We start from the raw sequence: 72,089 nt of genomic DNA on the forward strand, positions 1-72,089 counted from the left end.
GGGCATGGCGGATGTGTATAGATTTCAAAGATCTGAACAAGGCATGCCCCAAGGACTGTTATCCGTTACTTGAAATAGATCTTAAGGTTGATGCTGTGGCACCATTCAAGTTTAAATACTTTCTGGACGCCTACAAAGGCTATCATCAGATTCGCATGGATGCGGATGACGAGGATAAAAAAAAAATTTCGTACCGATCAGGGCACCTTTTGTTACAAAATGATGCCTTTCGGACTAAAGAACGCGGGAGCCACATATCAAATGTTGATGGACATAGCGTTTAAAAATCAAATTGGTCGAAATTTGGAGGTCTATATGGATGACCTTGTAATTAAAAGTGTTGAAGAAGACCAAATGTTGAGGGATATCGAAGAAACATTCGAAACTTTGAAGAGCATCAACATGAAGTTAAATCCAGCCAAATGTTCGTTCGGAATGGAGGAAGGAAAATTCCTCGGAGTAATTGTCACAGATGAGGTCTTCAAAGTTAATTTGGATAAAGTTCAAGCTGTTTCTCGCATGCCCTCTCATTCTTCCCTCAAAGAAGTCCAGACGCTTAATGGCCTATTGGTTGCCCTGAATCGTTTTCTGGCGAATCATGCAGCCAAATCTTATCCTTTTGTCTCAACACTAAGAAATTGCCTCAAGAAAGCACAATTCAAATGGACCGCGAAAGCGGAACAAGTTTTCTTGGAAGTTAAAAAAATCTTTGATGGATGCCAACGTTAACAGCATCTCATGCGGGGGAACCTTTAACAATGTACTTATCAGCATCAGACATTGCCGTTGGGGCTGTCCTCCTTACGGATAGAAAGAACGTCCAAACACCAATTTATTACGTCAGTAGAACACTTTCAGACCCGGAGACAAGATATTCCATGCTGGAAAAACTTGTCTTAGCACTGGTCTATGCTGCTAGACGCCTCCGCATGTACTTTCAGGGGCATCCCATCAATGTCTTGACTGGATACAATCTCAAGAACATTCTTAGTAAACCGGAATTGTCTGGGCAATTGGCATAGTGGGCCATCGAACTAGGAGAACACGCGATAGAGTACAAACCTAGGCCAGCAATTAAGGGACAAGTATTGGCGGACTTCGTTACTGAAGTCCCGCAACACAAAGAGAAAGAATGCTTAATTGAGCAACAACCCCAAGCACCTCCTGAACAGGGGCAAATTTGGTCGTTGTTCACGGACGAGGCTTCAAGCAGTGAGGGGTCTGGCGCAGGCCTTAGGCTAGTCAACCCCGAAAGCCATGAATTTGCGTACGCCATAAAATTGGACTTCAAAAGTACTAACAACGAGGCAGAATATGAGGCTTTTCTGGCTGGCTTGCGGATAGCCAAAAAACTGGGGGTGAAACACTTGGAAGCTCGCGTAGATTCCATGTTAATTGCGGGGCAGATCAATGGCACATATGAAGCAAAGAATGACATAATGGCTTCTTATGTATCACAGGCAAAGGACCTAATGCTTCAGTTCTCCTCATTCAAAGTGATCCATATAAAAAGAAGCGAGAACAAATCGGCGGATGCTCTTTGCAAACTGGCTTCAACAAACTTCGAACACTTTGCCAAAGACATCCGCATTGAAATACTGGACCGCCCATCTCTTCCGCAACATCAAGTTTTGGTAATCCAAACTGGAGTGGATTCATGGATGACACCCATCGCAGCATATTTGTCATCAGGAGCCCTCCCAGAAGAAAAAGCTGCGGCCTGGAAGATAAAACACAAAGCCTTGAACTATCAGATTCATGACGGTGTGTTATACCGACGTTCCTTCCTCGGACCACTACTCAGATGTGTGGATGCCGAGGACGCGAACTATTTAATCAGAGAAGTTCATGAAGGCATCTGTGGTCTTCACGCTGGCCCGCGCATGGTTGTAGCAAAATTGATGAATGCCGGATATTATTGGCCAGCAATGCATCTGGACGCTATGCACGAAATCAGGAAGTGTGATTCATGCCAACGACATGCTCCTAACACGATGCGTCCAAAGAACGAGCTCGTTCCAGTCACTTCAGCTTGGCCGTTCCAGAAATAGGCTATCGATATAGTGGGACCTTTCCCTGAAGCCCCGGGACGCGTCAAATTCTTAATAGTAGCCATTGACTACTTCACGAAGTGGGTGGAAGCCAAACCAGTTCCCTCCATTACAGCAGCAAGTATCAAGAAATTCCTGTGGAAATTCATCATATGCCGGTTTGGCCTTCCGCTGGAACTCGTTAGCGATAACGGAACTCAATTCGTGGACAATGGGCTACAAGAGTGGCTAAAGGAGTTACAAATTTCTCAAATTTTTACATCTGTAGCCCATCCGCAAGCGAATGGTCAGGTTGAGAGAACCAACCGAATGATCAAGGAAGGAATCAAAGCAAGGTTGGGTTGATGAAATGCCCCATGTGTTATGGGCCTTCCGCACCCAAAAGAATTCCAGTAATCCTGAGACCCCCTTTAGTCTAACCTATGGCACAGAGGCCATGATCCCGGCCGAGATAGGGTGTCCGTCCGCCAGAGTTCTTTGATCAATGATAATGAACTTCGGATGAACCTTGACCTCCTCAAGGAAAGGAGAGAACTAGCATCGATCCGCGAGCACAATTACAAACGCCAGTTACAAAAGTATTATAACTCGCGGGTTCAGATATGTGAGTTCAATGCGGGAGATTTCGTTTTCCGCAACAATGAAGCCTCCGGGCAAGTTTTCCCCAACTTGGGAAGGACCTTACAGAATTCAGAAAGTTTTGTCTAAAGGCGCTTACAAGTTAGAAAAGTTGGATGAGACTGAGGTCCCTAGAACTTGGAACGGGGCCCAACTAAAGAAGTGTTATATGTAGTATGTTTTCCTTTTTGGCCTGCGTGGCTAATCAGAAGCTATATGATTTCACTTTTTGTAATTCGGCTTATGCCTCATCTATGGAAATTTTACTTCAGTCAGTTATGATATGTATTTTTATGTAATCTTTTATTGGCATACAAAGAAGATTCTACAAACACTTATATTATGAAAAATAAAACAAAGTGTATCGGATGCATCAAAAAGCTTCTTTATTCATGCAAAAGAGATTACAACAGAGGGAGTTTAGTTATAGGAAAAAGGAAAATCTATCTATGACGCGACATCATTATGTCCCGCGTCCTTGTCTCCCTTATCATCAGCATCCTCTTCATCTTCTTCACCAAGGTCAAGAAGGTCTTTAAGTCGTTCAATACTGTCCTCCCTATCTGCAAGCTCAGATATCTGCTCCGCCAAAGGAAAATTCAAAGAATCAAAATTCTTTGTTTTCTGGATGAGGATGGCAGCAGTATCTTGGCCGGTCAAAATATATTCCTCAGGAAGCCTGAAAGTTGAACCAAACTGATACCCTTCCTGGAAACCTACTTGTCGACCAGCTTGCTTAGAAGCTTTCAGGAGGACAACAACACAATTCCCAAGTTCATCACTCGCCCGAACGTCGGAAATGACCTGTGTGAATAATAAAATATAAGCAATTACAATCACTTAAGTTGTTTCCAACAAAAAAAGATGCATACCTTGGGAATTGCTTCTGCCAACAGCCACTTTTTGTCCGCCTTATCCCGGACAAGCTCCATCTTGTGGCTGGCGCACTCCAAAGCCTGATTTCGGTTCTTGGTTCCAAGGTCGGACAAGCGTTTGTCTTTGGCTGCCGACACAGCCTGAAGAGTCTAAATAAATTGGATTGTTCATCCAATTGCTTTTGAAGAACAACTCTGGCTTCCTCGGCAGCAGAACGGGCAGTTTTCTCCACTTCCAGCGCTTATGGCTCTCCTTAGCCTCATTAATAGCTTTAAGCGCTTCCTTCTTCGCATTGGACGCGGAAATCGCCAGTTCGTCCCATTCCTCATTCATCGCCAACCAATCCCGGGTTATCTCCTGGTTTGTAGAAATCGTATTCGCCAAATGATAAGAATTGGAGTTCAACAATTCTTGGCGAATACGAGGGCGATGTCGCTCCTTTTCAGCAGGAGGAAGACTCTCCCGCAGATATTCGGAGCATACATCCACGTCGTGAAATGTTGAGTTTCGGCGAAGGGTCCAATGTGGATTATGCGGAGTAAGTTCTTCCTCATGAGGAGGCGAAGAGGTTTGAGGCCCAGGGCCAAGCATGCTTACCCCTCCTTGATCCCTAAAATGATGAATGTGGTAAGAAGGTGACTTACTAGCATGGTCAGTATGGTCAACCTCCCTTTCCTTCAAAGGAGAATCATCCGCCACAAGGATCGGCTCCTTGGCGGTATTGGGTGGCGAAGAAGCGGTGCAATTGAACTCTTTAGACCTGAAATGTCTTCAGAAAAATCATTCAGGCCCACTGAAAACACGTTACCTAAGGATTAGATATGAAGTGGACCCACAAAAGTTAATAAATATGGAAGCATTGATCTTACCTAAAGAGGCATCTTCTGAATCAAGTTGATTCAAACGTGCTTCTAGAGCTGCAGCAGGTTTTTGCCTTTTTGGCTTCTTCGTCGGTGCAGCCTTGGCGGGATTAACTTTTCGTTTACCAGCTGCCTTGGAAGCACCCGAATCAGCAGTTGGATGCTCACCCTCAGTGGTGACGTCATCAGGCACGGGATGCTTATCCTCCGCAACAATGTTTACATCGTCCTGGTCCGCCACTTGGCTGGACATGGCTCTCTGTCGGGTCAAACCTGCAGTTGAATCCACGACATTAATAGCATCGTCTGGAAAACTTTTTTTACAAAGTGACGACTCTTCGCTGGACGAAAAGAGTACGATCACTCCACTAGAAGTAATAGCAGTCACAGGTCGAGTTTGTAGAATGCCCTCACCTTTATGAATGGATTCTTCAACATACTCCTCACCTTGAGCGTACATTGCCTCAGACACTACGGGTTCCGGGCGGAGTGCAGTGGAAAATAGAAAGTTGGCGCTAGTGTGTTCCAAAAAAGGCCCATCCCTTGGATCAATCGGACGACGCACCATTATCCCCCCTTCACGGTCCAACAGAGTATCAAAGGCAGAACCTTCACCTATACAAACAAATAATACAAGTTAGAAGTTAGATATCCATTAAGGAACGGACAAAAGTAACACAAAACTTACTCTTTTCGGTCCTCTCGTAATATGGTTCCAGGCCAGGAAACGGCCACAAGCGGCTCATCTTCGCACTCACCATCGCCCCCTCATGAATAGGGTGCATAGGAGTTGGCGTGGCAGTTAGTGTCTTAAACCACGAAAGACCTTCGTGAGCAGCAGCCGGAACCACGGGCGAAGCATCCTCCGCCTTGTGTTTAGTCATCACGAAAGGAATAACATTCTCTCGGATCCAGAAAAACTTTGGCTTCCAACCATGAAGGCTACGGATCCATTCCGTACCTATGACCCTCTTCTCAACAGATGCAAAGCTGGACCAACCATCGGGGAAGGTCATTTTGTAGAAAACGGCAAACATGCCAACGGATGGTTCGAGGTTGCGATCTTGGCAACAGAATTCGAAGTGTCGAATCCTCAACATCCCAAAGGGATGGATTTGTGAGAGATGTATCCCATAAGCCATCAAGATTGACTGGACGAATTTTCTCACGGGAATCCGGAAGTTCCCCGTCGTAAAGTGGTCCACATATACAGCCATCTTCTTCGGAGGTGGGCTGGTGGCAATTGAACCACTTGTCGGACGTTCCGGTTCCCAATCCGTCGCCAGACCATATACGTTAACGACATCTTCGTAATCTTTTTTCTTGAGGTTCACAACGACCTCGTGAATGGCAGGAGTACCCTTTTTATTCCCAGCCATCAAACCAATATGTTTGATCAGAAAGAAAAAAGAAAGAATTCTCAGAAAGTTCAACGCTTGAGTGTTTGAGAGATGAAGATTCGAGAGTGATAAAAGTATAATGGAAATCACAAATGACCTATTTATACTCATCACAATTAATGCGACTGATGGGGTGCCAGAAGAGAGAGAAAAAGCGGACCATAAGCTAACTGACACGTGAGGCGGGAAAATCAAAGCAAGTGCGAACAGACTGACAAGGACGTCATACACGTCCTGCCAGTTGTCCCTTAATGTTCCTCTCTCTGCCACACCTCATGATTATCCAACTTGCAAAAAATTTCAAATTTCAAAAATATCTTTCAAAGATATCTTCCTCAAAACATTTTAATGTTCTCAAAAGAGGAAAACTTCCTTTCCATTAAATAAGCAAAAGATAGTTACAAGCAAAAAATGGAAAAATAATTACAAGGCACTGGACATCTAAACCTAGTCTATGGGTTTGAAGTCGTCGCATCTTCCGGAGCCTTTGGAGTGGTATCTTCGGACGAGTCATCCTCGGATTCTGTGACACTCGTCAATTTCAGGTTAAATCCGTTAACTCAAACTCCGTCAATTCAAACTTAAGATCACTTGATCTAGAACGCACATCTCATTACATTTAAAATAAGGTTTTAAATGACGCTTGACAACTACTACATGTGTAGTCTTTCGGGAATTGCACCGAAACGCAAACGAGTTGACGCAAACCATTGGTGAATAAACGAAAAACATCAAAACAATAATTATGTGATAATTATGTGTTAGACTTATGTGTTATGTGATAACATTGTATAAAACGCTAACTCAAGATGCAAACGAGTTAATTTAAGCTAGAAAAGTAATACTAAAGAGTTGAGGGACCTATGTGTAACATGTTATTATTAATAATAATATTAAACCCTAACTCTCTTCCCTCTCTCTCTCTCTACCCGACGGCAGCCCCCCCTTCTCCCTTGCGATCGGCAGCCCACACACACACACATATCACCTTGTTTTGATCTTGTTCTTCATAATCGGAGCATCCTACACTCGTTTCTAAGCACCTCTCATGTTTCTCTTGGTTGTTTCTGCGTTTTTAAGGTATAAACATGAAACCCTAACTTTGTAAATCATGTATTTAGTGTTTGCATGTGTAATTTTGATTAGATGATAATTGATTATGTGTTAGTTATTGATATTGATGATCATATGTGATTTTAAACGGTGAAAGATTATTGAATCAATGATGGTTTGTAAAACCTAGAGGGTTACTACTGATTTTTGTGATTAATTATGCTCGTTACATGTTTTGAGATATGTCGTATGCTTAGGATGCATGTTAGACGATTGTTTGTGCTTGCTGAGTTTTGACAGCAGTGATTGTTAAACTTGAACGGCATGTAACTTGTTGAATATATAAGCAAACTGAGCTAATTATGAGTCTACAAGGTAGTACTCTGAGTCTAGTTTTCAGAAAGTCCAACCACGCCTAATTTGGAGGTGTTTTGGTTGGTCAAACGATTTAAATGTGATTAAAGGTCAAAACTGGTACTGGACAGATTGTAAGTTATGATTAGACAACTGTAACTAAATGTTAATGTGGAAATTGGTCGAGGTTGTTAACACTACAAGGTGCTATGTTGAGTCTAGTTTCTATAAAGTCCAAGCTTGTAATTTTTGGACAAGTAATGGTTAAGTTTTATTATTTTACAAAACTGAAGTGCAAATCTGAATTGTGAGACCTGCTGTTAGGTTGTTTTGTAAATATCATAACTCATGAACTACAAGACCAAATGGGTTGGTTCCACTTCTGGAAGTTAACTTGTTGAGTTAAGAACCTAACCCAATTGGTCTTGCATTAATTGGATTTTTCATTTAACGGGAATAACAAATAACATTCTGTTGCGCATGATTTTGACTGCTGTGAGTTTGCTGTAATGTTTTGGTCATTGTGAGAAATCTATGTGGAATAAAAATACAATAAAATATGTTCTGGAAACCTCACTCATGTATGTTTTTGTGACGATTTTTGGTGAATTATTTGATATGTTGTGATCTATTGAATATAGTAATCTTTCAAGTAGGATTCTGTATTGATGAAACTAGCTGCTAAACTTTGTGAAAATACATGAAACGTGCTAATTGCTAGATAATTGTTATGTTTTGACCAAATTGCCCTTGCGGGGAATAATTGCTAGTAATGTACACCATTAACACTTGACACGTAAATAGTTGTTCACACACGTAACGTATCACTAATGTGCTTGTTGAGACACACACGATTCACAAACGAAACACGAAACGTATCCTGTGCATAGGTATTATGTGCCGAGTCTAGAGACTCGATAATAGTTCCGACACTTAGAAAATCTCCTTGTTGTTTTAGAACGCTAGCGAGAGTTTTTCTGTGACGCGCATCACTTGGGTGACTTGTTTTTGGAATTCTTCGCAAACAGTGAGTTTCACTTTCCCCTTTAAACTTTTTAAACGCTTTTCACTTGGGGGAGATAACATACTCCGAAACGCTTTTAGATTTTGTTATGAAATTATATATCACTTGTAAAGGCTAAGTGGCAAACGAAATAATTGAAGTCCTTCACACATCGAACCGTTTAGTATTGGAAAATAGCGAGTCATTGTTGAGTAGTACTACTGGGTTTGACAAACCCCACCCAACTCTAAGCTCGACTGGAGGTCGAGTGGGTGTAATATTGGCTAAACACATTACCATGGTCGGGATAGACCTGGTGGCAAGGCACATGATAAACAGTCAGCTTCGGTGTCGAACACTTAGTAATACTTGCTTTATAGGCTAGCTACCTATAGATATATAATTGATTTAACACTATCTGGAAACGCAAAACGCTAAACGCAAAACGTTAAACGCTTTATTTTATATAAACTTGTGAACTCACCAACCTCGTGTTGACACTTTTAGTATGTTATTCTCAGGTAGCCGAGGCGGGCGCGCGATATAGGATCATGCATTAATTTGAACGTTACTGTTTATGCAAACTTGTTTTAAACTATTGTTATTGGGTTTTAAGTCGTCCTGCATGACGCAACGCTTGGCTTATGGTTTTACGCTTCCGCACTTATTTACACTTAAACGTTTTCGTGGTTTGAAAACTTTATTTATGGTTTGATTATAACTAACGATTCCGATCCTGTTAGTTCACACCCTCTGACGGTAAAACTCCGTTAGTGGATTTGAGGGTGTGACAGATTGGTATCAGAGCCATTGGTTATAGCGAACTAGAAAATTGCATGCATACTAGACTATAACCGCAACGACCCATTAGTTATAATTATACGCACTGCATATATATTTTGCTTAATCTCTCGATATCTTATCTCTTTACCTCATTCACTCATAGGCGCGCATACACGACTTACCTGTAGGGATGTCGACGCTACCATCATCATCATCCGATCAGATGACTCATGCTCATGGGAAGGAACTGCTGTTACCTACCTCCTCGCCACCCCGAGTAGTCCCGGAGCTAGAAGCCCCTGCACCGAAGAGGTATCGCTTATCCGGAGGCATGTACGAAGACGAAGTTAGCTGGGATTGGTACCCGAATATGATCAGGCGTGTGGTCTGTCGCGAACAAGTTCCCCCACTACCTCACCCGAGTCGTCCTGCTTACCCCAACACCCTACCACCCATAACCGAACCTGTAGAGCGTGTTCTCGCAGCTGTTGTCTCTTGCTTAGAGCGTGACGTGGGTTTTATGCGCTCGACGAGAGCGAGCGTTTCCGGACTGTTAAGAGATGGAACCGAAACTAAGGAGGAAATTTCCCGCCTGACAGTGGCTATGAAGGAAATGCAAGATGCCAGCGATCAACAGATGAAGATTATGAGAAAAATGCAAGCCGAGATGATAGACTTGCAAGAGCAACTCCAAGTGGCAAGGACCCGAACCGAGATAGCTTTAGAGCGTTGCGATGTCTTACAAATGCAAATTGCTCAGAACGCAGCGGAACCTGAGGCAGAGCCTGAGGAGGAACCCGAGGAAGATCCCGAAGAGGAGCCTGAGGAGGATCCCGAGGAAGATCCCGAGGAGGAACCCGAAGAGGAACCGGAGGAAGAACCGGCTGAGCCGGAGGCACACTCAGAGGTGTCCTCAGACGATGACATCTAAGGATGATAACACCTAGATGGAGGGGTTGTCTTCATCTAAACTATTATTTTCTATGATTTTAAGGATTGGTTTTAAATACTTTGTAGAGAATACAATGGTTTTAATCATGAATTATTATTTGGATTATTAAATGGTTGTGATGTGATGTTTACTTCTTCTATTTTTCTTTCCTACCTATCTTTTTATTACATGTATGGTGTGTTGCATATGAAATCGAGAATTCATGTTTAATATTTTATGCTGTGATTCTAGGAAATGGCAGTGAGAAACGCTGGACACGGTCGCGGTAATATCAACTTGACTGCAGCAGAACTCCAAACTCTGCTGAACGACCACGCGGCGGCCGCTCTAGCCGCGCATGTTCAGAATCAAGCTGGAGGTCCGACTGGAACGTGTACTTTCAAGAACTACCTGGATTGCAAGCCCAATTCGTTTAAGGGCACGGAAGGAGCTATAGGTTTCCTGCGTTGGGCTGAGAAGGCCGAATCAGCGTTTGAGATGTGCAATTGTCCACTTGCCAGTAGGGTCAAATTTGCTGCTGGAACACTGGAAGATTCTGCTCTTACTTGGTGGAACTCAAATGTGCAAATTCTTGGATTAGAATTGGCGAACGCTATGAACTGGGAGGAGTTCAAGAATATGATGCGGGAAGAGTATTGTCCTAGAGAGGAGATTGCAAAGTCGGAATCCGAGTTTTGGTCGTTGAAGATGGTGGGTTCGGAAATTGAAGCCTACACCACCCGTTCTCACGAGTTAGCTGTGATGTGTCCACGGATGATAGACCCGCCGAGTAAGAGGATCGAGATGTATATTGATGGGTTAGCACCACAAATCCAGGGCATGGTGACGTCTTCCAGACCGGCTACAATTCAACAAGCGATCCGGTAGCTCACAAACTGACGGATCAAGCAGTGACCCAAGGTGCGTAACCACCTAGAGGTTCAACCACTAAAGCCCGTGACCACCCGAGCACTGACAACAACATCAAAAACAACCCGAGTAATGGAAAGAGAAAGTTCGACAACGCCAGGTCCTCATCCTCGAACCCCCCATAGCAACAACACTACCGTAAGTCCGAACTCACTCGGAGCTTAAATAATCAGGGTCACAACAATAACAACAACGGTAGCGGGCAGGGTTCGAGCGGCTATGCTGGGAAACACCTGAAATGCAACAGGTGCAACTATCACCATGCTTGCCCGTGTGATCGCGTCAAGTGTCTGAGATGCGAAAAAAATGGGTTATCAGGCCAGGGAATGTAGGGGAGACCTAGCTGCAAAGGGTGCTCCTAAACCACCTATGACGACTAAAGGGTGTTTCGAGTGCGGTCAAGAGGGTCATTTCAGGAAGGATTGCCCCAAACTAAAGCAGAACGAGAATAATGGAGGCATCAGCGGTGGCGGAAGCAGTGGTAAAGGAACAGCTTTCGTCATTGGGTCGGGTCAAGCCCGCAGCGACCCGTATGTGGTGACCGGTAAGTTTCCTGTGAACGACTGTTTTGCTTCTGTTTTGTTTGACACTGGAGCTGATAGGAGTTTTGTGTCGAAAGCCTTTAGTAAACTCTTAGACTTAACACCAACCCCGTTAGATGCTAAGTTTCCTGTTGAATTAGCTGACGGTAAGTCTATAGAAACAACTCATGTACTTGCGGGATGTAAGTTGAAACTGTCGGGTCATACTTTTGTTATCGACCTCATACCTTTTACGCTTGGTAGTTTCGATGTCGTTGTCGGCATGGACTGGTTATCCGAGAACCGAGCGGAGATTATATGTCACGACAAGATAGTCCACATCACTACCCCTTCTGGCGAGATCATTTCGATTCAAGGCGAGAAAAGCGGCATGACCACCAGCGTCATCACCCTCATGAAGGCGCAGAAATACCTACGAAAGGGTCATCCGGCAATTTTAGCTCACATTGTCGAAAAACCCGCGGAGGAGAAGCGAATCGAAGATATAACGATTGTGCGAGATTTTCCGAAAGTCTTCCTGGAGGATTTGCCTGGACTCCCTCCTATTCGACAAGTCGAATTCCAAATCGAATTGACCCCCGGTGCAGCACCCATAGCAAGAGCCCCGTATCGGCTTGCACCGGCGGAGCTTCAGGAGTTGTCCACTCAATTGCAAGATTTGTTGGATAAAGGTTTTATCCGACCTAGCTCATCACCATGGGGAGCCCCTGTCTTATTTGTCCGAAAGAAGGACGGGACTTTCCGCATGTGCATCGACTACAGAGAACTGAACAAGGTGATGATCAAGAACCGTTATCTCTTACCCCGAATTGACGATCTGTTTGACCAACTTCAAGGATCGAGTTACTACTCGAAGATCGATCGGAGATCTGGTTACCATCAATTAAGAGTGCGCGAAGAAGATATTTCAAAGACAGCTTTCAGAACTCGGTATGGTCACTACGAGTTTTCGGTTATGCCTTTCGGCTTAACCAACGCACCAGCCGTATTTATGGATCTCATGAATCGAGTATGCAAGGCGTACCTCGACAAGTTTGTGATTGTTTTTATTGATGATATCCTCATCTACTCCAAGGACAAGACCGACCACGAAGAACACTTGAGGTTAATTCTGGAATTACTAAAGAAGGAACAACTGTACGCTAAACTCTCGAAATGCGAATTTTGGCTTCGCGAGGTTCACTTCTTAGGACATGTGATTAACGAGAATGGTATCCATGTCGATCCCGGTAAGGTAGAGGCCATCAAAAACTGGGAAGCACCTAAGACTCCGACTGAGGTGCGACAATTCCTAGGACTGGCCGGCTACTACCGGCGTTTCATCGAGGGATTTTCAAAGATTGATCAACCCCTCACCGCTTTGACTCACAAGGGTACTAAGTACAATTGGGGAGGCGCACAAGAATCCGCTTTTCAACTGTTAAAAGCCAAACTCTTTAGCGCCCCTATTCTAGCCCTTCCCGAGGGAACAGAAAATTTTGAGGTACATTGTGACGCATCGATACAAGGTTTTGGTTGCGTGCTGATGCAACTCGAGAAGGTTATAGCCTATGCCTCTCGACAACTACGGATTCACGAGAAGAACTACACGACTCATGACTTGGAACTCGGAGCTGTGGTGTTTGCCCTTAAGATATGGAGGCATTACTTGTACGGTACCAAGTTTACCATTTACACCGACCACAAGAGTCTCCAACATATCTACGATCAGAAGGAGCTGAACATGCGACAACGTCGTTGGGTCGAGCTGCTTAAGGATTATGATTGTGCCATAAAGTACCACCCTGGAAAGGCCAATGTAGTGGCCGACGCTCTCAGCAGAAAAGAAACCGATAAACCTAGGCGAGTGCGAGCATTACAACTTACGATTCACGCCAACTTACCCGATCAGATTCGCGATGCGCAACTCGAAGCTTTGAAAGATGATAATCTTCCATCAGAACTCATGCGGGGCATGAACAAGCAACTCGAAACCAAATCGGACGGGGTCCGATATTTTGAGAACCGGATTTGGGTTCCACGATACAGAGAGTTGAGAACTCTAGTGATGGACGAAGCACACAAGTACCGATATTCTATCCACCTTGGCTCAGATAAAATGAACCATGACTTAAAGGCACTTTACTGGTGGCCAAACATGAAAGCCGACATTGCCACCTACGTGAGCAAATGCTTGACTTGTGCAAGAGTCAAAATAGAATATCAGAAACCATCTGGCCTGCTACAGCAACCGGAACTTCCAATGTGAAAATGAGAACACATTTCAATGGATTTCATCACGGGATTACCTAAAACACCGACGGGATGCGATACCATCTGGGTGATCGTTGACCGATTGACTAAGTCTGCACACTTTTAGCGATTAAGGAATCGGACAAAATGGAAAGACTGACTCGCGTCTACATGAAAGAAGTAGTGTCTAGACACGGAGTGCCTGTCTCAATCATTTCTGATCGAGATTCCCGTTTCACTTCGCACTTTTGGAAGTCACTAAAAAGCGCACTAGGTACCCGCCTGGATATGAGCACCGCATACCATCCTCAGACGGATGGGCAAAGTGAGCGCACCATTCAGACCTTGGAGGACATGTTGCGTGCATGCGTGTTGGATTTCGGAAAAAGTTGGGAACCTCACTTACCTTTGGTAGAGTTTTCGTATAATAACAGCTACCACGCAAGTATTAAAGCAGCGCCGTTTGAAGCGTTGTACGGACGGAAGTGTCGATCACCTCTCTGCTGGGCAGAGGTGGGTGACAGCCAAATCACTTGTCCAGAATTAGTACTTGAAACCTCTGAAAAGATTGTTCAAATCCGAAACTGCATGGCAGCAGCACGAGATCGCCAAAAGAGTTACGCTGACAAACGCTGAAAGCTTCTTGAATTTCAAGTGAACGACCAAGTATTACTCAAAGTCTCACCTTGGAAAGGTGTGGTTCGCTTTGGGAAGCGAAACAAACTCAACCCACGATACGTTGGTCCTTACCGGATAACTGAACGCGTTGGTCCGGTGGCGTACCGACTAGACTTACCAACAGAACTCAGTGGCGTACACAATGTATTCCATGTATCCAATTTGAAGAAATGCCTTTCCGATGAAACCCAAGCAGTTCCTTTGGACGAATTGCAAGTTGATGAACAGTTACGCTTCATTGAAGAACCAGTCGAAGTTTTGGATTGGGAAACCAAAACACTCAAGCACAGCAAGATTCCAATCGTTAAGGTTCGTTGGAACTCGAGACGTGGACCGGAGTTCACGTGGGAACGCGAGAATCAAATGATGAAAAAGTACCCTCACCTTTTTGAATGGCTGACCAAACACAGAAAACCACGAAACCCGACAAACCGTCAGAAATCACGGAGGTATGAATTAAATTTCGGGACGAAATTTCTTTCTACTAGGGGATGATATGACAAACTGAAATTTTTCTTACCTTTCAGACACTCATTGCGACTTGACTCAAATTTTCGGGACGAAAATTCTTTAACATGGGAATGATGTGACACTCGTCAATTTCAGGTTAACTCCGTTAACTCAAACTCCGTCAATTCAAACTTAAGATCACTTGATCTAGAACGCACATCTCATTACATTTAAAATAAGGTTTTAAATGACGCTTGACAACTACTACATGTGTAGTCTTTCGGGAATTGCACCGAAACGCAAACGAGTTGACGCAAACCATTGGTGAATAAACGAAAAACATCAAAACAATAATTATGTGATAATTATGTGTTAGACTTATGTGTTATGTGATAACATTGTATAAAACGCTAACTCAAGATGCAAACGAGTTAATTTAAGCTAGAAAAGTAATACTAAAGAGTTGAGGGACCTATGTGTAACATGTTATTATTAATAATAATATTAAACCCTAACTCTCTTCCCTCTCTCTCTCTCTACCCGACGGCAGCCCCCCCTTCTCCCTTGCGATCGGCAGCCCACACACACACACATATCACCTTGTTTTGATCTTGTTCTTCATAATCGGAGCATCCTACACTCGTTTCTAAGCACCTCTCATGTTTCTCTTGGTTGTTTCTGCGTTTTTAAGGTATAAACATGAAACCCTAACTTTGTAAATCATGTATTTAGTGTTTGCATGTGTAATTTTGATTAGATGATAATTGATTATGTGTTAGTTATTGATATTGATGATCATATGTGATTTTAAACGGTGAAAGATTATTGAATCAATGATGGTTTGTAAAACCTAGAGGGTTACTACTGATTTTTGTGATTAATTATGCTCGTTACATGTTTTGAGATATGTCGTATGCTTAGGATGCATGTTAGACGATTGTTTGTGCTTGCTGAGTTTTGACAGCAGTGATTGTTAAACTTGAACGGCATGTAACTTGTTGAATATATAAGCAAACTGAGCTAATTATGAGTCTACAAGGTAGTACTCTGAGTCTAGTTTTCAGAAAGTCCAACCACGCCTAATTTGGAGGTGTTTTGGTTGGTCAAACGATTTAAATGTGATTAAAGGTCAAAACTGGTACTGGACAGATTGTAAGTTATGATTAGACAACTGTAACTAAATGTTAATGTGGAAATTGGTCGAGGTTGTTAACACTACAAGGTGCTATGTTGAGTCTAGTTTCTATAAAGTCCAAGCTTGTAATTTTTGGACAAGTAATGGTTAAGTTTTATTATTTTACAAAACTGAAGTGCAAATCTGAATTGTGAGACCTGCTGTTAGGTTGTTTTGTAAATATCATAACTCATGAACTACAAGACCAAATGGGTTGGTTCCACTTCTGGAAGTTAACTTGTTGAGTTAAGAACCTAACCCAATTGGTCTTGCATTAATTGGATTTTTCATTTAACGGGAATAACAAATAACATTCTGTTGCGCATGATTTTGACTGCTGTGAGTTTGCTGTAATGTTTTGGTCATTGTGAGAAATCTATGTGGAATAAAAATACAATAAAATATGTTCTGGAAACCTAACTCATGTATGTTTTTGTGACGATTTTTGGTGAATTATTTGATATGTTGTGATCTATTGAATATAGTAATCTTTCAAGTAGGATTCTGTATTGATGAAACTAGCTGCTAAACTTTGTGAAAATACATGAAACGTGCTAATTGCTAGATAATTGTTATGTTTTGACCAAATTGCCCTTGCGGGGAATAATTGCTAGTAATGTACACCATTAACACTTGACACGTAAATAGTTGTTCACACACGTAACGTATCACTAATGTGCTTGTTGAGACACACACGATTCACAAACGAAACACGAAACGTATCCTGTGCATAGGTATTATGTGCCGAGTCTAGAGACTCGATAATAGTTCCGACACTTAGAAAATCTCCTTGTTGTTTTAGAACGCTAGCGAGAGTTTTTCTGTGACGCGCATCACTTGGGTGACTTGTTTTTGGAATTCTTCGCAAACAGTGAGTTTCACTTTCCCCTTTAAACTTTTTAAACGCTTTTCACTTGGGGGAGATAACATACTCCGAAACGCTTTTAGATTTTGTTATGAAATTATATATCACTTGTAAAGGCTAAGTGGCAAACGAAATAATTGAAGTCCTTCACACATCGAACCGTTTAGTATTGGAAAATAGCGAGTCATTGTTGAGTAGTACTACTGGGTTTGACAAACCCCACCCAACTCTAAGCTCGACTGGAGGTCGAGTGGGTGTAATATTGGCTAAACACATTACCATGGTCGGGATAGACCTGGTGGCAAGGCACATGATAAACAGTCAGCTTCGGTGTCGAACACTTAGTAATACTTGCTTTATAGGCTAGCTACCTATAGATATATAATTGATTTAACACTATCTGGAAACGCAAAACGCTAAACGCAAAACGTTAAATGCTTTATTTTATATAAACTTGTGAACTCACCAACCTCGTGTTGACACTTTTAGTATGTTATTCTCAGGTAGCCGAGGCGGGCGCGCAGTATAGGATCATGTATTAATTTGAACGTTACTGTTTATGCAAACTTGTTTTAAACTATTGTTATTGGGTTTTAAGTCGTCCTGCGTGACGCAACGCTTGGCTTATGGTTTTACGCTTCCGCACTTATTTACACTTAAACGTTTTCGTGGTTTGAAAACTTTATTTATGGTTTGATTATAACTAATGATTCCGATCCTGTTAGTTCACACCCTCTGACGGTAAAACTCCGTTAGTGGATTTGAGGGTGTGACAGATTCTTCACCCAAGTAATCCTTCAGCTTTTGCACACCATCGCTGGCTGCAGCAAATTCCGGAAGTTTACTCTGCAATATAAACACCAGGCTGTCATGATCTTTAATCCGCGCTTTATACTTCTGCTTGACATCGACACCATGAAGCGGATGACTTTCCCAAGGAACGTTAGTTTGAGCATAGGTCATCCCTTCATTAATGCCTTTCATTTTTCCAAGATGAGACGAGGCAGTCATCAGATTAGCAAAACTGTCAATAAGTTCTGCACTACTCTTAATATGACGGATGACCTGGTAACATGCAAACTCAAGTCATTTAGTATCATGGCATAAAACATGTGTAACGGACAACATATGAGGAAAGCTTACAGAATCAAGTCCCCGAGTAAGGAACCATTGACGGTCTTGCTCCGCGCGTTCATCCCTTGTCCGGAGTTCTTGAGACTCCGTAATAGCTTGTTGTTTTTCATTCAGGGCTGAAGAGGGACGAGTCTCCGCTTCTTCTCGAGCTTGTAAGAGGGAATCATAAGCAGCTTGAATCTCAATAGCGCTTTTATCTTTAAGCTCGGCTTGTTCCCTCTGCAGCTTTAGTTTCGCCTCAAGCTCTTGGATCCGAGTACCTTGCAGAGTCGCTTGTTTTTCCAAGGCCGAGTTGGCCTCTTGAGCCCGTGCCAAATCGTTTTTCTCTTTTTGCGCCTTAGCCCGGGCAGCCTCAAGAAGGGAGTTCTTCTTCTCACATGCCTCTTTCCAGTTACGGGCAGCAGCAGCACTTCGGTCTTGTTCGCCCTTAAGGGCAGCCTCTGCATCCGCTTGCTTCCACTTGGCCGTTTTAGCTGCCAAATGGTGATCTTCAGCCTCCTTCCTTGCAGTTTCGAGTGCTCGAGAAGCTTCACCAAACTTCCCTCCCATAGTGCGCCATTCACGAAGAATTTCCTGGCTATAACCCAAGGTATTAGCCAGGTGAAAAGATAAGTTCGCGTGAAGGTCATGGCGGGAGAGATCACGTAAGTGCACCATTTCAGCAGGCGGCACACAGTGCTTAACAAAGCTCATACATGTTACGGGATCAAAAAACCGGGACCCATTGATAATATCCCATGGTGGGACAAATAAGTCAAAGGTTTCCCCCAAATTGGCATCCCCATAATATCATAAACAGTAAAGTACAAGGAGCGAAATATATACCTTCTACACTGTCCATACGTTCAGCAAGACTGTATTGAGGCTTCTTCGGACGTTGTGTCTTTCTTTTCTTCCTAGAAGACCCTTCTCCAGCCTCCGCAGTGCTTGCACCCACATCACTTGCTTGGAAAGACGAAAACCCCCTCTTCTTTTCTAACTCTGTCAATAACTGAGAGACAGAGGAAAATTCAGAGGTATCATCACCAGAGTTCTCCTCCTCTTGGGAGGTGGAGAATTCGGAGGAATCGTCAACGTCGTCACTTGACGATAGAATGGCGACCATTCCATTAGAAGTAATAGCATTAAATGGAGGATGGTTTAGAACATACGCACCTGTTTGAAAGGTGGCATCCGATACTACAGGTTCAGCCCGCACCTTCGTTGGAAAAGGATAGGTTGATCCCTCACATCACGGATGCTTTTGTGAACACAACCCCTACCCTCAAAAAGGGCGTTACGCATAGAAGCCCGACCTGAAAGGATAAAAGTCAGTCACAAAAAGATTCAAGGAAGAAAAAACGCAATAATGACAGCTTACGTTCATTCAAATCAACAAAGATAGGCTCCATGTATTCTGATGGCCATAAGCGACTCATGCCTGCCCACACTAGGGCTTCCTCAGGTAACACTCGCATTGGCGTCGGCTCTGCCATAAGGTCACGATACCAATCACGACCCTCGGGGGTGGCCGTAACTACATCCGACAACGCGGAATTAACCGGATGACGAACCATGGCAACAGGTACCACGTCTTCAGAAATCCAAAAAAACTTAGTACGCCAATCGGCAGACCCATTCTCGACTTCATAACCAAGACTCCTATCAGAAAAGCCTTGGCATGTAAACCAACCATCGCGATTGGTAAGTCGATAGAATACTGGAAATCAGTCAACATGTGGTACCATGTCGCGTGCTGTACACACGAATTCATAATGACGAATTCACATCACAGCACGCGGATGCAGTTGGGATAAATGGATCACATAAGCAGTCAACACCTTCATGAAAAATTTCGTTATAGAAAAACGGAAGTTCCCATAAACGAAATAATCAGAATAGACAGCCATCTTGCCAGGCGGTGGCAGACTGGCTATGGAACCTGGAGAAGGAAATTCCGGTTCCTATTCCGGTGGAATACCGTAAGTCTCCAACAACTTCTTATATTCAGAACGGTTCCATGAAACTTCTATCTCATCAACCTCGGTTTGAACGTTCGACATTATAAAAAGCTTTGTTGAAGATATACGGAAAGATCAGTGTTATACCAAAGAGAAAGAAAGAAGATAATCAAGAATTCAAAGCGATAAAAGTTCTGATTAGAAGATATCTTTCACTATTTATACCCATCGCAATTAATGCGATGGGATATGAACAATTGAGTGAGAAAATCGTTGCCTACTCAACAACCGCCACGTCACGCCGGAAATTCGAAAAAGAGGAAAAATTTACGCAGTCGGGTACAGTGACAGCCGTCATAAACGTCCCATCACCTGTTCACGCGTCTGCGAGTGGTCAACTTGTCCTTTTTTCATGATTATCTACACCAACAGGAGATATTTTCTACCAAAACCTCAAAAATTAAAAACTCCCAAAATAGTTAAGTTCAAAATTTCACCCGCATAAAGACTACACGCGGAAGAAACACTGGACTGGGGGGGGGGACTTATAGAGGTAAGGTACCAAAAAGACCCGAATACTCATAAGTAACACCAGCGGGTCATAAAGGAACCATTCGTGTACCACCCGCGGGACATATGGATCACCCGCATAACACGGTAAAGGAAGAACGTCCTCACACCTCACGCGGAAGCATTCAGACACCCTCAGAAGTCATCCGCAAGATAGGACACCTATCCGCTAAAATTACCGGAAGACAATGCCAATTGGACAGCTGTCATCAAGAAGAATGTTCACGATCGTTACTTGAAGAATACGTGACCCGCCAGGCAATAGGCGAAGGACACCTGGCCAGGTCGTTATAACCGTGCACATGGCCAGGGCATGTTACACCCTATCGCAAGGCGACGCGTGTCCAGGTTGTTATACTCATGCACATGGGACGTATAGCTCAACCTATCACAAAAGGACATGCGTCCAGGTGGTTATGGAGATCTTCTAGAAGGAGGGCAGCTGGCCCACTTACCTTCCTTCACCTTTCGGCTATAAATACCTTGTCAGCCTGCATGAGGTATTCATACACACTCACTCGTATTTACTCTCACTGTACTTACTCTATTTTACATCAGTACTTCATCTGTTACGAACGATACTGATTCTCACGCCGAAGTGTGGTTATAGGAAGACCCCCCCTCTTGTCCTTCCTGTAACGAGACTCACGTTGTCTGTTTTGCAGGTTCCAGTCATAGGACTTTGGGAAGTTATGCTCATATTGTGTTTGTAGTTACCGTATTATACCCCGTGGACTCATTAGATCCAGGACCCATACCCGAGAATCGGATCTGTGTTTCTTCAGGCAGTAACCAAATATACAAAACAAATTGTTTTTTTGTTCAAACCAATCGGACTGACAAATGCGGTATCAATTTTGAAACACTTGTTTTGTTTAATTGAAAATCAAGATATAGCAATATTTTTGTCCTATTGAAATGAAATACAACTGTTACTCTATCATCTACAAGGACCTGCCTATGATTTTTCTAGCTTCATAAATGTTGCTAAGGCCGGCGGGTCGTGGTCTTAATCTATATTGAGATTAAACTATGGCTTATATCATTTTGAAAACCTTAAAATAGTTCTATACAGTGTTGCAAAAATCCTGACTAGGCATCGATTAATCTCCGATTAATCGCTAGTCCCCACTTCACTTATTAATTTTGGGCTAGTCGGCCAATTAATCGGTCAATGGTCAATTCCGGCCAAAATCGACGGTTTTCGACGATATTCCGACCAAAAGCAGTGACATCCGGCGAGATTCCGACCCAAATCAACTATTTTTGGTGAGATTGTAGTAAAAACTAGCGGTTTCCAGCGAGATTCCAACCAATTTCCGATCAAAATATGTTTGTGTTTGTATAAAATTGAAAATTACATATAAAAATGTGTGTGTGTATAAAATTGAAAAATATACATTAAAGTCCGATCCGATTAATCCCGATTAATCTCGACTAATCCCGATTAATCGCTAGTCTCCACGCCACCGCTCGACTAGCGACTAGCGATTTTTACAACACTGGTTCTATATGATTTAAGGAAGACATTGAGATTAGTAAAATAATAAAAACCATTTAAAAGTTTTCTAAGACTGACTACATAACTTTAGATCAAAACTATTATTAAAATAGATTTAATCAAGATAGATTTAATCAAGATGTAAAATTATTGTCAGGTTCTTCTTTAATAGACTAATCAATGTCTTTTTAACAACAATTGTTAGATGTTACAGGCTAAATTTTCACAACCAGTTAACTACCAAAATGTCCTCATGGAAAAAAGAATGGGAATAGTCTCCAAAAAACACACACACCATATAACCAAGATGTCCTCATAGTAACGTATTGGCCCATAAGAATCGAAACTTTATTTTTAGTAGGATTAGGTTTGCTATCCAAAAGGAGGGTTGCGGCGCAGCTTGTTGCCCGCTTACCTGTCACTTCATTATAAATCGTTTGGATGTTTCTATGATATTAAATTGTTCATAGTAAAAAAAATACAAATCTATCAAATATCTCTTATATATAGATATTATACAACAATTATAAACGAATACAAATCCCTAATATATATCTGATCTACTAAAAGTTTACAACGAAATTGTATTAAGCTAAAAATAGGTTGAAATATAATACTACTTAAGATACTAATGGTTCACGTGTCACTGTTCTTGTAATAGCCATGTTAATGTTAGTGATTGTAACTTGGCTTATCTCGTGAACTATATCATCAGGACATTTTATTTTGATAGTGTTTGATATATAAAAGTCATACGCATAATAAAATAGATCATCGTGAAAGAATAAAAAAATATGTTTAGTTAATGGCCAATAGTACAGATTCCACAAGAAATCACATTTAGATTCATTTCATTGGTTGGCCTAAATTGCCACTTTAATCCAAAAGTTTATTTCTTGCTAGAGAGTAGAGACACATTTTGATTTAATTTCTTATTTTTTTTCTCATTTCAGTCTTAGAAAACTATTTCCATAAAATACATTATGGCCACATAACCTTTTATGTTCCACTATAAAACCAACCCCACTTCACCACTTCCACTTAACTCTTACTCAAACAGTCAAACACAAACCCTAAGAAACAAACATGTCGTCAGAATCTTCTCTACCAGTTCACTTATGTTTTTTCCTAATAATCCTCTTCATGCTTGTAAGCGTCTCATTATACTCCAGTTACGTGCCCATGTTTGAGGGTTGCTTTGATACTCTCAAGTTGGTATTCATTGTTTCACCAGTGCTGTTACTGGTGGTTCTGCAGCTGATCTCCACCGGCAGATCACTGTTCTTTGTATCGGACAACGAATCGCAGACCGGTTCGGTTCCTTGGGGTGTTGGTTTGGTTCTTGTGCTTATATTGTTCTTGCTTTCTTATCAGTCTGACCTCCGTGAACGGTGGTTTCCGCTTCTAAGTTGATGGAGGTGTTAGGGCAAGTATCAACTAATTATGTAATGAATCATGAATGTAAATGGTTGTAATAATACTTTAGTACATAAGTATATTGTGTTCTTTTATCACTACTGGTTTACGACTCACCAATAAATAATTAAGATCTTTATAACTTTCCAGTTTTACATTTATGATTTGAATAAAATATGCTAAACAAAATATTATTTTTTATACTTATAATTTTATATAATTTTAAATAAAATGAATCAATAGTTTAAGAGTACTTGTTTTTTGTTTTTCTTAAAATCTAAAATTTTGAACAAATTTTGTTTATATATTATTGTGCAGTACGTATTGTGTATCTACGTATGTATGTATATATATATATGTGTAGATAAGCTATTAGAAATTTAGATACATAAATTTATCCGGTTGGTTTTTATGTAAATAAACATACATGTTTGATCGAATTGATGTAACAAATATAAAAGATTAAAAATACGAGTTGTTGATTAGAATGGACAACTTTTTACCCCTCTGCCGGGGACTGGTAAAATAATTATGGTATTAAATAAATCCGAGAATTGTGTTTTTGTTACAATGAAAGCAAGATACAATTTTTTTTAATCTACATACAGTTCGTAGGCTCCTAATCAAGCCAAAGCCAAAAGTAATATCTATAGAATGTTTCAACTGATAAGATAAGGTAAGTAGCTAACTGGAGGTGCAAGGATTACTGCCAAATTATAGGCATAACATATGGTGAGGATTGTTTATATCTTTAATTGGTATACACTGAATGGTTTGTTGCTGTTTAAGAAAAATGTATGCTGGAAGTTGTAGCTACGAGAAATAAAAAAAGAAAAACATTTTAGACATTACCAAAGAAAAGTTAGGTAGTGCTTAACTCTGAGGGCAAAATGAGTGGAGACTTGAGACACCTTTTTGAGTGCATTTTTTGGGCTTTTCTGTGGACCTCTGCTCTTTGTTGGGCTGATACAATATTTTTCTCTTGTATTTTCTTTATATAGAAAGGCAACTTTTAACTCACTTTAATTACCTCTTTTTTTTTAATACAAAGACGACTAATCATTGTAATTTATAATAGGATTACCTTATAGAATAAATGATCCGATACATTAATCCTTTATCGTACAACTAGGTTATTAACTAGTGTATGACACAGACCGAAATATAAAATCGTTAAGAATACATATATATAATTTCAAACGACAAATTATTTTTTAAAATATATTTTTATGAGATAGCAACATGATTTCTAATTGCAATTCATATTCATACGCAAACAAAGTATTAAAATACATAAATTTACAAATAATAATTTCGCATAGTGTAGTGTAGGATGAAGAAAAATTTAAAACTTTAAATCATAAACTTCATAAACTTTTAAAAAACAATATTAACAGAAAACAAACAAACTTTATTAACATTAGTCTGGAAAGCAAGCAAAATCAGAAAATAAACATCCATGAAACCCCATCAGCATCCAAGAATGATTCGGGCTACTTTTGTTCCTTGACTGAAAACACAGTTGATGACATAAACATTCATATATTAATTTAACAAACAGAGGGACTAACTAACTACTTAAACTGTTTTTACATTTCATGTGAAAAGTCTTTCTTCATAATAAACTGAATCACGTCCAAAGGGCATTTAAGAACTTAACCAAATCTAAACCTTTTTAAAATGACATGTTTTGACCAGAATCAAATCGTTACGTTTTGAGAATGACCCATTTTAACCTGAACCCAATCAATATATTCTAAAATTGACCTGTTATGACCCGAACCAAATCGATACAATTTAAAAAAAAACTCGTTGAAACCCGAACAAAATCGACTCTTTTTATTATTGAATCGTTGACCAAAACTAAACTGATACCCTTTTAAAATGACCCATTTTGACCTGAGCTAAAGCAAATAAAAACATTTCTGAAATGACATATTTTCATAAATGAAAATTGAAATAACACACTTGAAGTCTAAGAAGAAAAATGAAGGGTAACACGTACCACGCTTTTATCTTTTGCAATCCCTTCTACCAAATGTGAATCCATTATTACTGGTTATGAAGATTCAAAAAAATATATATAAGGATTCAATGACTTCAACCCACTTGAAAGTTGAAACTCATGTGAAACTACTTAATTTGTGAACCCACCATATTCTTTCATTTTTCTATAGACACTAAAATCAAACACCAAACAAACTAAATACAAATTGAAACGAAACTTAATTGAAAGAAACTAAACCAAAACCAAAACGAACACCTAAATAAAACCAAATACCAATAAAACTAAACAAAAACCGAAATAAATTGAAAATTAAAATTGATAAATCTGTAACCGAACAAAAATCAAAATTGTAAAAATCAAAACGAAAAACTGAATAAAGTTAAACCCACTTAAAACGAGCTAAAAAACAAACAAAATCGAACCGAAACGAAACTGAAACGAAACAACTTTATAAAACTAAAACCGAACAAAAACCAAAATAAAAAATAACTACCTATATATTTTGAAAAGAAAAACTCAAACTCATTAAGGAACACATGTATTATTATTATTATAAATTAAAATATGTTAAGTGTAACTAATTTGAATGTAATTTAATATAGTTTTGAATTATTTTATTAGCAATAAATTATGAGAATAAATATTATTGATGGAAAGAGTTATTATTTTAATAGTATAGTAGATAGGTACGTGACACTCTGGATTGTCAATTTTCAATAACCACGCTAAGTCTAAAATCACGACTATGCGAGCCAGTCTTCGTCCACCTCTACTCTCATTGATTTCGTCCATCTTCACCATCACTGTTCAACAATGCGTCTTTGCCCAATGATCCCGTCCACCGTCGCGACCATCATCTATCGCCGTGAACACCATCTTTTTCCGTCACGACCATCAATCGTTGTTCACATGTTAGTTGATCAAATTGACCAATTTAAATTGAAATTGCTGAACATAATTGATCAATTAACCTTGAAATTGATCCAGGAAATCATCAATGTAAAGCTTCAATCAATCAATTTTTGAGTTTTGAGTGATGTGTTTTAAACTTGAATGTATCAGGATTTAAGCCTGAACGTTTTAGGTATTTTGCATGAACGTTTTAGGTTATAATCCTGAACGTTTTAAGGTTTAACCTTGAACGTTTTAGCATTGGGAATTTGGTTTGAACGTTTTTGTTTTTTTAACACTGAACGTTTTCGCGTACCTAATGTACGTTAAACAATTATTGTACATTAATGCACCCCTATATAGAATAGTAACAAAGTTTTGAAATTGTTCAAATCAGGTTAATCATAAAATATTTTGTTTAAATCAGGTCACTAAAGTTTCATTTTTGTTCCAGTCCAAGATATTTTATTTGGATAACAGGTTATGTAGGTTTTATTTTATTTTTAAATAGTTTGACACGCAAAATATTTTTCAAAAAATTGAAAAAATTAGTAAAAATTAAGATAGATAATTTTTAAATCGAGAAACATTGCAAAAATTATATGAAAAATTGCAAAAAATAAATAATAAAAAATAGCAGTAAAAAATCACCCTTTTTTTAAGTCATAGTTTTTTTTTCATATGAAACCACCATTTTTTTAGAAAAATTCAAAAAAGATAGTTAGGTGATATTAAATTATTTAATAGTAAAATTATTAATTGCTTCCATATATAGGAAAAAAATAGGAACATAGTAATTATATTGTAATTTTTTGTAATTTTTCAGTTTTTTTTTCTTTGCAATTATTCAGGTTTTCTTTCTCTAAATTTAAAAATTATTTTTCTCACCTTTTACTATTTTTTTCAATTTTTAAAAATTTATTATGCATTGTCAAACTATTTAAAAATAAAAAAAACCTAGATAACCTGCTATCCCGATAAAATATCTAGGTTTGGAACACAAAGTAAACTTAGGGATCTGATTGTAACAAAATATTTTATGAGTGACCTGATTAGAACAATTTAAAACTTGTTTACTATTCTATATAGTAATCCTTTTATAATATGAGTTATAACTAACTACGATGCCATTTGACATAACAATATTCATATCTTTCAAGGAATATTGTATTTAAATAATCAAGCCTACGTCTCAATTAACAAAATGTTTTGTGACAGCATCACATTTTAATATATTTTCTCTTAATGAACCTATAGTAACAGGTTCCTTACGCCGTTAGTCTTTTGATCAAGTGACAATTACGAGTCAAAAGTTGCTTATGTGGCAAACACCTGCATCTCTTGCTTTCTATATAATATATATATATGCACACACAGTATATTATAATGTATATATGATGGACATAATGTTCTTTTGATACCAGACTCAATCATTTGAGGAGTTTGTTGGATGAATCAAGTATGATTTTGAGGCCTTCTTCATGATAGGGCTTACAGTTTGTTTATTAGATCAAGCGGCATATGTGGCTTGGGCTGAGATAAGAAGTATGGTCTCCGGGACTATATTTGTGTGCATTGGGTCTAATGGCTTGCGGTATGGGTTGTGATCCGATGGTTGGTGGCTATGAATGCACATTGGTGGTTACTTAATTGGAAAGGCTTTTTAATTATGAGGATTTTCGTGACCAAGTTGATGATTTAAGGCATTTGTCATGAAGAAAGCTTCCAAGGCAGGGTGGGTGATGCAGGGGCATCCACAACTTTGTGTACGAGGCTATTCACCGAGAAAGCAGTTTGACTAGGGATTTGACTCAATGGCACATTGCGCCCTGAGTGGGAACACGCCCGGGTGTTGGTGGCATCGATAAAGGCTAAAGGAGTTCATTATTTGAACTTTAATTCCCTATTTTTAAAAATATGTTTTCTATTACATACTTTCATGACTACGTTTTCCTAAAGTAGGATCTTGTGGCTTAGGTTTTAATAAAAATTTTGAATATTTTGTAACGAATATTTGATCAAAGCTTTCGACTCGAAATCGTTTGGTCTTATCCTTGTGATCTCAATGGCCATTTGGTTGCATTTCCGCGTGCAACAAAACTATTTTGAATACAAACACAACAAACCTATTTGTTGAAGGTGGGGACTACTCCAGATTTTGAATCCATAAAATGTTATATTTTTAGAACTGATAAACTATGTGTTAAATAAAATCTGGTGTTATAAATACCCATAATTATTAAACTACAATAAATAGCAATTGAAAAAGGTTTCATAGAAGTATATATAGAAAAAAGGCTACTTAGAAGTATAGAAGAAAACACACAATTTTGAAAAATTGAAATAACACTAGTAAGGTTGTCATAACATGTCAGACACGACCACTAGCTACGGACCATGCATAATTTACCTAACGTTCAATCTCTTCTAAAATAATCACATAAACTAAAGTTTAAGCTTAGACCACTATTTCTTTTAAACAATTTTTGACATTAGAAAATTAAGATTGTTTTTTAACGCCGCCTATAGGTAAGCTCGACCCTAAGATGAGAGGACACGTCAATGAAATAAACCCTATCTTTCCCAGCAAAACGAGTCCACGAGATTCCCAACAAATATTGGTGTCCTTATTTCTTTCCACATGTACACACGTATTTCTCTTTGGATATGGTCACAAACTTTTCATTAGGCTTTGACGTTGCTGCAAACTCATACTCAAACACAAAATAAACTACCTCTTTCCTCGTATACCCAAATGAACCTTGAAATTGTGGGACGAGCTATATATGTCCATGTCACATTGGGCCTTCAAGCAAAAAAAAAAGTGACTAGCAAAATCAAATGCTTCAAAATATAACACACTGATGTATAATAATTTATACATCTTTTTGGCGCTAAAAATATCTCCAAATAAATGTAATATCGGCAATTATATTAGAATAAATAACCCTAACGTTTATTGTCACACCTCAAATCAAAGGCGGCGGAACATGCTGGGGGCGTAACGTATTTATTGAACAGTAGCTCAGAAGACACTAATTAAAGCGAAAATAATCATTTAATTTCATTAACATTAACAAGTACACAAGTTTATTAAACAAAACAAATACATCATACTTTTGTATTTTGAATATATATCCTAAGTTAAAACTAATATCTTCGATCTTGAACAATATCAATTACTTGTCCTGTAGCATCTATAAAAATAGATTTTGTCAACACGAATGTTGGTGATAATACATAAGTTTTAGTTATATATATATATAGAGAGAGAGAGAGGTAAATCACAATTCATATGTAAATGGTGGGTATTATAAATCTGATGAAAATATAAATAACTAAATAGATATGGACCAGTTACTATTGATACAAAATCAATGTACTTGGGTAAATGTATGATCATACTTGATGTGTGCGTGCGCGTGGTAAAATATAAAGGGATGGGATGATTAGCTTTTGCACAAGATCGTGTTTTAAATTTATAAAAGTGATTTCTACAAAGACTAAACACACACAAAATAGGCAAGTGTACCTATCGTATATGTAGAATAGTATTGGTAAGAACCAAGTATCGATCCGTGGACACAAATGTCACACCCCGACTTAGGGCCTAGGCGTGTGACCACAAGTTGGTACCTGTTTTGTAAATATATCAGAGTTTATGGGTTAATTTTAGCGGAAGACTTTAGATTGAATATAATATTAATTTACATTGAAAATTTACTCGGAACTTAAATACCCGAGTGTTGGTTTACAAAAGATATGTTTTTATATTACAAGGATTATATATAAAAACGGATCCATCTTGTACGCGCTTCTATCTTCATAACGACTCCAATCCTTGTTAATGCTATTTATGCTTAATTACCTGCAATGGGTTGGAAAAATAGGTCAGCTATATGCTGGTGAACACGTATGACTCCATAAAGCATTTTGAATGACATTATAATACAAATATAGTTTTCTCTACAAGCTCAGCAGAAGCATTTCTGCTTCTAGTATATGTACCACTGCCCTACACACACAATTGCATAGTCACATGGATCGCGGTACGTTTCGGTACGTGGTACGAAACGTGATACGTGGTTCGTGCATTTATAAATTTCGGTACGAGGGGGGTAGGTTCATTCGAAACGTCAATTCGGTACGCCGTACAGTGTACCATAAAGTCCGGTACGCTGTACCATATACAAAACTAAGTATTCATTTTCATAACCATAGGTCCATAACTACATAAGTGTAAATTTATAATTAACACAACAGTAACATTATATAATCAAACTAAAAGGTTCAAAATTATAACAGTAACATTCATAATTCATTACAAAAAATTCATAATCAAAGTTCAAAAGTCATAAGTGATAGTGTGATACCAGTAGCATTTTATAACCAAAAACCCAAAAGTCCAAAACATGAAATTCAAAAAACTAATCGACCCTCGGCCTTTTTCCATTTGGGTCGTCATTCTCCCCTCCTTCTAGGTTTTCCCATTGCATATCATCATACTTGGTACTAGGCCCTTCAAGATAATCATTTTCGGGATTAATATCCCATTTTTTGTTAGGCCCGGTGTTGTAACTTTATGAGAAACGAGATTGGAGCCGGATGTTGGAATGCACAAACACTAATTTGTCCACCCGCTTAGCATTTAAACGATTTCTCTTTATATTATGTATATTGGAGTAAGTGCTCCAGTTTCGTTCCGCCGATGAGCTACTAATAGGTTGTGAAAGAATCTTCATAGCAACTTCAGCCAACTGTGGGGTTTCTGATCCATAGCTTGACCACCAATCAATAGCATCCATGGTGACTGCATCCACTTGAGCCGATTCCATTGAATAAAGTCCTTTTTTCATATGAAATCTTGCAAATTGGTTTCGCAACTCTGTCGCTTCGTTCTTACTTTCGGCTATTCTGTCGAAAGCACTCAGAACCCCCACAATTACTTCTTTGTATTGATTTGGAGCTTCCCTAGGAATTCCACCCGGGGCTAACGTGCGAAGGTAGTTTGAGTCATAGAAACTTGGTGACAAAGCGAAGGCCAAACAATGCAAAGGTGTCATCATCTTATCCCACCTAGCGCGCACGATAGAATGTACTAGAGGGAAATAAAATTCATAGGTACTTTTCAGCATTATATCTTTAATTTCCCCCAACATATTATCCATCTTTTCATAAATTTCTCCCATCTTTAAACCTTCACCGTCACAAAACTTGACCATCAAGAAAATAGGTTTAGTAATAGACAAAATAGTCTCAACATCCTTCCGAAACGCATCGCTTCTAATTGTGTCAACAACCGCTGAACAGGTGACCCTCGTGCTTTCGTCACTTTGTTTGACCCAATCTCTCCAAGAATTTAGGGAAATGGTTGTAGCAAGCGATTCCCTACAATCCATTAGCCTCCTCAATAAAATATAATGAGAAGCAAACCTTGTTTTCGCCATTTGTAATAACTCAACATGTGAATTATCTCTAAACATTGACAAAGCTTGATTATGATTAAGAAAATACTTCACAATCACCTTGCCTCTTCCATATGTGGTCCTCAACCAATCAAATTCTTTTGCAAGATCTTTAAAAATCAAGTTTAGGGTGTGAACACAACAAGGAGACCAGAAAATGTGTTTGTGTACCTTTTCAATCTCTTTTCCGACTGCCTTGCAATTCGCTGCATTGTCGGTGACCACTTGTAGGACATTGCTCGGTCCTATGGTTTCAATAGCACTAAGTAAGTAGTTAGCTATTGCTTCCCCGGATTTTCGTAAACTAGAAAAATTATCAGCATACATAAACATTGCACCTCTATTGTTAACTACAATAACATTAATTAACGGCTCGTGTTTCACGTTTGTCCATCCATCGGAGACGATGGAAACACCTTGTGTATACCACGTGTCCTTGATAGGAGCTAAGGACTTTTCAACGTCTCTAACGCATTCATCAAGCAAAACAGTTCTTACTTTTTCGCTAGACGGGGGGTTGTAATCTTTTTGTGCTTTGTTGATTGCACTAATCATCTCCAAAAATTGGGGATTGCGCAAGACATTGAACGGAATGCCATTTGCACATAATCCACTCATAATCTTCAAGTCTACTTGGTTTCTCTCCATGAAACCAAAAGATTTTTCAATCGGGTTTTTAGAATAGGAGGACTTCTGTTTTGAGTTACCACTAACTATTAAATTTTTTAAAGATTTGGACACGCCTACCTTTTCAGCGTCTTTTACTTTTTCCAATAATCTTTGATACCTTTCGCGATCTTGGAGTAGAGCGGAACAACGTTTTATTTCAGCTTTCTTCCCCGGAGCACCGAAGAAGTGAGCATGAATGTAACACCCCGCAACCGCAGCGGAAACGTAAACGGGATGCGACAGACACCTCTGATATCAACCACATTGTTTATAAAGAAAACTGAATGCCTTAATATACTTCAAAATTTCATTATCTCATATTTCATTACCGTCTAGGTGATACACACATCATACAATACGATACATAATTCTATCTGTTATAATGTTTCTTAACATCCCGCACGCAAATCTTACACACATCAAGCACTTAGCACGTAAGCAATCACTTCATCTTAATTGTACCTGAAAAGCATGTGAGAAAACGGGTCAACTACGAATAGTTGGTGAGTTTCACAATTTTAGTAAACCATGATAAATCCATATCATAATATAATATTATCTGGGGACACTGTTAACCCAGTACTGTACTCACTCCGGGAACAATGTTAACCCGGAAACACTTCTAGGGACCCCTGGGGACACTGTTAACCCAGTACTGTACTCACTCCGGGGACAATGTTAACCCGGAAACACTTCTAAAGACATCTGGGGACACTGTTAACCCAGTCCTGTACCCATTCCGTACGATTCCTGTACAATCAAATATTTATAAATACACGCAAATCCATGCGTTCAGTATGTATTTAAACATTTTGATAGGAACATGCTTCCCGCCCCGGGAAAATATTTAAAACAATTCAGTAAAAAGGGGCTCGTGAAACTCACCTTAGCACATGCAAGCAGGTAACAACAATCATTATCAGTTAACACGTCCAATCTGTAATATGATCCCTACGATCGTTACTATACACTCATTATTAATTTAACTTTAACCAGGTTAACCGGTACATCTGGGGACACTGTTAACCCAGCACTGTACCCGTTCTGGGGGCAAGGTTAACCCAGAAACACTTTTCTGGACTCAGATTGTGATGTCGTTTAGAGTTCCATGGTCACAACTACTATTAGTCGTTTTTCTCGTTTTGCGTGCCTAGCACGGTTATCCGTTTTTATGTTTCAAAAATGAGTTTGGTCACACACGACCCGAAAATAGTGGTTGACTGATAATTTAATTAAAGATGTGAAATCATAGCTCGGTTTAGACGTCCCGATTGGCCGCGGGACCCGTTTCCGTCTTTGGCGTACCGGAAACTGTTAAAATAGGTTAAAATTACTCAAATCATCCGAATTATTTTCGGATGATTCATTTTTACTTGTTTAACTCAATTATATGAAAATAGTTCATTTTTAGGGTTTTTATACACCAGTCAGCTCGCTTAAGCGAACTTCACCGGTTTACGCGTTTTAACTTTAAAAGTTTGATAATTAGCACAAATAATTATCCGTTTAATCTCGGATCTTGAAATTTTGCACAAATCACTTCTTGACAGTGGGGAATTTTATAAAAATATTTCCAGAATTAATTTCTATATTTAAAATTTATTTATCTATTTTTAAACACCATTTAAACACTAAATATGTCGTAAATACCAAACCATCTTAGAAAAATCCCAAATTTTTCCTGGATGTCCCCTGCCATCCACATAGTCCCCTGTAATTTTTCCAGAACCAAAATCTTCTTTTACATGCCATTTTCACTAAAACCGAGCTAGAATCCCTAGAACTCGTTTAACCGAAAAGCCTACTTAGACTTCTCCAACTGACCTCAAATTTTGTGAGTGACTTATACATGATATAAAAAGCTTATCTGCAATTTTCCAGAAGTTTTCATGATATTTAACTATTTTTCACCATTTTTGGCCAAAACCGAGAATTAAATTCACCAAATATTCATCCTTTATCCAAAAATTACCAAAAATTCACAGAACTCATATTTTCATGTGTTTAACACCTCTGTAAAATATTATGACCTAACTCTAAAGCATCAACAATCTGTCCAAATTTCCCAAAACCGAACATAACCGAATATACCTTTCGTTTTCCGCCACTACGAGCTACAAACTCGTCTTTCTGCCTTATCTACCACTAAATACAGAGCCTACAAACAACATACCACAATACCAACCAAGTTACACTCACGATCAAGCCATTTCTTTCATGGTTTCGGTTATGATTCCAAAAACAAAGATTTAACCGTAAAAATTCGTTTTTGATTCGTTTAACTCATTTCTTGGACCAAGATCCTTTGTATAACCCGTATACATCACTTGATCATGCAAGAATCGGTTTTCATCTTTGAAACCTCATTTCCTTGCAATTAAACTCAAGAAACGAAGATGGAAACGTGATTAACTCGATTCCTTACCTTGTTTTCTTGCTAAAATTTCTCGGTTTTGGATCATGATCTTGGGAGAATTGATGATCTTGGAGTGTTTGTTGTAAAAAAAAGAAATGAGACCATGGGGGTGCCTTAGTGTTCCGATCGGCATTATTGGAAGGTGGGGTGGGACCCACTTCTCCAATTCTAGCAATTCATTTGGATTCTCGAAATCCGGATAACGTTTTGGATAATCTGGTTCAGTTCGTTTTTCGGTTAAATGTCTAACTCGGCTTAAAACGAGGCTAAAACGGTCGTTTTTCGGCTTAAAAATGAAATTTATATAAAACCGATTTAAAAACTTCAAAAACTTAAACCATGACTTTCATTAACTTAAAACGTCATATTATTAGTTATTACGCATCTTTTTCGGCTTGATCGATCGTCTCTTGCTCGGTTTGGTATTAAAGGTTTCGTTTAACGTACCGACGTACTATTAAATCGAAATCCTTTTTCTGTGCTTTAATCCACTTATCCCGAAGCTTTAATACTTCGTAACATCACTAAATATCATATATCTCGTCTATAATTGAACCCTCGATTCATTCGGGTTTCAATAACTATCGATCGTTTGATCGCATATTCAATACGGTGAATTATATATTCACGTACAATCAATACAATGAACCATGTATTCTCGTATAATTACCATGGTAACTCATGTACCCGACATTACATATGACGTAACTAACGTCTACCGGTTAGGGTATACCTGGTTTCGTCGGAATCGTTACATTCTCCCCCCGTTAAGAAATTTCGTCCTCGAAATTTTACACGCCCACTATCTCCTTTCGAGAGAAAGGTGGGGGTTTTTTTTTACTTTATAATTCACCCTCGCGTTACCAAGTATAATCTGGTCCTCGCTGTGAATTCCACTTAATCTTAATTAATAAAGCTTGGTATGTCCAAACTGTTTAGTTTTCCCGTCTACTATCTCTACGGAATTAGTTATGATATCAAACATGTCTTCTATGAGTACCTCTATTACTAGTACTTTCGTTGCCTCATCGCTTAGGCACTTTTCAATCCGTATACATGGCAAAATATCATGTATAGTACTTAGCCCCTGGAGTACTTTAATCGATAAACTAAATGACCAACCATGGAGATAGTTCTCATGGGGTCCAATATATTAAGAAGCTATTTTCGGTTTTGCCAAACCTCATATCACCTCTCTCTAAGGTGAAGCCTTAAAATGCCTTGTCACCTCTATTCAGTGACAATGGTTTCCTTTGAACGTTGGCGTAAATCCTTTGCCAACCTCGCGCTACTTTCAACTTCTCTTAAACATTATAAATCCGATTGGTTGTTTCTCGAATCAATTCAAATCTTATGGCTCGATCGACGCCCATTTTCAATTTAACAAATTGGTGATAACTACTTCACCCATAGAAAGCTTCAAGCTCTCGATGCTTCCTTCCCCTCCTTCCAATAATGGAAGTAGGATGACTATTTCGATTTGAGATCATTGAAAATGGTACTCCACGACGAGTTACCATTTCATCATCATGAATTTGGGCGAGAATTCATTGTGGTAATCGTCATAGATTGGGATGAAATGCGAGGACTGGTTAATCGATCCGCGATTACCTAATTTACCTCATGCCTTTGATATATCATGGGAATTTGCGTCCCGAAATCCATTGTAATTTATTCCCACTATCATTGACGAATTTTTCTGTCGTTGTGGCGTTCCCTAGGGTTTTCGGTGTGCAGCCTTATCTCTTGCATAACTCAATATTCACCAACACACGTAACCATATCTTTCTCCAAACTCGACCATTAATAAAAATCCTTTCAGATATCCGTATCATCAATAGTCAAATCCGATCCCGGATGTATGGATTATTTCGATCTATGCACTTCGTCAATGATTAATTCACGAAGGTCATGGAGGGTCGGGATCCAAACCCGATTTTTGAAGTAGAGAATTTCGTCCACGCGCTGTTCGAAATTCTTCTCATTGCCGTAAGGTTCCTTCTTTTCCAATTGTTCCTCTTTCAACGCCTCACGTTGAGCGACTCGAATCAGGTTCGAAGGTTCGACTGGACTATCATCCCCAGCACTCGCACTCGCAATGGCTTAACCCGATCTTTCTTACTTAAGGCATCGGCTACGACGCTAGCCTTGCAAGGGTGATAACGGATGTCACAGTCATAATCGCTTAACAACTCGACCCATCTTCGTTGCCTCATATTCAGTTCCTTCTGATCAAATATGTGCTGCAAACTTTTATGATCGGTGAAGATGGTGCACTTCGTATCGTAGAGACAATGTCTCCACATTTTAAGTGCGTGGATAACCGCTCCCAGTTCTAAGTCGTGAGTAGTGTAATTTTACTCGTGTACTTTTAACTGTCGGGAAGCATAGGCTATAAACTTAATATACTACGTCAACACGCATCCTAACCCTTTACGCGATGCGTCACAATACGCGACAAAACCATCGTCTCCATCGGGGAGACTTAAAATCGGCGCTTGGCACAATTTTAATGGTTTCTATCTTATTTGGATTTTTTTTTGTGAAATCTTTGTTGCTTTACAACATGACCAAGGGATTATGCCTTCTTTATTCAAAATCACATTTTGAAAACTTCGCGTATAGCTCTTCTTGCTTTAACACTTCCACAATTTTCCTTAATCGTCGTTCGTGCTCTTCTTTACGTTGCGAATATATCAAAATATCATCAATGAATGCTATGACAAATTTGTCAAAGTAAGGTTTACAGACTCGATTCATGAGTTCCATGAATACTGCCTGCGCATTTGTTAACCCGAACGGCATGAATAAGAATTCATAATGGCCGTAGCGAGTCCGAAACGCTGTTGCTGCAACGTCCTCCTCTTGGATTTTTCATTTGGTGATAATTATATATAAGATCAATTTTCTAAAGATAAATCGCCCTTTGCAGTTGGTTAAACAGATCATTTACTTCGAAGAAGTGAATACCTATTCTTGATCGTCACTTTATTCAATTCTCCCTGATCAACACATATCCTAACACTTCTGTCCTTCATTTCCCAGTTAAAACTGGTGCACCCCATGGCGACTAACTAGGCCGTATAAAATCTTATCCAACAATTCTTGTAACTGATTGAATAATTCTTGCATCTCGGACGGTGCAAGTCGGTAGGATGCTTTAGCAACAGGGCCAGCTTGAGGTATTAAATCGATTTTGAATTCGACCTGTCGGGTTGGCGGTAATCCAGGAAGTTCTTCTGGGAAAACTTCTGGATATCTAAGTATCACCGAAACATCTTCTATATGTTTTCTTTTAAATACTTTGGCAATCGCGTTTGTTTAATACACCACGTCTTCTTATCGTAATTATTATAACATCTCAAGATGAGATTAGAGTGGTAACATAATACCGTACACTTTTCTCTGTATCTAATCGCTTGATCGACCGAAAGAGAGTTTCTAATCATCTCTTTTTCATATTTGATTTCTGCTTCATGTTGAGTAAGCCAATCCATGCTAACTATTACGTCAAAACTTCTTTGCTTTACTGGTCGTAGGTCAATAAGGAAAGGTTAATCGTTCAGAATAATAGGACAATTCCGTACAATTTAGTTAACCATTAGGTATTTACCGTTAGCGATTCTACAGTATAGGGTTCTATAGTTTCACTAATCGGTATCTTTCCAAAGGGTAGGAGGTTAGCAGGAACTAACTTCTATCGACGACCGTAAAAATATCACTGAAGCCTATTGATTTAAAACTACAACGTACTTAATACCACTGTTGGATCATGACGTGCTTTATTTGAATTACTCACAAAAGCACGGCTCCTTGCTTGATCAGAGGTTGATGCTTGTCATGAGGTTCATCTTCCACGACACCTTGGTTCAACTTTGGGCAATCTCTCTTGAAACGTTCTGTACTGCCACATTCATAGCAAGTACAACTGTTTGGCATAATTTGATTTCTTCGGATGGATTGTTATTGAAGTTGTTGGGTTCGGAGTGGTTGTACATGAATGGGTTGGGGTTGCCGGTTCACATGGCTTCAATTGGTTCTACAAATGGGGCATTACGTCCATCTTTACCACACCCGTGGCCTACTATCACTCGACATTCTTCTTCCTGCCGATAACCATATTTTCCACAGTTAGGGAAGGACCCTTCATGTGGTTCATGTTTTCACACCAGAACTAGTCTTAGTATAATTCTGGGTTGTAGGACATACCTACTTATTCAAAGCCTATCTTGCACTATACCTTTATCATTTCTCTTCTTTATCACTCGACGTTTCACCTAACGTCCTTCCATTCCGCTTCCCATAGAATCAAATATATCAATGCTGGCTTGTGACACAACCCTTCCAAAGGTTGTATATTTTACAGGGTTGACTATACTCCTTATCGATGGAGTTAGCTCCCAATATAGCGCTCACTTCGCTTAATTTCAGGAGTAATTAGTCATGTTACCAGACATGACAATTCCTTCAAACGATTAGCGTGTTCTAAGTGATCAGCACACAACATTTCTATCTTTCATAGCTCAGTTTTCAATCTCTGAGTTTAATTACTCGAATAAAAGTGCTCTAGCACAAGAATTTTAAATCCTGACCATATCATCTGAGCAATAATTTTCTAACTATAATTTTGTACCATCGTGTTCCATCACGATACAACATAATCTACCAACATATCTGTAGCATATTTCACTCTACAATGTTCTAGACTCTTACCAATATCCTTAACCATTTCGATCTTTTCTATCCACTCGCTAATCTATTCCTCCATTTACCATCAGTAAACTATTAATAATCCCCTTAACACAACCGATAAACATATCCTTCATACCGAATCTAATTCATTACGACTACTATTCATGTTTAGTTTATAACTAATACTTGTAGTCATAATAGTATTCGGTGGGACATTAACACTCTTAGTAATAACACTAAGAATTGAAATATTCATAATCATGTGATTGTTCGATCTATAAGTCTGCGATCACATTTGCATCAACACTAGCAGTGATCTGTGATACGACATTCGGTATCATCATCTGCTATCCTTGAGCAATCAACTGAATCATATCAATCTCCATCATTGGAGTTACTCATTTTATGTCATTCTGCCGTACTCATCCCGTACGCAGTAATCAATACTAATCTCACCATATAACTCGTTACCAGCTCAATCATAACAGCAGGTACACATACACACCAAATATTATCATACATATTACACATACCAGTATCTAGTATATATATGTCCCACAAATATAATAACACATGGACTTAACCTGACGTCGGTTAACGTTTAAATATGTTTCATAACCCTTGTCACCAACTGACATATAGATCTTTCTCAATAAGGATTAATGTTTTAATATGCTTGATTTCAATATCCTTCTGCATGTCAGCATAACCGATACATGCTCACCGTGAGCACCAACGATTACGTACCACGGAGTTATACTATCCGTGTCTATTTGTATAACCGGCATACACGGTATACCACCTACGAACGAACAACCAACTATGCTATAATGATTCCCACACCTCTTTGTGTATGGGTAATCATTCTATTCGAGAATACATAGGTATAGACATCTAACGGATGTAAGGATAACATAGGGAGTTACAAGGTTCAAGGTAATCGCGCAACATGGGTTGCCTTCAAATATTATCAATTATTATTATGGGAAACTCTATCACTTGCTCAGTCAATATCCTCAGGCGTTCTAGGTTTGCTAAAATCAGTAATTCTTGATCTGGAGGTGGTATGTCTTATATGTTGGAGAGTGAGCAATACATATATATATATTTCTATATATTATTTTTATCAGCTCATTTATTATCCATTTTATTATTATTATTTTATTTTTATTTTAATGGAACAAGGATGGGTTCAGGTACAGGTCCGTCCGTACGTGAGGGTCGACGATTCATGTGAACATCTGGGGTTATTAGAATATACGGTACCGGTATTGGTAGGGTAGGGGATTTATCAATTTCAGTTGGGAGGGATGGTTACTAGATATTTCTGGTTAATGTCAAACGGGAGATCTAACTTGGTACTATCATAACTATGGCCCAATAAGTCAGACTTATCATCAACCGATGCTCTAGAAATTTCAGCATCCTAGGTACTTTTTAATATTTCCTTCCCCGGTTCCTTATCCGGGTCCCATTTCTCAATACATGTACCCACAAGATATGTACATATATATATATACACATTAGCACGTATAAATAATATTATATACTTTACACATATGTTGCCATTTTTACCTATTAACGTACCCCGTGACTTCCCCTGAATTCCCTCGTGCGGACAAGTCTGTTATTATGTTCCGGACCATAATAACTCACTTGTCCATCCAAGTTTATCCAGCTCTCGTCACTATATGTTATTGATATTCAGATCCTATTATACTTGAGCTACTGGTTATATTTTAGGTATCTTTTAAAGACATCCTAATTCTTTTATAACCAATGGCTCTGATACCAAGTTCTGTAACACCCCGCAACCGCAGCGGAAACGTAAACGGGATGCGACAGACACCTCTGATATCAACCACATTGTTTATAAAGAAAACTGAATGCCTTAATATACTTCAAAATTTCATTATCTCGTATTTCATTACCGTCTAGGTGATACACACATCATACAATACGATACATAATTCTATCTGTTATAATGTTTCCTAACATCCCGCACGCAAATCTTACACACATCAAGCACTTAGCACGTAAGCAATCACTTCATCTTAATTGTACCTGAAAAGCATGTGAGAAAACGGGTCAACTACGAATAGTTGGTGAGTTTCACAATTTTAGTAAACCATGATAAATCCATATCATAATATAATATTATCTGGGGACACTGTTAACCCAGTACTGTACTCACTCCGGGGACAATGTTAACCCGGAAACACTTCTAGGGACCCCTGGGGACACTGTTAACCCAGTACTGTACTCACTCCGGGGACAATGTTAACCCGGAAACACTTCTAAAGACATCTGGGGACACTGTTAACCCAGTCCTGTACCCATTCCGTACGATTCCTGTACAATCAAATATTTATAAATTCACGCAAATCCATGCGTTCAGTATGTATTTAAACATTTTGATAGGAACATGCTTCCCGCCCCGGGAAAATATTTAAAACAATTCAGTAAAAAGGGGCTCGTGAAACTCACCTTAGCACATGCAAGCAGGTAACAACAATCATTATCAGTTAACACGTCCAATCTGTAATATGATCCCTACGATCGTTACTATACACTCATTATTAATTTAACTTTAACCAGGTTAACCGGTACATCTGGGGACACTGTTAACCCAGCACTGTACCCGTTCTGGGGGCAAGGTTAACCCAGAAACACTTTTCCGGACTCAGATTGTGATGTCGTTTAGAGTTCCATGGTCACAACTACTATTAGTCGTTTTTCTCGTTTTGCGTGCCTAGCACGGTTATCCGTTTTTATGTTTCAAAAATGAGTTTGGTCACACACGACCCGAAAATAGTGGTTGACTGATAATTTAATTAAAGATGTGAAATCATAGCTCGGTTTAGACGTCCCGATTGGCCGCGGGACCCGTTTCCGTCTTTGGCGTACCGGAAACTGTTAAAATAGGTTAAAATTACTCAAATCATCCGAATTATTTTCGGATGATTCATTTTTACTTGTTTAACTCAATTATATGAAAATAGTTCATTTTTAGGGTTTTTATACACCAGTCAGCTCGCTTAAGCGAACTTCACCGGTTTACGCGTTTTAACTTTAAAAGTTTGATAATTAGCACAAATAATTATCCGTTTAATCTCGGATCTTGAAATTTTGCACAAATCACTTCTTGACAGTGGGGAATTTTATAAAAATATTTCCAGAATTAATTTCTATATTTAAAATTTATTTATCTATTTTTAAACACCATTTAAACACTAAATATGTCGTAAATACCAAACCATCTTAGAAAAATCCCAAATTTTTCCTGGATGTCCCCTGCCATCCACATAGTCCCCTGTAATTTTTCCAGAACCAAAATCTTCTTTTACATGCCATTTTCACTAAAACCGAGCTAGAATCCCTAGAACTCGTTTAACCGAAAAGCCTACTTAGACTTCTCCAACTGACCTCAAATTTTGTGAGTGACTTATACATGATATAAAAAGCTTATCTGCAATTTTCCAGAAGTTTTTATGATATTTAACTATTTTTCACCATTTTTGGCCAAAACCGAGAATTAAATTCACCAAATATTCATCCTTTATCCAAAAATTACCAAAAATTCACAGAACTCATATTTTCATGTGTTTAACACCTCTGTAAAATATTATGACCTAACTCTAAAGCATCAACAATCTGTCCAAATTTCCCAAAACCGAACATAACCGAATATACCTTTCGTTTTCCGCCACTACGAGCTACAAATTCGTCTTTCCGCCTTATCTACCACTAAATACAGAGCCTACAAACAACATACCACAATACCAACCAAGTTACACTCACGATCAAGCCATTTCTTTCATGGTTTCGGTTATGATTCCAAAAACAAAGATTTAACCGTAAAAATTCGTTTTTGATTCGTTTAACTCATTTCTTGGACCAAGATCCTTTGTATAACCCGTATACATCACTTGATCATGCAAGAATCGGTTTTCATCTTTGAAACCTCATTTCCTTGCAATTAAACTCAAGAAACGAAGATGGAAACGTGATTAACTCGATTCCTTACCTTGTTTTCTTGCTAAAATTTCTCGGTTTTGGATCATGATCTTGGGAGAATTGATGATCTTGGAGTGTTTGTTGTAAAAAAAAGAAATGAGACCATGGGGGTGCCTTAGTGTTCCGATCGGCATTATTGGAAGGTGGGGTGGGACCCACTTCTCCAATTCTAGCCATTCATTTGGATTCTCGAAATCCGGATAACGTTTTGGATAATCTGGTTCAGTTTGTTTTTCGGTTAAATGTCTAACTCGGCTTAAAACGAGGCTAAAACGGTCGTTTTTCGGCTTAAAAATGAAATTTATATAAAACCGATTTAAAAACTTCAAAAACTTAAACCATGACTTTCATTAACTTAAAACGTCATATTATTAGTTATTACGCATCTTTTTCGGCTTGATCGATCGTCTCTTGCTCGGTTTGGTATTAAAGGTTTCGTTTAACGTACCGACGTACTATTAAATCGAAATCCTTTTTCTGTGCTTTAATCCACTTATCCCGAAGCTTTAATACTTCGTAACATCACTAAATATCATATATCTCGTCTATAATTGAACCCTCGATTCATTCGGGTTTCAATAACTATCGATCGTTTGATCGCATATTCAATACGGTGAATTATATATTCACGTACAATCAATACAATGAACCATGTATTCTCGTATAATTACCATGGTAACTCATGTACCCGACATTACATATGACGTAACTAACGTCTACCGGTTAGGGTATACCTGGTTTCGTCGGAATCGTTACAATGAATGCGCGTATAGGAGCTCGTAAACTGTACATGACAGTGCTTGCAAACCCACACTTTTGAACCCCCTGCATTCTTGCTATTCCCGGGACCTACAAAGTCGACTTCACGCATCAAAGGCTTGTCATCCTTTAGCTTGCTCTGCCTTTCAGAAGATTTTGGACGTGCTAGCGCTGTCTCTAATATGATATTGTCTTCAATTTCGTTGTCACTTACATCTATCAGCTCTGCAGAATATTGGATTTCTTGTGCACTTCTCTTACCAAAAGCCATTGTTAAATGTTTAATTGTAAATGATTGAACTTTTTGTGTATACTATAAGGCTTTGGAATGTATATATTTATATATAATATTGAAGAGGCAATAAAGTGTAAACTGTAAAGTGTAATACAGGCCATCCAATTTGGCGGGAGAATAATCTAGAAATTAGGACAAGATATGAAGAGTCAACTAGTTTAGTAAGGGAATTGATAATTAGAGATTAGAATCAAACTAGAGTTTAAAAGAGTTAACCATTCATATATATTTAAAAAAACAATCTTCTATTTTTAGAGATAATAATTGAGTTGTTGCCGGCTAATAAATGCCATTAACAAGGAGATCCCAATTTATTTTACACATATACGTATAACAACAATTGTTTTTTTAAAAGAAAACTGAAATTGACATTTGGAATTCGGGTACGTGTATTTCGATGATCCGGTACACCGTTTCCGTCAATTGGGTACACGATTTTGCAGGTGAAAGTTCAATATTCCGATCCGGATCGCGTACCGCCAGCGATCGGGCCGCTTTTGTACCGCGATCCGGTACATGCGATCTGGATCGCGGATCGTGGCATATTTACCGTATCCTGTGACTATGCACAATTGTTCCCGAGCCACGTAGCCCTTACCGGGAGACTAGTTATGACCACTAGCCCACGACCACGTAGCCTTAGAATGATTAGGCTGAACGGTTATGTTTGGATCCAGACACATGCGTATTCGGTCCGAGTTGACTTCATTTTCTACTTTGTATTATAAAGTTTTAGAGATTACTCGATCTCATGTAGACAATTGATTGACTCGTTAAGACAAACACCCGTTCGTCTCATTGAGTATAAATATGTTTTGACTGATAAAAAGGTTAACGTACTCACCTGTACCGTCGGTGTTGGAAAACCTTGACTGATTGATTGATAGTGAATGATACTTAACCTATACATAAATAAGTTCGTATGAATATTTTGAATGATGTTAAGCTATGATTGTAAGCTTAACCTTGAAGTCGTTTATCTTTGATTGTGAATGAAAACACTTGTTTTTATGTGAGGTTTGATATAGCATGCTTTGGCCTAATAGGTTCTAACACGTTGGTAAGTTTCTCCAGGTAAGTAAACAGGTCCTCGGTTGATTGGGATTTATGCGAATTACTTTTCCTTAGGCAAGAAACTTACTACTAGTGATATACCCCTTCCAGTTACTACATGCCCGTCAAAATATATCTTTTGTTTGACATTACTTCATCATGAAGTAACGTTTATGAAAACATGATTGTGAATGAATGTTTGTAAAATACGATCAAGGTTAAAGGCCATAGCCTCGATTGATAGTCTAAGCTATAATTCAAATAACTTAAACGTAACTCCTACCTTAGATTGAATGCTTAGATTGATAATAAGATAAGGCAGGATCTTGATTTACTCGCTTAGGTGATTGCTACTCGATTATCACTTCATTTCTTGTACGAACTTCGAGAAAACAGCACGTCGGCTTGCTACGGCCACGGGGCACGCTTTCCAATGCTATGTGTGTGTAAAGAGAAGTGTTTTTGGGATGAATGGAGCTCATACCCGTCACCCCCCCCCCCTTTTATAGCTGAAATTTGACCCTGTCGCGGTACGCGATGGGTTCTTGTGACCCGTCGCGTACCGCGGCGCCGCACTTTTACGCCGCCTTATGAGGTTGTGACACGTGGCCTGTCATATTGCGCCACGTGTCGACACGGTGTTCAACACGTGTCCACTGACTCAGCAACCCCATCGCGCTACGCGATGGGTTGAGTATTATCCCGTCGCGTACCGCGACGGGAGAGGATTTTCGAAATTTTCATTTTTAGTCCCTGTACTTTCTAAGTTTTATACATTTGGGCTTAAATTAAAGAGGGTAAAAGACGCGGTGTTACATCCTCCCTACCTTTTGAATAATCTCGTCCTCGAGATTTATTGGAATAGATTGGGATATTTCTTCTTCATTTCTGACTCGAGCTCCCACGTATACTCGGGTCTCCGTCTTCAATCCCACTTGACTTTCACAAGTTTGAGTCGTTTGTTCTTGAGAAACTTAATCATGCTATCTTCTATTCCAATCGGTTGTTCTACAAACTTAAGCTTCTCGTTGATCTTAACATCTTTCAATGGCATGGCAAGAGTTTCGTCGGCTAAACATTTGCGGAGATTGGATACGTGAAACACGTCGTGAATACCTTTCATCTCATCGGGTAATTCTAGGCGGCAGGCAACTGGCCCGATTCTTTCGAGTATCTTGAATGGTCCAACGAATCGTGGACTCAATTTTCCTTTCTTTCCGAATCTTACTACACCTTTCCAAGGCGATACTTTTAATAACACTTTGTCGCCTTCTTTGAATTCTAATGGCTTGCGACGAACGTCCGCATAGCTCTTTTGTCGATCTCTTTCCGTTTTCAATCGTTCACTGATTTGTATTACTTGATCGGTAGTTCTTTGAACAATCTCGGGTCCTGATAACTGTGCATCACCTGTTTCTGACCAACATACAGGTGTTCTACCCTTACGACCATACAATGCTTCAAATGGTGCTGCTTGCATACTCGTATGATAACTGTTGTTGTACGAGAATTCCATTAGCGCAAGATTTGTGTCCCAACTTCCTCCAAAGTCGATGACACAAGCACGAAGCATATCTTCCAAGGTTTGAATTGTGCGTTCACTTTGGCCATCAGTTTGGGGATGGTATGCGGTACTTAAGTTTAATCGTGTCCCCATAGCCTTTTGAAAACTTGACCAAAAGTTTGAAGTAAAACGACTATCTCTGTCAGATATGATGGATAGCAGCACACCATGTAAGGATACAATGTTTTCGACATATAATTTTGCTAACTTATCCATGCTAAACGTTTCTTGAATTGGAATGAAATGGGCAGACTTCGTAAGTCTATCTACAATAACCCAGATTGCATCATTTTGGCGTGAAGTCTTTGGTAACTTCATGATGAAATCTATAGTTATCATATCCCATTTCCAAATTGGTATCTCAGGTTGTTGTAACAATCCTAATGGCTTTTGGTGCTCGGCTTTCACTTTGGAACACGTTAGGCATTTGGCTACATATAAAGCAACATCTTTCTTCATTCCGATCCACCAGTAATCATCTTTTAAGTTGTGATACATCTTGTCACTTCCCGGATGCATCATATACTTTGACTTGTGTGCTTCTTCGAGAATCTTGCCTCTTAAATTTCCAACCATCGGTACCCAAATCCTTGTACCGAGTCTAAGTATTTCATCACTTCCTTTAATCAATTGATCAATAGTACCATTTTCCTTTTCGGTTTTAATGTTTCCTTCTTCTAGTGCCATCTTCTGAGCTTCTTTGATTTGACTAGCTAAATCGACTTTAAGTTCCAATCTAAGAGCTCGGACTCTCTTAGGTTTTTCATGTTCTTTCCTACTTAAGGCGTCAACCACTACATTGGCTTTTCCTTCATGATATATGATCTCACAGTCGTAATCATTAAATGTTTTCATCCAACGCCTTTGTCTCATATTCAATTCCTTTTGATCGAATATATGCTTCAAGCTTTTGTGATCAGTGTATACTGTGAACCTTACACCATATAAATAGTGTCGCCATAACTTCAACGCGAAAATTATAGCGCCTAATTCAAGATCATGTGTGGTGTAATTATTTTCATGCACTTTCAATTGTCTCGAAGCGTAAGCAATCACTTTCTTTCCTTGCATCAAAACACATCCCATTCCCGTGTGCGAAGCATCAAAGTAAATGTTAAAGTTTTCCAATCCATCTGGCAAGGCCAGGATAGGAGCGTTGGTTAACTTTTGTTTGAGTGTTTCGAATGCTTACGCTTGCTTCGGTCCCCATTCAAACTTAATTGCTTTCCTTGTGAGTGAAGTTAATGGGACAGCTATTCGGGAGAAGTCTTGAATGAATCTTCGGTAATATCCGGCTAAGCCTAGAAAACTTCGGACTTGAGTCGGCGTCTTGGGTTTCTCCCATTTAGTTATAGCCTCAATCTTTGCTGGGTCTACTTGAATACCCTTCTCATTTATGACATGGCCAAGAAATTGTACTTCGGATAACCAAAATTCACATTTCAAGAATTTGGCATATAATTTCTCGTTCCTTAGGGTTTCAAGTATGATCTTAAGATGAACTTGATGATCGTCTTTGGACTTTGAGTAAACAAGAATGTCATCAATGAAAACGATAACAAACTTGTCTAAGTATGGCTTACAAATCCAATTCATCATGTCCATGAAAGCTGCTGGAGCATTAGTGAGTCCAAAAGGTATAACAGTGAACTCATAATGTCCGTATCGGGTTCCAAAGGTTGTTTTAGGTATATCTTCCTCTTGTACCTTCAATTGATGTTAACCCGATCTAAGGTCAATTTTGGAAAAACAACTTGCTCCCTGGAGCTAATCAAACAAGTCATCGATTCTAGGTAATGGGTACTTGTTCTTGATTGTGACTTTGTTTAGCTCTTGGTAATCTATACACATTCTCATCGATCCGTCCTTTTTCTTAACAAACAGAATTGGAGCTCCCCATGGTGACGAACTCGGTCGTATGAATCCTTTCTCTAATAACTCGTCCAACTGTTTCTTCAATTCCTTCATTTCAGTAGGTGCTAGACGATAAGGTGATTTGGCAATTGGTGACGTTCCTGGGATAAGGTCGATTTTAAATTCTACTTCTCTATCAGGTGGGGCTCCTGGTAGCTCATCAGGAAATACATCTTGAAATTCGGATAATTTTGGTACTTCCTCCATCTTCTTTGGTACTGGTTCCTTGGTTACATAGGCCATGAATGCAAGGCATCCCTTTCCTATGCAATGTCTTGCTTGGATCTTGGAAATGATTCCTACCTTTCCTCCTTCTTTGTCTCTAGTTATACGAATGGTTTTGTTATTAGGGGTTCGTATGTCGATGGCTTTATCGTTACATAGTATACGGGCCTGATTACACGATAACCAGTCCATACCTAAAACTACATCAAAATCTGATAACGTCATGGGTAACAATCGTACAGGTATGACGTGATTGGCCAAAGATATTGTGGCATTCTCTAAAGCCTCGGTTATTCTACTTACACTTCCATTGGCAGTTTCTACTTCATAATGTTTATCTAGTTTAACTAAGGGCTCATTCAATAGACTACAAAATTTATAATCTATAAAGCTTTGATTCGCACCCGAGTCAAATAATACTCTAGCATAAACATTATTAATAGGAAACGTACCGGTGATCACATCCGGTATATCAGCTGCCTTCTGGGTGTCTAGCATAAAGACACGAGCATTTCCTTTCTTGGCATCAGTCTTCACACCACTGCCACTAGCACCAACCGTCACCGTCGTTGGTTTCTCAATCGAACATTCGTTGCTATAATGTCCCTTCTCACCACATATGAAACACTCCACTGTTTTCCTTGTACAAGTTGCTTCCACATGACCAGGTCTCTTGCAGAAATTACATGTAACCGAGTTGTTTGGTCGAAGACATTTTCCAAAGTGCCTCCTTCCACACGACTTGCAAATGGGGCGACTATACACAAACGCCCCTTCTCTCTTCTTCTCCGTCTTTTTCACCTTTCCACCCACACTCGTTTTTCCATCATCCTTCTTTCTCTCATCTCGGTTCCTCAACATCCCATCCATTAAATACCTGGCCAACTCCATGGCCGATTCCGTCGAAGACGGTATGTGTGAACGTACTAAATCACGGATCTCGATTGGTAGTCCGTAAATGTATCGTGTCACCTTGTTGATTTCAGGAGTGACCAGATGTGAGACAATCCTACAATACTCAAGGAACTTGGTGTTGTATTCCTTAAGATTCGTTCCCACAACCTTGTGGTTCCATAGCTTGGTTTGAATCTGTTCCATTTCGTTGATCAAACAGAATTTCTTCAATACCATAGCTTTGAACGTTGCCCAATCCAAGTTGTATAGGTTATCTCTACCCTTAACTCCAATTAGGGTATTCCACCACTCTAATGCCTCCCCTTTGAACATCTGGGAGGTATACTGAACTTTCTCTCTTTCAGTACACTTGCTTAACAGCACAATCGATTCCATCTCCTCCAACCATCGGAGGGTATGTATCACTCCTTTATCCCCATGAAATTCTTTGGGGTTATAGACTTTAAACACCTTGAAATCACAACCTTCGTGTATTTTAAGTTTCTTAGTTTTCTCACGAAGGTCATTTTCAGCAGTGGAGCTTGCATCACTCGTTTCTTTCTTTTTCGGTTCTTTCTCTTTCTTACTTTCTTTCTATTCTGATTCTTTCTTAGATTCTCTTTTTGAAGTAGCAGTTTCACTTCTACTTTGACTTGCTCTTTTATTAGAATGTGAAGCAGTACGGCTTGGATCGTTTTTCAATATTTCATAGATTGGGTTTACTGCTTCTTTGATTAGATCTCGAATACCAAGTACATAATCCTTTGGTATCGCTTGAATGTTTTCCTCGATAGCTTTTTCTTGCAAAATTTCTTCGATTGTCTTTTCTTTATTATTTACTTGCATTTCTGGATTGGTGTTTGCTTTAGACATGCTGTTACATGAATAAGACAAGATTCAGAAAAGACACACTTTATATTACATTATTTATCTTACAAGAAAAAGATCACACAACTTATTATAGTACATAACAACGATTTCTAATCCTTATCCACTTTTTAACAAGATTTTTCATCTTGTCACATTTCTTAACTATTTTCCTTCCCATTTTCTTCTTATCCACAACCTCATTCCTTAGCTCGTCCATCACCGAATTTGGCGGGTTCGGATATCCCGTTGGTGCAGATGCAGCTGGGAAGAGATATGCATTCTCCTTGGGATAGAGATGTGGGTTAGCTACGTATGCATGCATTTCTTCATCGGGAATATTGTTGGGATAAAATTCCTCGATGAGATTTGCTTCATCTCGAATCTCTTTTGCTTGTTGTGAAATCGAAGGTCTTGATCCTAAATATGAAGGGAAGTAAGGATTTTCGTTTTCCTCTTCTTCTTCCTCGGGATCCTCCTCTTCTTCAGGATCCTCCTCCGATTCATAAAGATTCTTGATTGGTGAGTTAAACCTCTTTTTTTATAGCATACTAACCCTCATCTTTGGTTTATGACTGGGTTCTACAGATGCTGCTGGGGTCTCGTATTGTTAGTTCAATGGTGGTGATCCAAATTGCCACCTCCTTTGATCCGAGTGACAATTCATCCAGCTTGATGATTCCGATTCAGTTTCCTGCTTGATTTTACTCTATACCTCCTGTTCCTCGGAAGGATGGTATGTTGGAATGTCGGAGGGGTAATACTGGGGAATGTTGTCCTCGGTATTGTCAGAGATTTCGATTGGACATTGTTGACTGCCTGGGAGATACACGGGTTGGCTCCCATACGGTAACACCAGATTGATTGGTTGATTGCGATTGAAAAAGCTAGTGTAATAACTATTGCTACTCTCCATATCGGATGGATCGTAATTGATTGTCGGTTTTGATCGAATGGCTACTCGGTGTCTACGACCAAAGTAGTTAGTATAAGACATCTGCATTTTAGTTAGATTAGGGATAGGAGGTTTACCAATCCTATCTTATCCCTAGGAATAATAGTAACAATATAATGGTTAAAGCTTAGGTACTAATGTTTAAATACCTTATTCGCTGAAACCGATGGCTTTGATACCAACCTGTCACACCCCGACTTAGGGCCTAGGCGTGTGACCACAAGTTGGTTCCTGTTTTGTAAATATATCAGAGTTTATGGGTTAATTTTAGCGGGAGACTTTAGATTGAATATAATATTAATTTACATTAAAAATTTACTCGGAACTTAAATACCCGAGTGTTGGTTTACAAAAGATATGTTTTTATATTACAAGGATTATATATAAAAACGGAGCCATCTTGTACGCGCTTCTATCTTCATAACGACTCCAATCCTTGTTAATGCTATTTATGCTTAATTACCTGCAACGGGTTGGAAAAATACGTCAACTATATGCTGGTGAACACGTATGACTCCATAAAACATTTTGAATGACATTATAATACAAATATAGTTTTCTCTATAAGCTCAGCAGAAGCATTTCTGCTTCTGGTCTATGTACCACTGCCCTACACACACAATTATTCCCGAGCCACGTAGCCCTTACCGGGAGACTAGTTATGACCATTAGCCCACGACCATGTAGCCTTAGAATGATTAGGCTGAACGGTTATGTTTGGATCCAGACACATGTGTATTCAGTCTGAGTTGACTTCATTTACTACTTGTATTATAAAGTTTTAGAGATTACTCGATCTCATGTAGACAATTGATTGACTCGTTAAGACAAACACCCGTTCGGCTCATTGATTATAAATATGTTTTGACTGTTAAAAAGGTTAACGTATTCACCTGTACCGTCGGTGTTGGAAAACCTTGACTAATTGATTGATAGTGAATGATACTTAACCTATACATAAATAGGTTTGTATGAATGTTTTGAATGATGTTAAGCTATGATTGTAAGCTTAACCTTGAAGTCGTTTATCTTTGATTGTGAATGAAAACACTTGTTTTTATGTGATGTTTGATATAGCATGCTTTGGCCTAATAGGTTCTAACACGTTGGTAAGTTTCTCCAGGTAAGTAAACGGGTCCCTCGGTTGATTGGGATTTATGCGAATTACTTTTCCTTTGGCAAGAAACTTACTACTTGTGATATCCCCCTTCCAGTTACTACATGCCCATCAAAATATCTCTTTTGTTTGACATTACTTCATCATGAAGTAACGTTTATGGAAACATTATTGTGAATGAATGTTTGTAAAATACGATCAAGGTTAAAGGCCATAGCCTCGATTGATAGTCTAAGCTATAATTCAAATAACTTAAACGTAACTCCCACCTTAGATTGAATGCTTAGATTGATAATAAGATAAGGCATGATCTTGATTTACTCGCTTATGTGATTGCTACTCGATTATGACTTCGTTTCTTGCACGAATTTCGAGAAAACAGCACGGCGGCTTGCTACGGCCACAGGGCACGCTTTCCAATGCTATGTGTGTATAAAGAGAAGTGTGTTTGGGATGAATGGAGCTCATACCCGTCACCCCCCTTTTATAGCTGAAATTTAACCCCGTCGTGGTACGCGATGGGTTCTTATGACCCGTCGCGTACCGCGGCGCCGCACTTTTACGCCACCTTATGCGGTTGTGACACGTGGCCTGTCATATTGCGCCACGTGTCGACACGGTGTTCAACACGTGTCCACTGACTCAGCAACCCCATCGCGCTACGCGATGGGTTGAGTATTATCCCGTCGCGTACCGCGAAGGGAGAGGATTTTCAAAATTTTCATTTTTAGTCCCTGTACTTTCTAAGTTTTATACATTTGGGCTTAAATTAAGGAGGGTAAAAGACGCGGTGTTACAACAAATGTTTCTAATAATAAATCGTTGTTTTATTTTAATCGGAAGTTTTAATCATTTGGGGTTAATTTTTGAACTTTTAATAAAATATAAATACTTTTATATAATATATAGGTGACCAAGATGAGAGATTCTAAACAAATAGTTCAATTATAGGAAGGTTAACATCTAAGATCAAGAATCCACTCCATTTTAGCATTGATAATTGATATATAAACATGTGGTAGACTTGCCGTAATAATATATGATAGATAGCTCCTTAAGCCTTAACTGAGCATCTTTGGCACGAAGGAGGTAGCATGAGCATTTTAAAGTCCATCCTTTCTTAATGTCATGCAAGATTAGGATTGACTTCGATTTCTCAAATACCAATTCTAACAACTTCGGGTGGTTGTAGTTAACTCACACAACCTCCCCTTGGTTGATTTATGTAGGTTATAATTACACATTCCATTAACATATGACTTCTTTAACTAATTTGATATCCTAAGCAAAGCCATTTTCGGATTATCAAGGTTTAGAGAAATACATCATAACTTATATCTCATCATTTCTAAGTACAATATAAGGATCCGTGTTTCGATAATGTATCAAAGTATTTCTATCTTTTAAGAACATAAATCGCTCATGAACGATTGCCAATAGAATTGACAACCACCAACTTTGAATTAGTGATTTAAGATGGTGAAACATTTCTCATCAGAAGATAATTTTAATATAACCATATACTTTACTAGAATACAACACATGTTTTTGGATAATTATCAAGTAAAACAAAGCTTCTTCATAGATTTTAGATGGTAAAAGGAGTTTAGCTCATAATGAGCACGATGATAAACATTAAGATGAATGATGATAACAAATACATGATTAAACTTAGAACAATCTAACCAAATGTAGATAAATCTTCCTTCTTAATGATGGTGATGATAGATGATGGTTGATGGTGATGACCTCAAAGCCTTCAAACTCTTCACTAAATCTTCTATGTGAGTGTTAGTGTGTGTTTTTATAAGAGAAAACCGGATAGAATTTCTTTTCAAGACACACTCTTCACATTGCACAAGAGCCTCTATTTATAGGCAATCTGGAGTGTGAAGCACGGCCCCGTGCTTAGTGGGCACGCCCTCGTGCATTTTTATGACATGTGCCAGATTTATTTTGTCTTTTCTGAAAGGTGACCACGGCCCCGTGCTTACTGATGCACGACCCCGTGCTTTTTAGTGACATATGCTAATTCTTTTTGTCGTTTCTGGAAGGTACGCACGGCCCCGTGCTTCCTGAGGCACGCCCCCGTGCTTTTTAGTGACATGTGCTAATTCTTTTTTTCGTTTCTGAAAGGTAAGCACGGCCCCGTGCTTCCAAAAGCACGGCCACGTGTCCAGCTGTTCACTATTTTGTCTTTTCTTGTAGATTTTTTTTGTCTTTTCTGAAAAGTGACTAGAAGCACGGCCCCGTGCTTCCAAAAGCACAGCCCCGTGTTTCCAAAAAGCACAGCCACGTGTTTCCAAAAGCACAGCCCCACGTTTCCTGAAAGCACAGCCCCATGTTTCCTGAAGCACAGCCCCATGATTTTCTGTTTTCTTTGGTTTTTCTTTGTTTTTTCATTCGTTTCTTCGTTTGAGGCTTGGATTCACCTGAAAATACATTTTAACATGATTAGTAGTTATTTTAACTATATTATACGATAGAAGTTGCAGTTTTTAGAGATTATTTGATACTAAAAAGATGTATATTTTTATATACATCAAACATCCCCACACTTGAACCTTGTTTGTCCTCAAGCAAGCTACTTATAAATATTCTCTAAAAATAGCAATTCAGGACCATAGCTTAAACATCCCCAAAAGAGTTCCAAGAAAATGGGAACAAAACAACCAATCTTAAATCATAGGAATATATGTAGTGATATATAAAAAGGTGATATTGTTTTTATGAGTTTTCGTTTATGCAAAACATCACGTTCTCACAATGTTCACTCACTCTCAGTTTTATATCTGATCAGACCTGTGATGTATGTATGTGAACACTCTTAGCCAAGATGTAACCTGTGAAGAATAAGCTTGCAACAAGTTCAAAACTCCACCTTTGTGAAGGGTTGCATAGATCAGAAGGTAATATGGGTTGGTTTTGTGTGAGTGTAGGGATTTGGTATTTTGTGGTGGTTCAAAGGTTTAGGTTAATGAGGATGAGGACGGTAAATACAACTTCTTCTGATTGTCGGGAGTCTTAAGATGTCTTCAACGGTTAGCTCCTTTCTCCCAATTTTTTTTTACTAGTGACTCTTTTAAGGTCAGATCGTCAGACCAGTTTGTCGAGTATGTGGATCAGTTCTTCCACAATCCTGCTCTGAACATAACTCCCAACTTTAATGGATCGTTCGGCTTTGAGCCTAATAGCCCCACCCTCATTAGTTCTGAATATTCATGTGAGACTGAGTTTGACTTTTTCTACATCGTCCTTCGTGGGATCAATTTCCGTATCCTAAGTATCATTCATATATGTTTGCTCTTTTTCATTGCGCTTTTGGATACTCCACAAAATGGTGGCCTTTGTTCGTCTTGGCGCCACTTTTTCTTCACCTCATTACTAAAGAGAAAGATTCTCTCACTAACTTCTGGAGGCAACCTAGGTTTTGCGAAATGTATGCAGCAAAGGAAATTGAAATCGAAAGAATGCATTTCCAGTTCTTTAGGGTCTGCGGTAAAAGACCAGTGTTGTATTTTACCGGTGAGAGGGATAAAGTGGTATGATAAGGTTTTGTAAGGTTTTTGGTTTTGTGATTTGAAGAATGGTTCGATGGGATTGTGACAATATTACCTTCTTCCTTATACAACACTTCGTGCGGTCTTTAAATGAATAATTGCGACAAGTTCTAAATCACACGAAACATATGACTCACTCAAAGCTTTCGAAAAAATATTTATATGGCATGAGGTTTATCTCACAGTAATGAAGGAATTGAGTATAAACGCCATATTTTGCATAAATTTCTTCTTAGTATTACAAAACTTCTTTTTACTTTTTTCACTTTTAGTTTATAGTAGAATTTTTTCTTTAGGTTTTGTTATAAAGCCAGTCTTTGTTTGCTACAAAAATTTTGTTATTAGAGAATCTTATAATTAGTTGAGCAAGTAATTGGTCAAGTAATTCCTCTCCCCACACTTGAATCTCATACTGTCCTCAATGTGAAAAGATTCATAAAAAGATTAATAATAAGATTCATATGAAGTATGGAGGGTAAAATGGAAAGAAACTTCCCTACGGGGTAACGAAATTTCGACAGAGCGTCCCCTGTTTTTCGTCCGTTTTCCTGTAGTGTACCTAAGTAATAAAACTGCAAACAACTAACAAACATCCAAATCACAATTATTATATATTTATTATTATTATTATTATTATTATTATTATGATTTATTTACAATGCCTAGTTTAATTAGGGTCTTGGCCAGACCCTACTCCCAATATGTTCATCGGTTTTAGTGGAGGATTAGTACCTCTGAGACGGTCTCGAATGGTCCATCTATGTATGGTTTTAATCGATGTCCATTAACTTTGAACTTGTGGCCGTCAGAATTTGACATCTCAACTGTCCCGTAGTCAAAAACTGATTCAACTATGTGCGGACCTGTCCAACGAGATTTCAACTTTCCTGAGAAAAGACGTAAACGTGTGTTATATAACAGTACACGGTCGCCAACTTGAAATTTCTTGCTTCCTTTTAAATGGGCGTCGTGTAAACGTTTAGTCTTTTCTTTGTAAGACCAGGAATTTTCATATGCCGGTGCTCTTAGTTCTTCGAGCTCGTGAATTTGATCTTCTCGGTTTTTACCGGCGGAAATTAGATCAAAATTCACTGCTCTTAGAGCCCAATACGCTTTGTGTTTTAGTTCTACGGGTATATGACATGCCTTCCCATAAACAAGTTTGAATGGTGTTGTTCCTATGGGGGTTTTGTATGCCGTCCGGAGGGCCCACAAAGCGTCATCAAACTTTTCTGCCCAATTTTTGCGATTCATTCCTAAAGTTCTTTCTAAAATCCTCGTGATTCCTCGATTCGAGACTTCTTCTTGCCCACTGGTCTGAGGGTGATATGGTGTTGCCAGTCGGTGGTGAACTCCATATCGTTCTAAGACTTTGTCCATCAGAGCGTTACAGAAGTGGGTACCTCTGTCGCTGATTATGGCTTTCGGAGTACCGAATCGTGAAAATAACTTTCTCATAAATCGTACAACTACTCGAGCATCGTTAGTGGGAAGAGCTTGTGCTTCTACCCATTTAGACACGTAGTCTACTGCTACAAGGATATACTTATTTCCGAATGAGTTAGGAAATGGGCCCATGAAATCTATTCCCCATACATCAAATACCTCACAAAATTGAATGCCTTTTTGAGCCATCTCATTTTTGGCTGAGATGTTTCCGGCTCTTTGACAAGCATCGCATGCTTGGATCAAAGCATGTGTGTCTTTATATATGGTGGGCCAGAAAAATCCTGCATCAAACACTTTTCTGACTGTAGTGGCGATACCGTGGTGCCCACCAGTAGGTCCTTCATGACAATGTTTGAGAATATCTAAGGCCTCCTTTGTAAGTCCCGAATCTGGATCACTACAATATGATATCAACCAAACGAGTATTGGTGCGAAAAACCAATGCTCGGTGATTCAAGAACACGAGAAAAAACAAGTAAACTAATAAGAATTGCTTCAAAACACACGTATATTATTGAATACGTCGGGTGCTTAAGCACTTACAATACTTGATAATAATCAGAAATGAACAACTTCTCTAGTTCTGCTCACTTTCTGCTCTCGTGAACAACCTTAAACCCTATACACATATTCTCTATATATAGGGAAGCTAACAACCAAGCCCAAGTAGAGCCCAAAGCCCACCGAAATCCTTTATGGATTTCGGTTTACATATAACACATACAACCAAAACCAATTAACTGGAACTAAGTACAAACCACCAAATATGGACCCAACAATCTCCCCCTTGGTTTGTAGCTTCGTTCTTGTTTATTCACTTCAGACCAGCCTCACCTAATTTCATAGGGATTTCGGTATTACGCCAATGTAGTTCTTCAACTCGTCTTCGTTTACATCACTTTAGTCTTGATCATGTCGTGGTCCTTTGATATGTGTCATTCTAACCAATTTATGACCCAACAATCTCGCCTTTAGACTGATACTTTCAAGATCTTCAGAATCTTTATTGAACATGATCAGCAACTTCAGTGATCAGCAACTTCAATGATCAGCAACTTCAGCATCTGCATCCAATACTCTACCATCTCCCCCTTTTTGATAGCATCATCCAATTTGAATCTCAGATACTTCATATGCTTCCGTTGAAAGAAATCAGTCTTGAAAGAACAATCAACTTTGATAGAAAGATCAACCAAAATATTTTTGAAAACAATTAAATAAAACAAAATAAGACAGACATATTTTTGTAATTTTTAATTTTTTTCTTTTTTTTAATTTTCTTGAAAAGACTTGAGATGAGATCATACCAGCTAAACCAAATATAACACATTTTTAACGCATTTGTTTCGACAAGAGTAATCAAGAAGTAAAAATAAAATAAATAAAATAAAACCAAAAACAACAAATAAAACCAATTAATCACCTGGTCTTCTTATAATTTAGCAAAAATTTGGGATCAAATTTCAGTTTTCGATAAAAGTGTCGTCTTTATGAAAAGATCCGAACATGGAATCATATTGTTTAAGGTGCTTTCACAAAGATTCATGTTCAGCGTTATTATGACATAAAGAAACAGGTTGATAGCAGGTATAACGAACTTAGCATGATTTTCATTGTATCGGTGATATGAATTTGGTTCAGCTCGGCATAAAGCTTAGATGGACATCACTCATGGACCTGTGATGCCTCCTATCTCTTCTCAAAGCGTATTTGGCATTCCCCAGATCACCCCAATTTGACTCCAACCCCCTAGATTTGGTTTAAAAACTTTTAATGACAGAACTTATTTATTTGATTTTTCTTTTCAAATTTGCAAACATATTTGAGGTTGAACGTTGGACTTACAGTTTAATTAACAGGCCTTTCATTCGGGATATTAAAGGACTTATATTATTGCCTCCACCCCTGTAGTTCTGTTATTAACCCTCATGTTTGTGTTTTTCTTAAAAGCTTGTGAACATTTATCAACTTTTGGTTGATTATATATTTATAGTAATTTTGTTCACATTTGTTCTTTTGTCATTCTTAATAAGATTCATCATTTTAGGGACTAAATACCAACGGGCTCGTGTATGACTGGGTAATTGCTTTTCTGTCTATCATTCGGAGAGATGCATATGGAGACATGCACTTCAAAATGACTCTCCACAGTAAGTTTAGCATATATAGTTTATACCACTTCAACTTTTACACATCATGAAAAGCTACCATACAAATCAATGACTGTTCTAGAGCCTTTTAAGCTTAATAACTTCACCCGTTAGGCACACAGAAACAATTTATCTATCAATTTTCAAAGGTTGGATCAATTTTCATTTGAAAGTATTTTAAAGCTTCTAAAAAGCTGTTAACTAAATAGTAATATCACTTCCCATTAAATTACAGAAGACACACATGTTAAGAACTCAGTCACCCCGGTCACTCTTCAGTTTTTAGGTAAATGACTATACCGTATGAGCACTAGTGGTTAACAGGACCAAAACACATATGAAAATACGTGTCCCTCCAACTTGGAATTACCGACATAATTTTAAGTGAAAGAATTCAAAATACAAAAACACATCACAATCGCCCCGGATGCTTTCAGTCTTTAGACAAATGGCTATCCTATGAATCTACAAGTAGATCACCGGACCAAACATATACAAGTATATGTTCTTCAAACTTGAGCAACCGACATAATTTTAAGCGAGAGTGAAGTTTGAAAGACATAGACAAAACTTTAATAAATTAAATTTTTTTTAAATACACACACACTCTTTTTGAATGTTTTTAATTTTCTCCCCCTAAATTTGTGCAAATTAAACAAATATGTACAAATTTATCTTCAAAAAGACTCAATCGTCGAAACGTAGTATAAAAACTTTTATGAAGTGTGATAGTCAGCCAACTGATGTACTATCATTTCTCATGTACATTCAAGTCATTTTCTCATTTTTGGAAACAACATATACTATACTTGAAAATTATACAGAAACATATTTTTGTATATATTTTTTTTATAAAAAATTAAAATTTTAAAATCTTTTTGATTGATCAATCTTTCATACCAAAGTGATATGGTTACCTTTTATCTTCAAGACATCATTTTTCATTTGTGTGAATCTCCCCCTAGGAATAAGCTTGTTTTGAGATTCTGCATCTTTGCGAGTTGAATGCCTGGAACAAACCTTTTAATATGCAATGTATTCCCTGATTTGTTCCTACACACTTAGAGAGCAGATTAAAAACGTTCTATCACCCTAAAATCCCGTCCAGGCAACAAATAATCCATTTTATGGTTTAAGATTTAAGAAAAATGGATATTTGCCCTGTCATGTGCCTGGAACAACCCATTTAATGAACAATGAATTTGTGGTTGTTCCTACACGCATAGCGGGATCAGTTGGACATAGGAACCCAAGTCATAAATGTCTTGGGGTTCCCTTGAGCATCAACATATGTGACCTCTTGTCAACTTATATCTTTCCCATCTTTAACAGAATCATTTGTTAATACAGATTCTGTTTGCTGAGTTTTATGTTTCCAAGTCTGTCTTGGTTTAGTGAAATTTGGAAGAACAGACTTTGGAGTGGAACAATTCGAATTCGAATTCTTAAAACTTTCCACACTCTTTGATTTATGAAAATTTATTTTTCTTTTAACAGTTTCTAAATCATTTGAGTGCAAACCTGTCATATTAGCTTTGAATTCTTGAGTATCTGTGACCCGTTGTACAGATACTCGTGGTTTTCTAAAATAAGCATTTTGTTTAACCACTGGATTCGGTTGAAACTTGTTACCTTTCACCTGAGGGGCTTGTCTATTAACAACACAGTAGTGACACTCCTTTGCCAAATGCTCGTCGTTCCCGCAGACGAAACACGCTTTCATCCTTCTTCTAATGTCAACGTATGCACTAGCCTCATGTTGGAATTCCTTCTTAGGAAAGGTTTTTCCATTCTTCTTGCCCCTTGGCACATCCTTCTGATTTTGCTTGTAATAGGGAACATATAGACGATGAACACAATTTCTGGCTATATGTCCTGGCGTGCCACAGTGGTAACATGTTTGCCTCTTAATATAAATATCTCCTACTGATTTATCAGCGCATGGAGATCCGGAGGATCTTTGAGGACGAGATTGTCCTTGTTGTGCTGATTTCTTATGTGCCTTCCTTCTGTTGCCACAACTCTGTGTCTTATTATTAGTACAATTTTGAGTCGTGGTGTCATCTGAGTTTGATGACACGTTAGAATGAGATTCACTTTCACAAGCCTGAACCCATTTACTATCAGAAGCAACATCATTTACTTTTCTGCACATGAAGTAGAAGCATCAAAATTCTTCACACATTTAAAACCAGGCTTGATTTCCTATAGGGATCCCGATCCAACAGTTTCAGATTGAACCTGCTTACCATACTTCATGTCCTTTACCTTTTCTTCCTGTTCTTTGGTGACAGGAGTAGGAACATAGTTGTCATTGAAAGGTGGGGGTACCTGATTATATCCTATACCCTCATCTTTGTTTTCTTTCCACCATAACTGGTTTTCAATCATTGAGTTAACTACTTTACTGGAACCGTCGAATTTTTTAAAATCAAGTTCAGCCTTTTCAAACTTGCTAGTTAGATTCAAGATTTCTAACTTGGAGGCTTCCAGTTTAGCAGTTAACTCAGCAATTTCTTGTTTGCCATCTAGGTGATGACAACTTTTTATACTAAAATCAGACTTAAGATTTTTAATGTCCTTGTTTTGTGCTTCTATTTTGTCTAGAAAGCCTCTTTCATTTTTCTTAAGTTTAAAATTTTCTGATTTTATTCTCTCCATATCTTTAGTTAGGTTATCGAAATGGAGCTGATACATTTCTATTTTCTCACCACAATTTAAAGAACATGGTTTAAAAACGAGTTGTGAAGAATCCATTGAGTAATTAATCAAATTAAACTGATTTTCCCGCCAAAATTTCTCAAAAAAAATATGTTCGCCAAAATTCTCAGTAAAGATGTCCCGCTCAAAAGAGGCGTCCAGGAAAAATTTCGTTTAAGACAAATTTTTTTTGAATTTCCCGCCAAAATTTCGCCGAAAATTACCCGAAAAAAATTGTTTTTGCCAGAATTTTCATAAATGAATCTTTACTTATTAGGAGTATTCTGGAAAAATTTCGTTCAATAAAATTTTTCCCGCCAAAAAACTCTTTTTTTAATACTCTTTGACCGAGAACTCCTCTTGACCGAGAACAATGGTTAACCGAGAACAATGGTGACCGAGAACACTAGTTGACCGAGATCGCTGATTGACCGAGAACAAAACTCTGATCGAAAACTCCAAAAATCAGCCGAGAACTCAAATCGTTGACCGAAAACCACTAAAGTTTAACCGAGAACCCTTGAATTTTGACCGAAAACTATTGTTTCTGACCGAGAACAATCAAATATGGCCAAGAACTCCTTGATTTAAAACCAAAAACTAATAAAGTTGGCCGAAAACACTATTTTCAAGCTAAAACTCCAAGTCAATGGCCGAAAACTACAAATTTCAACTGATATCTGTATTGGTTAATTAAGATTTGCAACCAACTGAATCCCTTGAATTATGGGATTCAAATATTTTCCAAATCAACCAAATCTATAGCCAAAAGTTAACCCTTCTCTTCTTCTCCGATCAAAACTCGCCGGAAAAACCAATTAACGCCACCAAACAACAGAATTCTTGAATCCGTTGATATCACAATAACGAGCCTGAATTCGTCAAAGGCTCTGATACCAATTGTAAGTACCGAATCTGGAGCACTACAATATGATATCAACCAAACGAGTATTGGTGCGGAAAACCAATGCTCGGTGATTCAAGAACACGAGAAATAACAAGTAAACTAATTAGAATTGCTTCAAAACACACGTATATTATTGAACACGTCGGGTGCTTAAGCACTTACAATCTTGATAATAATCAGAAATGAACAACTTCTCTACTTCTTTGTGAAGTTCTTCTGAAGCTGGGCATTCCAAGCGTGAAAGATGGTCTGCGGCTACATTCTCTACTCCCTTTTTGTCTTTTACTTCTATGTCGAATTCTTGGAGTAGTAGAATCCATCTGATAAGTCTGGGTTTGGCATCCTGCTTGTTGAAGAGGTAACGTATGGCGGCATGGTCGGTGTAAACTATGGTTTTGGAAAGAACTAGGTAGGATCTAAATTTTTCAAAGGCAAAGACTATTGCTAGTAACTCTTTCTCTGTTGTGGTGTAATTTTCTTGTGCATCGTTCAGAGTTTTACTGGCACAGTAAATTGGGTGAAAATGTTTTTCCTTGCGTTGTCCGAGTACGGCTCCAACTGCAAAGTCACTTGCATCGCACATGATTTCGAATGGAAGGGTCCAATCGGGTGTAGTCATGATTGGTGCGTTGACAAGTTTGTCTTTTAATATGTTGAATGATTCAACACATTCCTCAGAGAAGACGAACGGTGCGTCTTTTTCCAGAAGTTTGGTCATCGGTCTTGAGATTTTGGAGAAGTCTTTTATGAAGCGGCGGTAGAAACCTGCTTGACCTAGAAAACTTCTAATGGCTTTGACTGAAGTTGGCGGCGGAAGTTTGGATATGGTTTCTATTTTGGCCCTATCAACTTCTAGTCCGTTTTGAGAAATCTTGTGACCAAGAACAATGTCTTCCTTCACCATAAAGTGACATTTTTCCCAGTTGAGCACTAGATTTACTTCTTCACACCTAGCTAACATTTTGTCTAGGTTTTTCAGGCACTGATAGAAGGAGCCTCCAAAGACTGAGAAGTCGTCCATGAAGACTTCCATAGAGTTTTCGATCATTTCATGAAAGATGGCCACCATGCAACGCAGGAAGGTGGCTGGAGCATTACATAGTCCAAATGGCATTCTTCAGTAGGCGAAGGTTCCGTATGGACATGTAAAAGAGGTTTTCTCCTGATCTTCAGGAGCAATGGGAATCTGAAAGTATCCGGAAAATCCATCAAGAAAACAGTAGAACATCTTTCCAGATAATCGTTCGAGCATTTGGTCTATGAAAGGAAGTGGAAAATGATCTTTTCTTGTGGCATCATTAAGCTTCCGGTAGTCAACGCAGACTCGCCAGCCTGTGATGGTTCTCATTGTTATTAGCTCGTCCTTCTCGTTTATTACGACCGTCATTCCTCCCTTCTTGGGTACTACTTGAACGGGACTTACCCAAGGTGAATCTGAGATCGGGTAGATTAATCCGGCATCAAGCAGTTTGATTACTTCCTTATTCACCACATCTTGCATGTTGGGATTGAGATGTCTCTGATGTTGAACCACGGGTTTGTATTCTTCTTCCATGAGGATTTTGTGAGTACAAAAAGAAGGACTGATGCCCTTGATATCCATGATCTTCCATGTGTCACACCCTCAAAATCCACTAACGGAGTTTTACCGTCAGAGGGTGTGAACTAACAGGATCGGAATCATTAGTTATAATCAAACCATAAAAACATTAAATGAAAATAAGTGCGGAAGCGTATAAGCATAAACCAAGTGTTGCGTCACGCAGGACGACTTAAAACCCAATGATAACAGTTTAAAATAGTTTGCATAAACAAAAGCGTTTTCAAGCAATGCATGATCCTATACCGCGCGCCCGCCTCGGCTACCTGAGAATAACATAATAAAAGTGTCAACACGAGGTTAGTGAGTTCACAAGTTTATATATAATAAAGCGTTTAGCGTTTTGCGTTCAGCGTTTTGCGTTTAGCGTTTACCAGATAGTGTTAAATCAATTATATATCGATAGGTAGCTAGCCTATACAACAAGTATTACTAAGTGTTCGACACCGAAGCTGACTGTTTATCAAGTGCCTTGCCACCAGGTCATCCAGACCATGGTAATGTGTTAGCCAAAATTACACCCACTCGACCTCCAGTCGAGTTTAGCGTTGGGTGGGGTTTGTCAAACCCAGTAGTACTACTCAACAGTGACTCGTTATTTTCCAATACTAAACGGTTCGATGTGTAGGACTTCAATTGTTTCGTTTGCCACTTAGCCTTTACAAGTGATATATAATTTACTAACAAAATCTTAAAAGCGTTTTCGGAGTATGTTATCTCCCCCAAATGAAAAGCGTTTAAAGAGTTTAAAATGGGGTAAGTGAAACTCACCGTTTGCGAAGATTACTAAAAACCAAAGTCCGAGAGATGTGCGTCACAGAAAAATCATCACTCGTGTTCTAAGACACAAAAATGAGATTTTCTAAGTATCGGAACTATTATCGAGTCTCTAGACCCGGCACATAATTCCTAAGCACAAAAGTACGTTTCGTGTTCGTTTGTGAATCGTGTGTGAATTAACAAGCATATTTGTGATACGTTACATGTGTGAGTAACTACTTACGTGTCAAGTGTTAATAGCGTACGTATCTAGCAATTATTCCCCGCAAGGGCAATTTGGTCAAAACATAACAATTAACTAGCAACTAGCACTTTTCATGTATTTTCACAAAGTTCAGCAGCTAACTTTACCGAGACAGATTACTACTAGTAAAGATTACTCTAATTCACAGATCATAACTCATCAATTAATTCATCAAAAATCATCACAAGAGCACACATGTGTTAGGTTTCCAGAACATATTTTATTGTATTTTTATTCCACATAAACTTCTCACAATGATCAAAACATTACAGAAAACTCACAACAGTCAAATTCATGCGCAACAGAATGTTATTTGTAATTCCCGTTAAATGAAAAATCCAACAAATGCAAGACAAATTGGGTTAGGTTCTTAACTCAACAAGTTAACTTCCAGAAGTGGAACCAACCCATTTGGTCTTGTAGTTCATGAGATATAATATTTACAAAACAACCTAACAGCAGGTCTCACAATTCAGATTTGCACAACGTTTTTGTAAAATCATAAAAGTTAACTTTTACACGTCCAAAAATTGCAAATTTATATTCCTTAGAAACTAGACTCAACATAGCACCTTGTAGTGTTAATAACCTCGACCAATTTCCAAATTAACATTTAGTTACAGTCAATTGAACATCAACAACACAATCTGTCCAGAAACTGTTTGCATCCAACTCAACATGTTAACCATCTATAGACCACAATCCGCTCATATGACATTCTAGACACCATAATCACTATCCATGCACATCAATTACACACCACATACATGGTTAGGGTTTTACTTGAACTCAAAAACAAAGAAACAAGCGATTAACATGCAATAACATCGATTCTAGTTATCAAATCAACAATCAATACATAATTAAACATCATCTAATCAAAACAAAGCATATGAACACCATATATGTGATTTTCGGATTCTAGGGTTTATAATTAACCCATTCAAACTCAAAATTAAGCATGTAAAATACATAGGATAGTTGTTTATACCTTCCTAGAACCTTAATCTTCAATTAAACTTGAAAGATCTTGTGTGTATGTGTGTGTGTGATTGACGGCAGCCAAGAACAAGGGGGAGGGGGGGGGCCGATCGGTGTAGAGGGAGAGAGAGAGAGTGTTAGGGTTTAGGTTAATATTATTATTTATAATAACATGTTACATCTAGGTCCCTCAACTTCTATTTTGTACTTTTCTAGCTTATTTTAACTAGTTCTTGTTTCTTGTCTAACATCACACATAATATAATCAAGTATCACATATGTCTAACACATAATTATCACATAATTATTGTTTTGACGTTTTTCGTTTATTCACCAATGGTTTGCGTCAACTCGTTTGCGTTTCGGTGCAATTCCCGAATACACATGTAGTAATTGTCAAGCGTCATTTAAAACCTTAGTTTAAATGTAATGAGATGTGCGTTAAAGATCCAGTGATCTTAAGTTTGAATTGACGGAGTTTGAGTTAACGGAGTTAACCTGAAATTGATGAGTGTCACACCATGCGATAGCCTTCTTATGGCTTTTGAGAACCTTAAGAAGTTCGTCTTTCTCTTCTTTAGAAAGGTGAGATGAAATAATTACTGGGAGTTGATAATCTTTTTCTAGAAAGGCGTGTTCAGGATGGTTTGGCAGTTCTTTTAATTCTAAGGCTGGTGGTTCTTCGATTGATGGTTTTGATTTTTCATTGCATTCAGTGATCTCATATACTATTTCTGATGTATCCTGATAGTTATTGACAGTATTGAGATTATCATTTTCTAAATTGGGTTTGGTAATAGTGTCAGTTAAGATTAGCGTTTCTAATGAGGTATTAATGGAACATTTTCGAACATAGCAACTCACGATATAATCGATGATGACGACACAGTATAAGGTGTAATCGTGCTGTTGCGGATATTGCATAGATTTTCCTATGTCAAAAGTGATTGCCTCGTCATTAACCCTGAGGGTGAGTTTACCGTTGCAAACATCAATGATAGCCTTTGCGGTGGCTAAAAGGGGTCTTCCTAAAATTAGAGGTACGCTTTTGTCTTCCTCCATGTCTAGAATCACAAAATCTACTGGGAAAACAAACTTGTCAATTTTGACAAGCATGTTCTCAACAATACCCCGAGGATATTTGACAGATCGGTCAGCTAACTGAATGCTCATGCGGGTGGGCTTTGGTTCTCCTATCCCTAGTTTTGCAAAAACCGCATAAGGCATTAAATTAATACTAGCTCCTAGGTCAGCCAGGACATTGCTAACAGTTAAATTTCCTATGAGACAAGGGATAGTAAAGCTCCCTGGATCGGTCATCTTTGTCGGTAGCTTGCTTTGGAGGACAGTTGAACATTCTTCACTTAGGGTGACATACGAGAGCTCTTCCAACTTTCTTTTGTTTGTTAGCACTTCTTTGAGAAATTTGGCATATTTCGGCATCTGAGCAATAGCTTCGACAAAAGGGATGTTGATATGGAGTTTCTTAAAGAGTTCTAGAAACTTCCCATACTGAGCTTCCAATCGCTCCTGCTTCAGTCTTACAGGGTATAGAATAGGTGGAACATAAGTTCGGACTGGCTCCTTAGGTTGTACTGTGTTTGTTGGGGTCATCCCTTCCTGCGTTTCATCAGGAGACTTTTTCTCCCTAACTGGTTCTGTAGTTGGTGAGACAACAGTGGTTGTACCGCTCCTGAGTGTGACGGCGTTAGCTGTTGTATTCGGGTTGGTGATTGTGTTGCTTGGAAGTGTGCCAGGTGGTCTTTCGGATAATTGTCTGGCAATTTGTCCGATTTGGGTTTCTAGGTTCTGAAGTGAAGCTTGTTGATTTTTGAGATCGGCTTCATGTTTTAGTAATACTTCGCTGATATCAACAGCTCTTGAGTCGGCTTTCTTTTCTGCTTCATTCGTTTTGGTCATTAGTTGGATTAACATTTCTTCGATCTTGGAGTAGCTTGGGTTTTGATGGCTACTAGAATTTTGATCTTGAAATTGAGGTTTAGGCTGGAAGGGTTGGTTCATTGGTCTTTTTTCGAATCTGGGTAAAGGTTGAATGTTACCTCCGTCTTTCCAGCTGAAATTCGGGCGGTTTCTCCATCCTGGATTGTAGTTATTGCTAAAAGCGTTGTTCTGTCTAGTGATGAAATCGACTTATTCCATGGCCATGATGGCTTGTTTACACTCACTTGTCTTATGATTTCCTCCACAAGTGTCACAGGCGAGTCTGGTTTTTGATAGCTCGGCTTGAAGTTGTTCGAATTTTTTAGAAAGGGCTTCAAGCTGTGCTGTGGCAAGAGTGTTGGAATCGATATGGTGTATTCCTTTATAGGTAGGTGTAGATCTTGGTGGGTTGTAAGCAAAACTCTTCTTTGCGGCCTTCTCCAGGACTTCAAATGCTTTGTTAGGTGATTTGGATCCCAGTTCTCCACCAACGATCTGGTCGATGGCCTGTTTGTTTTGACTGGATTTTGCTTCAAAGAAAGTTTGAACTTGTAACCATAAGCTCAGTCCATGATGTGGACATCTTCTTAGAAGACTTTTGTATCTTTCCCATGCTGCGTGTAACGATTCATCATCATCGGTTCGGAATCCGGTAATGCTGGCTCGGTATTTGGCAGTTTTATCGGGCGGAAAATATTTGAGGAGAAACTGTTCAACCATCTGGTCCCAAATGGTGATGGAACCAGAGGAAATAGATTCTATCCATTCTAGGGCTTGGCCCCTGAGAGAGAAAGGAAAGAGTTTAAGTCTGATTTAATCGTCTGAACAGTTTGGAATTTTAAAGGTTCCACAGATTCGTAAGAATCGAGATATGTGAGAAAGAGGGTCTTCGTCGAGGAGACCATGAAATTGAACTGAATTTTCCACCATATGAATGATGCTTGATTTGATTTCGAAATTTTCAGTGATTTCGGGTGGAGCCACTCCATTGCCGTAGCCTTCGAGAGTCGGCTTGGCGTACTGGCTCATGTTCGGCTCATTGTTCTGGGCCGCCATCATTTCTTCGGTTTGATTTTCTCCTGATGTGGTGGCATCTACTGGTTCGTCTTTGATTGCTTCGGCGGTTTCTGCTGTCCGTTTACGAGTTCGTCGACGAAAGAGTCGTTCCGGTTCAGAAATTGGAGAAACAAGCTCAGGCTCAAAAGTAGAGGACATACATGAGACTAAATCAAAATTAAAACACTAAAGTAAAAGTTAGCTAAAGTTAGTACCTAAAGGTTAGTCTAATATTAAACTACGAGTTATGTTATGCTTTTCTAAATTAAACTAAGGTCTAAATTAATTAAGCTAATGTAAAGTAAGGTAACTAAAGGTAAAAAGTAGGCTAGCCGTAAAATTTATATATTTTAATATTTTTAAAAAAATGAAGATAAAATGGAAGTTTAAAAATTTGTACAATTATAGACAATGATTAAATTAAAACTTGGATCGTTCTTAGAAACGTACCGTGTCCCCGGCAACGGCGGCAAAAACTTGATGTGTGCGTGCGCGTGGTAAAATATAAAGGGATGGGATGATTTAGCTTTTGCACAAGATCGTGTTTTAAATTTATAAAAGTGATTTCTACAAAGACTAAACACACACAAAATAGGCAAGTGTACCTATCGTGTATGTAGAATAGTATTGGTAAGAACCAAGTATCGATCCATGGACACAAATGTTTCTAATAATAAATCGTTTTTTATTTTAATCGGAGGTTTTAATCATTTGGGGGTTAATTTTTGAACTTTTAATAAAATATAAATACTTATATATAATATATAGGTGACCAAGATGAGAGATTCTAAACAAATAGTTCAATTATAGGAAGGTTACCATCTAAGATCAAGAATCCACTCCATTTTAGCATTGATAATTGATATATAAACATGTGGTAGAATTGCCATAATAATATATGATAGATAGCTCCTTAAGCCTTAAGTGAGCATCTTTGGCACGAAGGAGGTAGCATGAGCATTTTAAAGTCCATCCTTTCTTAATGTCATGCCACCTCAATAATGTCAATTTAAGTTGGCAAGTAGTTTCGTAAAGTAGAAAGATTAGGATTGACTTCGATTTCTCAAATACCAATTCTAATAACTTCATGTGGTTGTAGTTAACTCACACAACCTCCCCTTGGTTGATTTATGTAGGTTATAATTACACATTCCATTAACATATGACTTTTTTAACTAATTTGATATCCTAAGCAAAGCCATTTTCGGATTACCAAGGTTTAGAGAAATACATCATAACTTATATCTCATCATTTCTAAGTACAGTATAAGGATCCGTGTTTCGATAATGTATCAAAGTATTTCTATCTTTCAAGAACATGAATCGATCATGAACGATTGCCAATAGAATTGACAACCACCAACTTTGAAATAGTGATTTAAGATTGTGAAACATTTCTCATCAAAAGATAATTGTAATATAACCATATACTTTACTAGACTACACCACATGTTTTTGTATAATTATCAAGTAAAACAAAGCTTCTTCATATATTTTAGATGGTAAAAGGAGTTTAGCTCATAATGAGCACGATGATAAACATTAAGATGAATGATGAT

Source organism: Bidens hawaiensis, unplaced genomic scaffold, assembly GCF_021521415.1.
Source record: "Bidens hawaiensis isolate Kalapana, Puna unplaced genomic scaffold, B.hawaiensis_p1.1 tig00002935_1, whole genome shotgun sequence".
Lineage (NCBI taxonomy): Eukaryota > Viridiplantae > Streptophyta > Magnoliopsida > Asterales > Asteraceae > Bidens > Bidens hawaiensis.